At 32.0% G+C, this 72,089-nt stretch overlaps 5 protein-coding genes across 5 annotated transcripts; 4 read left to right on the top strand and 1 right to left on the bottom strand.

The window, feature by feature from the left end:
- Positions 1-18,542: 18,542 nt before the first annotated feature.
- On the top strand, positions 18,543-22,679 carry LOC130974817 (cellulose synthase-like protein D1). Its single transcript, XM_057899663.1, has 4 exons — positions 18,543-19,120; positions 19,894-20,323; positions 20,477-21,239; positions 21,328-22,679. Exons 1-4 carry the CDS (start codon positions 18,543-18,545, stop codon positions 22,677-22,679), a joined length of 3,123 nt encoding a protein of 1,040 aa, XP_057755646.1.
- A 16,882-nt stretch (positions 22,680-39,561) lies between these two features.
- On the top strand, positions 39,562-45,496 carry LOC130972882 (glycerol-3-phosphate acyltransferase 9). Its single transcript, XM_057897212.1, has 13 exons — positions 39,562-39,793; positions 41,355-41,558; positions 41,732-41,789; positions 42,064-42,182; positions 42,477-42,576; positions 42,867-42,962; positions 43,068-43,164; positions 43,741-43,828; positions 43,915-44,011; positions 44,166-44,251; positions 44,341-44,460; positions 44,548-44,646; positions 45,135-45,496. Exons 2-13 carry the CDS (start codon positions 41,437-41,439, stop codon positions 45,181-45,183), a joined length of 1,131 nt encoding a protein of 376 aa, XP_057753195.1. The 5' UTR covers positions 39,562-39,793; positions 41,355-41,436; the 3' UTR covers positions 45,184-45,496.
- Positions 45,497-49,605: 4,109 nt separating this feature from the next.
- On the top strand, positions 49,606-52,192 carry LOC130974816 (uncharacterized). Its single transcript, XM_057899662.1, has 2 exons — positions 49,606-52,053; positions 52,154-52,192. Exons 1-2 carry the CDS (start codon positions 49,606-49,608, stop codon positions 52,190-52,192), a joined length of 2,487 nt encoding a protein of 828 aa, XP_057755645.1.
- Positions 52,193-53,154: 962 nt separating this feature from the next.
- LOC130974815 (uncharacterized) lies at positions 53,155-54,720 on the top strand. Its single transcript, XM_057899661.1, has 2 exons — positions 53,155-54,111; positions 54,217-54,720. Exons 1-2 carry the CDS (start codon positions 53,155-53,157, stop codon positions 54,718-54,720), a joined length of 1,461 nt encoding a protein of 486 aa, XP_057755644.1.
- A 9,007-nt stretch (positions 54,721-63,727) lies between these two features.
- On the bottom strand, positions 63,728-64,478 carry LOC130976750 (ethylene-responsive transcription factor ERF098-like). The gene has a single exon (XM_057901674.1). It carries the CDS (start codon positions 64,435-64,437, stop codon positions 64,012-64,014), a length of 426 nt encoding a protein of 141 aa, XP_057757657.1. The 5' UTR covers positions 64,438-64,478; the 3' UTR covers positions 63,728-64,011.
- Positions 64,479-72,089: the final 7,611 nt, after the last annotated feature.

The raw sequence follows: 72,089 nt of genomic DNA, 5'->3' as shown, positions 1-72,089 counted from the left end.
GAATGATGAAAAAATTTAAATTACTTGTACACTAATTATGATGAAGAGGAGAGGAGTGCTAAGGAACTAATAAGTTATGTGATTTGTATTCATCAATTAGTTATTATTAGTGTTTTTAATAGTGTGAGATTTCATTTAATGGTGAATAGTATAAAATTACTCACTTTTCTTTTACTAGTTAAGTGTTAGCCAAATTTTAATAAAAGTGATGGCCCTATACTTTTTCTAAAGGGGATGCTATGATTATGATTACTATTATTCGGTCATTATTATTGCTCGATAAAGGAAATGACTTCCAAATCAAAATGTCTTAAAATTCATCAATAGATAAAATATTTCCATAAATAAATGATAGTTATTAGTGGGTGAAATTGTAATAACAATTAAATAAAGATTTAATTATTCTGCAGATATTTATAATTTATCGAATTTTTAATTAGATTTTTATACTTTTTTTTAATTGGATCTTTATACATTATTTTTTTAATTTAGTCTCTATTAATGTTAAACATAAAAAAAAATGTTAGTGAATTGTGAAATTACTTGTATACTTTTAGAAACCTAATTAAAAAGAAAAAAATAAGTATAGAGACTTAATTGAAAATTCGGTAAAATTATAAATATTCAATAAAAGATATTCCTATAATCCCTATTCAATGATTCTACGACATAAAAGATATTCTTATAATCCCTTTTATTTTGTCACTATCATTCTTTTGCTTATTTATATACAAATTGTACCAAAAATACCTTTTCTCTTTTTTTTTTTAACTTTCAAAATACTTTATCTTAAGAATCTAAAAAAAAAAGGGAATGGATAAAATGAAACAGAAATAGTAGTAATAAGTATATATAAAATTCAGTTTCTATCATTCAAGTATTCATTATGATTATGTAATATTTTACATTTGTGTGGATTCATGGAGTATAATTTATGTCTTTATCGTATCATGGTACAACATAGAAAACTACAAGGCTAATTTCTATTATTGAAATTTGAAATTTGAAAATTAGTTTTTGTGTTGCAGCCTTCCACTCTCTGAACCAGCATAGGGATTAATAATAACATTGATAACGGCCGGTTTCGAGCCAATAAGAAAAATTAGAATAGAGCAGACTTGAGTTTATCAAATGTCCCAACAATTTATTATATATAAAAGTAAATATATGCAATCATATATGACCATATCAAAGTTTTGAATATCAGTACCAGATACCCAATCTTGGAGAGCAATTAGAAAAGATGGCTGCATATAACAAGAAAAATAAAAATTAAATTTACATTATATGAATATTGGTGTGTTTTGTTTATAATTTGTAAATCAAGGTTCGGTCTAACAAAAAATAAACTTTTTATACTTCTGTCCAAATTATAGCACATTATTAAAAACCATGTTAAAATATAGCTCAAACATAATGTTGTTGAACAGACCAAAATTAGTTGAAATTTGGTCTGCTTGCTTCAAACCATTGTTTGAAATTCCTCATGGCCAAAAACAAGACACACACTAAAACAATGAAAGTAACTAAGATTTTTTCATGGAATAAATGATCATTGACCAAAAAACAAATTGAAAAATAGTCAAATGAAAGAACTAACATTATATATTCATGTCAAAAATCATCACCAGTGCTACTGCCTGTCGAAACATAGGTAGTTTTCGGACAGAAAAATTATCACGAAGATGAGCCATCCACACAAAAACATCAGCATTATAGTACTTAGTGTTGATAGTCCATCTGTTCAATTCCGATCAAACACACATCCAATAACATTTAAAATTATGCTTCAAATAAGTTCGATAAAATAAAAGTGACTCGCAATCAACATATTCATGTACATTTATTTTAGAAGCTAAATCAAAAGCATCTTCACTATCAGCAGAGAACAACCTTAAAATTGAGATCAAATACAACCAAATTTACATTATTGCATGTAAAAATATATCAGAAGAACTAAATTAAAAAATAATTACAGAGTGGACATAGCATATTAATGATATGTTTTTCAATTGATTAAGAAAATATTTTTATGTAATTACTATCTAACTAAATTAAATATAACCAAATTATATATCAACTCATCAAAAAGATTTTACTGTTAGAATTCATGTCTCAGTAATCACACACACATTTGATACAATATATATAATCTAATGATAGCATAATAAACTTTACATTAATATTTAATAGTATACTTATAGTATTTAAAATTAATCACTAAATCTGATGGCATTTGCACACCAATTAAGCTTCACAAATTATAACTACTACTATAGTATCTAGGTTTGATCCAATCACTTTAAGTAAAAGATGAACGATAATATCTAAGCAAGAATTATACTAAAAAGTGTTACTTTAAAAAAATTGACATATGCATAAATATGTTTCATCAACTTCAAAAAAATGAAAAAAAAATTTTAATATCAACTGTTCTGAGAGATCGAGTACAGGCAAATTGAGGCGAGGCGCAACACAGCGAGAACTTTGACGGGCAAATAGCATAGAAGACCGCAAAACAAAGCAACGCAGAATAGAGCAGCGCAGAGAGAAGGATGCGACAGACGGACAACCACCAAGCCTCCGGTCATTAGATTTTATTAGATGAAAATCAAAGGCTAATATAAAAGAAGAGCATTGATAGACTCTAATAAATATAGAATATCCTCGTACATAAATAAATGCTTTAAATGACAATACTTTAATACACAATACTTTAAACAGCAACAAAATCTTTTATTTTTAAATAATTAAATATAAAATATATGAGTATTTTTTATTTATTAAAATTAATTATTATGCAAAATTTTTTTGTAATATTAAAAAATTATATTAAAATAATATTTTAAACTATAACTAACATAAAAATATAAAATAATTAAAATTTTATTTTATATTATTTGACAAATAATTAGATTATTATATTTAAAATTTTATTAACTAACTACGTTTATTAAAGATATTATTATATAATATAATTTTTTATAAAAAATATTTTAAAAATATAATTTATTTAAAATATTATATATAATACATGAAAATATTAATTTTTTTATTTTTTCAATATTTTAAAAAAAATAAAATAAATAATATAATTTTAAATACATACCTAAATAAAAAAATTAATATTTTCATGTATTATTATAACTTTTTAAATAAATTTTATTTTTGTAAATATTTTGATAAAAAATTATATGATATATTAATATATTTAATAAAGTAATTAGTTAATAAATTTTAAATATAATAATCTAATTATTTGGTGGGTAATATAAAATAATTTTTAATTATTTTATATTTTTATATTATAGCTTAAAATATATATCATTTTAATATTATAAAAAAATTTTGCATAATAATTAATCTTCATGAATAAAAAAATTTATCTTTTTTGTATTTATTTAATTTATATTTTTTTAAAAAAAATTTCTACCTTTATATAGTAAAATGTGATAATCTTCTTAATATATATATATATATATATATATTAGGGGTGGCAAAACGGGTCGAGTTCGTCGGATCGATCCGCTGAACTCGCTAAAAAAGGTAGGTCGGGCTAGGATTTAAAACCTGTCAAATTAAAAAAAATTTGTCAAACCTGCAAAATTTTTATGCAAAATTTTTTTTATAATATTAACAAATTATATTAAAATAATATTTTAAATAGTTATACTGTAACAGATTTAATATGTTTTCTAATTTTAATGTTATTATATGATTATAATTATTTAATATATAAAAAATTACTAGATAGTATATATATTAAGGGTGGCAATGCGGGCCGGCTCGCCCCAACCCGCCCCCCTCACCTAGGCCCGCACCTTAAGCGGGACGGGCCGGCCTACCTCGCCAACTAAAGTGGGTACAAAATGCTAGTCGTTTGACTTTGTTTTTTTTTTAATTAATTAAAATTAACTAAAAAATAATAATTAAATAATTAATTACAAATAAAAAATAGTCAAATTATAATATAATTTTTTTATCTTTTTTTAAATTTTAACTTTAATAAAATTGTTCAAAATAATATTTGTCAATAGAACCATCTTTATTTTAAAAAATAAGTCACATAATTTGAACATATATACGAAATTGTAAAATAAAATAAATAAAGTCACAAAATTGGAACATATATATAATTTGGCGAATTTTTTAATTTGACAGATTTCAAATTCTAGCCCAACCCACTTTTTAGCGGGTTCGGCGGGTCGACCCGACGGATTTGACCCGTTTTACCACCCCTATATATATATATAAGAAGATTATCACATATTTTATTATATAAAAATAAAAAAAATTTGTTCTAAAAAATATAAAATAAATAAATACAAAAAATATAAAATTTTTATTCATTAAGATTAATTATTATATAAATTTTTTTTATAATATTAAAATGATATTTTAAACTACAACATAAAAATATAAAATAAATAAAATTTATTTTATATTACTTAATAAATAATTAGTTTATTATATTTAAAATTTATTAATTAATTATTTTGTTAAATATATTATTATATAATATAATTTTTTATTAAAATATTTGTAAAAGTAAAAATTTATTTAAAACGTTATATATAATACGTGAAAATATTAACTTTTTTATTTAGGTATGTATTTAAAATTCTATTATTTATTCTGTTTTTTTAATTAAAAAAATAAAAAAAATTAATATTTTTATGTATTATATATAATATTTTAAATAAATTATTTTTTTAAAATATTTTTATGAAAAATTATATTATATAATAATATCTTTAATAAAAATAGTTAGTTAATAAATTTTTAATATAATAATCTAATTATTTATCAAGTAATATAAAATAAAATTTTAATAATTTTATATTTTTATGTTACAGTTTAAAATATTAATATAATATTTTAATATTATAAAAATGTTTTGTATAATAATTAATTTTATTAAATAAAAAATACTCATATATTTTATATTTATATATTTTATATTTAATTATTTAAAAATAAAAAATTTTATTGCCGTTTAAAGTATTGTGTATTAAAGTATTTTCATTTAAAATATTTATTTATGTACTAAAATATTCTATATTTATTAGATTTCATCAATGCTCTTTTTTTATATTAGTCTTTAATTTTTATCTAATAAAATCTAATGACCTATATAAATATATAGCTCATTCAATAAATACATAATTATTGAGTTTATTTTAGACATACCATAAAAGAGCATGGAAATTAAATGAGTTGCATAGTGGTCAAGGGAAAATAATGCTCAAATTAAATGGCTATAGTTACAACAGAAGCGGAAGTTAGCGGCAATAAATTTTGGGCAATTTGAAAAAATGCCGCTATCTAATGATTTTGGGGCAGTTACTGCAGCGGTTTATGTCCCCTGCCACCATATTGTTTGATTTATGGCAGATTTGAAACAAACCGCTGAAATTATCATCTATTCTAATATATTAGATAAAGTAAAAAAAAAAACCCCAATCTTTATTTTCGTTTTCTTTGTTACATCTAGCAAAAATTCTCATTATTCTTCTTCTCCATCTCAGTCGAGAGATACCTAGGCTCCTTTTTCCCCCCTTTTCTCGAATGGCGTCATCACGGCCTCCTCCGTCAAAAGTGTAAAAGTAGATGTGAAGGTATGGGATCAATTTTCACTCTTATTTCTGTAAAATGCAACAATCTATAAGTATTTGATTTTATTGACACATGCAAATATTATGCTTCTCAGGTTGCTGATGGAAAAGGGTTACCCTTGGAGGAAGCCCTCGTTGTATTGCAAGCCGAAAGAGAGGAACCTGTTCTCTGTTGGGTACAAGAATGTGGTGGGTTCAAGGAGGGCTTCATGGAGGATCCTGTCAAAGATAGAGAAGAAGGAAGAGAGTTAAGGGGCAATGAGATAAATGCAAAGCGCATAAGGGAATACATGCACAAGGTGGAGTTGGAGCTCTCCAAAATTTGCAGTGACATTTGTCTTAGATGAGCATCTTATCCCATCCACTAATGTTGCTGACTTTACTATTTTGTGTGTGTGTGTAAAATTTTTTGGCTAGTTTTCGTGTATCTTTGCTTATTAGTTTGTGATATCAATCCATGCCTCTAAATTGATTGTCAGAAGTGAAAATATTTTATTTTATGTGGGAACCACTTTTTAGAGGAGCTACCAAAGTAAATAATTTTACATCAAAATTGAAATTTTAACTAAATTGGTTCTGCCAAAACTTCTACTTGAGCAGAATTGTTTATGATGGAGTGGTTTCTTAAGTTGTTATGCTTCGTTATGTGTTAAATTATGGCAGTTTATGTACTGTTTTTGATTTTTGGATTTGATGCAGGAAAGGAGGCTACTATCAGTATTTAGCGAAATTTAAAGATGCTGACGAGAAAAAAGAGGTGGCAGATCAGTCACTTAAAGCATATGAGGTATTCTATTCACTTAATTAGGTTGGAATGAATTTTCGAATTTCCTTTTTTAGCACAAGATGTAAAATCGTAAATGATGTTTATTAGTTGAAGGCAAAGCTTCATAATCCTGAATTTATCAGAAAAATTGTCATCCTTCATTATACTTTCAATTCCCCATTCATATTTTTTGCTTATTGGAGAAGGTTGGATGTTCTTCATTTTCCTTCTGCTTAATTGAGTGCACTGAGCCACCATAGGATTTGCAATTAACAGTTATTAGTCAATTTAGTATTTGGGTATATTTCTTAAATCTGTATTGGTTGGAAATATTTGCAAGTCTATTTATCAGGCTTACTTCTTGTCATAATTAGTTATAAGTTCATTCTTTAATTTACTTCATGAAGTTGCTAATTGAATCTGTCCATCTGCTTTTACTTCCAACTATAGAGTAATAAAGAAGGCCACTTGTTCTGTTCTAACACTCATCTATCTATTTAACTATTTTTATTTTGGGCACAAAAGAAATTAAATTGATGAAAATCACCGCCTTTTAAGAAAGAAAGTAAAAATGGCAGGTCCAGAGGTTGATTCAAATGGGAATGGCTCATTGAAGTTGAAGCCAAGTGAGACCAGAGGAAAGAATATCCAATGCAGAGGTATTAAGAATGTGCCACTAATTTCCCTTAGCATATGATAATTATATATCCTAAATTAAAATTGGTTGCATTAATTTGAAATAGCTGCGGTGGCTTATGGTCCTGGAGAACCCTTTGTGGTAGAACAAGTTATTGTTCATCCTCCTCAGAAAATGAAGGTGAGTTGTTTTCCATTTTGCATGAACAAAATCGGCTATTATCATGTCTATATTTTATCTCTGCCACTTTTTGAATGGGTTTATTAAATTATTTGATGCTTTAAACATGTTAGGTGTATAGATAAATATGCAAGGCTTATGCAGAAAATAGAAGTAATAAATGTTAAATTCTTTAAGGTAAGCTCTATTCTACCGTCAAAGCACTTGTTTACCCTTTCATGGGGCCCAAAGGCTGGGACCGCTGCAAAAATTTGCTATTTTCAAATATAAGCCATCATTATGGTTTTAATTTTTCCTCTGAACTCTTTTTCCTGATTCAGTATACTGCTGCAGGGAATATGCCAGTCGTTTGAGATTTTTTTCCATTTTATATATGAAACTTTTGGTCAGCTGAATAGTAGTTCAAGTGGAAAAAGTTCACCCTGTTCTCATAATCGTAAGTGATATAGTCTGTAGGGTATTGCATTCTCAAGCATTGGTAATAGAAGAGCATTAGTGATAAGCTTGGCACCGGTTAATATTAAAATATTTATCAATATATTGTTTAAATGAACATTTTCAGGTTCAGAATTTGGCAAATCAGAAGTACATTACTGGTCAGTAAATTGGTGACATTATCAAGATGCTACTGCACCAGCACTTCCAGATTTTCAAGACAAGCAGAAAAGGACCAATGCAATTGAAAGAGGGGCTATTATTAGACTTATTATTTTTATAGTTCATATTATTATTATTACCATTGTGATTATTATTATTAAAACCTATATACTTTGGTTTTTAGTACGGTGTCTTATATTGTCTTTATTATTATTATTATTATTATTAAAATCAGCGTTTTTTAAAAAGGAAATATAATTTTTTTTAAATTTGTATTGAAATTAGCGGCGGTTTTATAACCGCCGCAAATAGCCCTACATTGAAATTAACATAGTAACATCGCGGCGGTTTGTAACCGCCGGCAAAAATGACAGAAATTCTAATAATTGCATATTGCGGCGGTTTAAAACCGCCGGTAAATTAATTGCCGCAAAATTCCAATTCAGCGGCGGTTATACCAGCGGTTGCTGGAAACCGCCGCAAAATGATTTCCCCACACCAATATCCAGGGCGGTTTACTAAACCGCCGGAATTTGATTTTGCGGCGGTTTTAAACCGCCGCTAATCGTGAAAAGAACCGCCGCCATTAACCGTTTCTGTTGTAGTAGAAAAGACCAATTATTTAATGACGTGAAAACAATGTAAGGTTTTGGTCAACCATTTGACCAATAAGTACTTTCATAGATGTAACATATCTGTTACTGGTTTATTACTCTATGTTTGTTATTAAGGATTTTTTTTGAAAAACAATATATATATATATATATATATATATATATTTATTAAATTCAATTAGCTCCTCTTAATAATTAATGTATGTTCATATGAATGTACTTTAAGTATTTTTCTTAGAAAGAACATTCATTTTTTTTCAACAATATTTCTATTCAACAAAGTGAAACATAAAAAAGCGGTTTGAGTATTTAATAAATAATGATATATACAAATTAATTTAAGCTTTGAATAGACCTTATTATCTCATATTTTTTAATATAAAAAATACAAGGACCTTATAGTTTAGCTTGATTATATTACGTCCACGAAAGAGTCATCAAAAACACATTAAATTTCCTCATAACTTCCATGCTTCCAAACGTGTAGCTCCTCGTCCCACCATTGACACCAAACAAACCAGAAAAAATATTACACATCACGGAATTTTATTGAAATTTGACTAGTAGAATAATAGAGTAGTATAGTAATTAATTTTAATTTAGAAGATAACTGAGTTATTTAGAGTTTAATTTATCTAATAAATATTCTTGCATGATTTCTAATAATAAATTCTTGTAATTAATAATTTTACCAAATAGAGGTACAATGTGGTCCTAACTAAATAGAATTTAGGTTTTACTTCTTAAGAGAATAATAAAAGTAGTCAATCAATTATCTTTAAAGGGGGATTATCTTTCTTCTCTACATATATATAAAATATTATTAAAAGTGACGAAGACTTTAACCGTGTATGTGTGATTGCGTTGGTAAAAAAGAAAAACAATAATAATAAAAGAAATAACAACCCAAATAAAGGACTAACCCACGGCAAGACCATGTCAACATATTATTAGGTTTTTCTCTATATCTATCTTTAAACATTTATTTAGGTCTAATTTAATTTTCTATACGGTTTCCATGCACGTACATAATGGTCAATAATCTTTGTTTAAGTTCGTAAATTGCAATTCAAATACACGGCAATGCAAATGTAGTTTCCAATTTTCCATGTTAATGGCTCCCTATATAATGAGCATTCGAAAGCGTTATATTGTCCTAAAACATAACCAGGAAACAAGCTAATTAATTAAGAATATATATATAGTTCCTCACTTTCTTGAGAAAAGTTATATTTTTTGTTTCCCAAAAATTTCCATTATTATTTATCAAAATGAGTAGCAAGAAAAGTACTCAAGGTTCTCTTTGTCCCACAAGGCCTCCACCATCTCCGAGTCCTTCAGGCTCCGGGAATAAGCCGAAGGCACCAACCACCAAGACCATATTTTATCCCAACAGAAATTGATTTCTTCAAAGGTAAGTATTTTATGCATAATAATTAATTAGTATCTTAGTTTCTTAACAATTGATCTCAAATTTAACTTTTGGAGATAAAATTAAAAAAAAATCTTTATCGAAAGATTTTTACTTATCCTTTCTACGAGACTTCAAAGACTAGATTAGATTTCACTAGTTGAATTTTTTATAATAAGATACCAATACAAGCTAAGTAGCTCAGCCCTCGGTACAAAAAATAAAATAAAATAAAAATAATAATGTTAGATAGCTATTTTTTAAATTAATATTAGTCAATTTTTTAAAATTATTTTATTTATTTTAAAGTTTAAATTCTGAATTATAAATTTTTGATCCTAAATTCTAAAAGTATAAGAAACAAACTTTTTGTTAGCTAATATTAACTAATTTTATAGTTAGTTTATGTTTATAATTTAAGATTTACGATTAAAAATTTATTATTTAGGGTATATACATACAATTTAAGATAAACAAAGTCATTTTAAAAATATTGGCTAATATTGGCTAAAGAAAATTAGTTCCCTAGCGTTACTTAATCCTAAATTACAAACCTAACTATTAAAATTGGTTAATATTAGCTAACCAAAAATTAATTTTCTATAATTTTTCAAATAAAAATAAAAACAATAAGTAAATATTTAGATATAATTAAAAATTTCCATACGACCATATATACCCATGTTTTAAGAATAAAAAAATTGGCATTAAATTGGCTTGTTATATATATTTTAATTAAGATTCTTGCTTATTTAGTTTTGATTTTCATGAAGGTGTATGTAGAAGAGCCAAAATTGGAAGGAATGATACTGCAAGTGCAAGGCGAACAGAAGAAACGAAAGAATAAGTTAGGATTTATTTAGTTTGTATTTTCAATTTTTATGTTTATTTTTATTTTTTATATTTTATTTTTAGAAAACATAGTGTTTGCTTCCCTTTGTTTTCTTTCTTGTATTTAGGTTTCTCGGGGTTACGGTTTACTTTAATTTCAAGAGTTGGGGGGCATATATAGTATATACTAGTGGATAGTCATAATAATAAAACAAAATTAAATATATTTAGTGTACGTCGTGATTCGTTTTCTCTTGGTATGTGTTCTTTGTAATATAGTGAAATGTAAATTTTAGTGAAAAAGTTAATGTGACAGTTTAATTATATATGATGAGTTCAATATATTTATACTCTTTAAAATCCACGTTGATGGTGGTTATTAACAAGCTAAATTTTATTTGTTTATTAGATTTATTTTACACAAGTTTTAATTATATTCGCATAGTTATATATTAAAGATGTTTTTGTAAGCGTTAAAAACTATTCACACTGGAGTATTTAATCCTAATCGTTCTAATTAATCACTTTATTTTTTATGGATCAAATACAAATAAACTCTTCAACAAACAAATGAAAAGGATCTCTACGTCGTTGTACGAATTATTTTGTTTCTCCCATTCTATATCTCAATCATAAAAATTTAAGTTTTTATGTTAAACATACAATAATTGCTAAATAAACACTTTTTTAGTTAACATATTATTTTGACCTATTTTAATTTATTATTTTCAGTTTAGATTAAAGTTTAATAAAAATAAAAAAAGATAATTAGATAAATAAATACAAAATTATAGGCAAATTTATCTACATACTTCTCCAAAAATAGCAATTTCAATGAACGAATAAACTATTAGGTAGTGTTAGTTTTTAGAGATTCGGAGATTAAATTGAGATTTAGTATTATATTAATTAGTGATCAAGATATTAAAACTAAAATTTTAGTCTTTTTACTATTTCCATTGTTAAAAACAAGAGACTGAACTGGAGGAAGGATATGTGTATTATTGAGTGTGTTCAAGTTGTATGGAACAATACAATATAGAAGGGTATTTATAGGTGCTATGAGAATCGTAATAATAAAGACATAATATCCTATAATAAATATCCAAATATGCTAATTGATCCTAATTGATCCTAATTATATTCTAACATCCCCCCTCAAACTCAAGTGACAACTTGAGTTTGAAACTTATTTAAAATAACGAAATAAAGAGAAACAAACTGCATAAATTGAGAAAACGGGTGCAGACGAACTGCCGGAAGAAAGCGCAGATGGAACTGCCGCTTGTCTGAAGGAAGCGCAGACGGAACTGTCGCTAGTCTGAAGGAAGCGCAGATGGAACTGCCGCTTGTCTGAAGGAAGCGCAGATGAAACTGCCGCTATCTGAGGAAAACGCAGACGAAACTGCCGGAAAGAAACACAGACGAAACTGCCACAAGAAAACACAGACGAAACTGCCACGAGAGAAGGCAGACGGAACTGCCACGAGAAAACACTGACGAAACTGCCACGAGAGAACGCAGACGGAACTGCCACGAGAGAAGGCAGACGGAACTGCCACGAGAGAATGCAGACGGAACTGCCACGAGAGAACGATGGAAAAAAAACTCGGTGATTTCACCGCAAGGAAAATAACTTATCCTCTTCAAGGAGGATACCATGGCTCTGATACCATGTTAGAAACAAGAGACTGAACTGGAGGAAGGATATGTGTATTATTGAGTGTGTTCAAGTTGTATGGAACAATACAATATAGAAGGGTATTTATAGGTGCTATGAGAATCGTAATAATAAAGACATAATATCCTATAATAAATATCCAAATATGCTAATTGATCCTAATTGATCCTAATTATATTCTAACATCCATAAAGTAGAAATATATGAGACTAAAATGTCTAAAATTAAAATTAAATTTTTTTTTATAAATACTCTCATGTAATTTTTTAAATTTTAAATCTATCCCTCAATTTATAAATTTATCTTACACCAAACATAATATATATTTAGATATAATTTAATTTAATATATTTTATACTTAAACATAATATAAATATTTAATTTAATTTTTTTTCCCTCAATCTTTACTTTTTAGTCTTAATCTCTCTTACAAACATATCTTTCAAACTTAAAGCTTTCAAAATGTGTAGCATAATTAATAAAAATGACAAAAGATCATGGAAATATGAGCTGCATAATGGTCAAGGGAAAATGCTCAAATTATTAAATGGTTAAAAATAAAAGACCAATTATTAATGACGTGAAAATAATATAAGGTTTTGGTCAACCATTTGACCACTAAGTATATTCATAGATGTGACATATATATCTGTTACCAATTTATTACTATAACTCTATAAGTTTGTTAAGGAGGTTTAATTTCTTTTTCCCAAAAGCAATTAAATTAAAATAAAAATATATTGTAGAATTTATTAAATTTAATTAGCTCCTCTTAATGTTCATATGAATGTACTTTAAGTATTTTTCTTAGAAGAACATTCGTTTTTTCCAACAAAATTTATATTCAACAAAGTGAAACATAAAGAAAGCAGCGCAGTTTGAGTATTATTTAAAAATAATGATATTCACAAATTAATTTAAGCTTTGAAGAGACATTATTATCTCGTATTTTTTAATATAGAAATACAAGACCGAATAGTTTACCTTGATTATATTACGTCCACGAAAGAGCCATCAAAAACACATTAAATTTCCCCATAACTTCCATTCTTCCAAACATGGAGCTGCTCCCACCATTGGCACTAACCAAACCGGAAAAATATTATACATCATAGGAATTTTATTGAATTTTGACTAAGAATAGTAGAGTATGCAATTGATTTTAATTTAGATAACTGATGAGTTATTCAGAGTTTAAGTATCTAATTAATAAATATTCTTGATTTCTAATCAATTCGGGTAATTAATAATTTTTTCAAGTAATTTTTAACTTTTAGTAATCTTCACCTTTCCATTAAAAGACGTTTATATATACTACTGGAAAAATTAATTTTAACGGTAATTTATATCTTTAGCAAAAATAAAAATAGTCACTTTATTGACAATTAGATATTGGTTGTCTTATATTTTGTTATTAAAAAATTTCAATGACAATTATATAATTACGGATAAAAATATTTTTAATAATTACAAAAAAATATATAATTATCATTATCACATATAATAATAACAATATATATATATATATATATATATAATTGACGTAAAAATATAAGTTTAATAAAATATATAATGACCATTATATATTTATATTATTATCATTAAAAATGTAATATTAAAAATAATTTTTATTGTAGTGATATTTACAAGAATGTTGATGCAATATAAGAGAGAATAAATCCATTAATTAATTAATTATCTACTCATAAAAGGGGATACTGGATAGTAGTCTTTCTTTTATATATATATAAGAAATTATTAAAAGTGACGAAGACTTAAGCGTGTATGTGTGTGTGATTGGCATTGGTAAAAAAGAAAAACAATAATAAAAGAAATAACAACCCAAATAAGGGACTAACCTACGTCACGACCATGTCAACATGTTATTACGTTTTTCTGTATATATATCTTTAAACATTTATTTAGGTTTAATTTTTCTATACGGTTTCCATGCAGATACATATAGTCAATCTTCGTTTGAGTTGTTCGTAAATTGCAATTAAAATACCTGGTAATGCAAATGTAGTTTCCATGTTAATTACTACCAAAATATTTGATGAGTTCTTATCGCTTCATCAAATGGCTCCCTATATATATAAAGCATTATATTGTCCTAAAATATAACCACAAAACAAGCTAGGTATTTATAGTTCCTTAACAAAAGTAATATATATTTTTCTTTGTCAAAAATTTCCTCCTTTATGAAAATGGCCACCAAGATAAGTAGTATTCAAGCTTCTCTTTGTCATACAAGGCCTCCACCGCCGTCGTCTCCGAGCAGCAGTGTCTCAAGTCCTTCAGGCTCTGAGGGTAAAACCAAGGCACCAACTACCAAGGGCTCAAGTTCTTCAGGCTCCGGGGATAGGCCGAAGGCACCAACACCCAAGAACATATTTTATCCCAAGAGTAATTGATTTCTTGAAAGGTAAGTATTTTACGTGTAATAATTAATAAGTAACTATTAATATTCACCCATGTAAAAATTTGTTACAAAAATATTATTTGTACATTAAAATCGACTATCAAAATTAATTATCAATATATTTATGTATAAATATATGTGTTGTTTAATTTATTTTTAATGTATATTTATATTTAAATATATATTTTATATTAATAACTGATTTTAGTATACACTTAATATTATTGATTATGTTAAGATGATAAATATTGTAGTTTCTTAACTAATTAATGATCTCAAATTTAACTTTTGAAAATGAAAAGAAATCATTGTCCAAAAATTTTTAGTTATCCTTTCCATGAGACTTTAAAGGCTAGATTAGATTTCAGTAGTTGTACTTTTTATAATAAGATCAAAATACAAGTATTCCAATCCTCCTTACAAAAATAAAAAATAAAAAAATAAGTAAATATTTAAGTACGATAACGTTAAAAGGATAAAAAAAAAAATCAAAATTTATCTTATTTAATAATCATTAATTATTATAACATTTAATAATAAATTTTAAATAAGACAATTTTTATCTATTTTTTACTAATATTTTTTTGTTATCAAATATTTTTTATTTAGACATAACTAAAAATTTTCATACCCATATTTTAAGGGAAAAAATTGGCATTAAATTGGCTTAGCTTGTTATATTTTATTTAAGTTTCATGCTTATTTGGTTTTGATTTTCATGAAGGTGTACGTAGAAGAGCCAAAATTGGAAGGAATAATGATGCTATAAGGCGAAAGAAGAAATGGAAGAATAAATTAGGATTTGTTTGGTTTGTATTTTATCTTTTATTTTTAATACTTTTTGTTTTTAAAATTTTGTGGAGAAAAAGAGAAAATAAAAAATATAAAAAATTATTGTTTTCTCTTTTCTTTATAAAATTATAAAAAAATAAAAATTATTAAAAAATAAAAATATAAAATAAAAGACAAACTAAATGTAATGTTGATAGCTAGTTCAAAGGAGTATTTTCTCTTTTTCTGCTCTTATTATTTTTTATTTTAAAAAAGAAAGTGTTTGCTCCCCTTTGTTTTCTTTCTTGTATTTAGGTTTTTCGGTGGTTTACTTTGAAGAGTTGGGAGCATATATATACTAGCTAGTGGATAGTCATAATAATCAAACTACATAAGTACATATACTTAAGTATGTCGTTGTTCATTTTCTTTTGGTGTGTGTTCTTTGCAATATATTGAAATTTAAGTTTTAGTGGAAAAGTTGATGGGACGGTTTATATGGGTGCGTTTGTTTACACGGATGGAAAATTGAGATAAAGACATAGAGAAAAAAATCGATAAGAATAAATAGATATATTATGTACAGAGACATTAAATTAGTATATTTTATATAAATTTTAATAAAAATAATATAGAGACACTAATAAGAGATAAACTTATTTTTTATTTTTTCTTTTATTATTTTTATTAATTTTTTATAATTATATTTTTTTATTATATTTTTTAAATTTTTTGAATAAAAAAATATAAATAAATTAAATTTTTATAATTTATGTTAGTTTATCACCTAACAAAATACAAGACTATAAAATTTTATATTTCTGTTTTTTGTGTCTTTCCTTATCTTGTGTTATTCTGTTTTCTAAAATAAAGTAGCCTATATGTGAGTTCAATATATTTATATAGTCTTTAAATAAAATAAAATCCACGTTGATGGTGGTTGTTGACAAGCTAAATTTCATTTGTTTATATTTATTTTTACACAAGCTTTAATTATATTTCCATAGTATTAAAATAAAATAAAATAAAATAAAATATTAATCTACAATATTAATTAATATTAGTAAAAGGTAAACGTATTGATCTGCTAATATTTCCGATTTGGATACGAAGTATATATAACATGGAACTTATTAATAGCGAAATTGGGGGAGGTAAAATCACTGCAACAATATAGATTATTTTTTAGGGTTATAATGTATAAAAGAAAATTAAAATTTGTCAAAAAAATAAATTTTAAAATTATTTTAACTATGAAAATATGTTAATAAAAGTTTTGTCAAAAATAATATTTTTAACATATAAGTGATTGTGAAAAAAATTTAAATCTTATTTTGATAAATATTTGCTGTCAAAAATAATTTATTAGAAAATTTTGAGAACATATTTTCTGTGATACTTATTAATTGTCAAAAATACTATTTATTTTGACACTTATTGACTATAAAATATTCTCAACAAAAAAATTTAACAAAGAATGAGATGAGATCTTAAAACTAAAGAATAAATTGAGATTTTGAAGATAAAGAATGAGTAGTATAATTTTAAACTGAGAGCAGTGTGATATCAAAATTAACAGAGTCTAAAGAAGAAAAAAAATAGTGGAGTAAATTAAAAACAAATGAGTGTCAAAATTAATAAGTAATTTTCTATAGTCAAATTATTTATAAAAAAACATAGAAAATTTGACATTTGTGATATTTGTCAAAAATATATATTAATTTTGACATTTAATTATAATGTTAAAAAATAAAGTGTTAAAATAACTATATTTTCTTGTAGTGAATAAAATTTCATCAAGTCTCAGTAGAAATCAAATAAGCACACTTGCCCTTTCTTGAAATGTTTAATTGCATCCATCATTGATCACACGCAAACAGAATAACACATATTCAATCACATGCATCGACAACTTCGGGTCTAAAAACTAATATGTTATTTCAAAACCTTCATTTTATCACAAACAATCCTACGTTAAAAAATGTCATCATGAACCATTAAACTAGCTATCACTTTATTGAAACAATGTTATAATAAGTTGTAAACAAATCAACAGAAAACCTGGTGAATTTATTTCAAACAATGATTTCGTCTTAAGAAGATCGGAATTTGTAGGAGACAAGTTATATACATACTTAAAATATTTGTCAAAAATTTCATGGGGATGCAGTTTGTCAAAAATTTAGTCTTCAAATACACAAGTTTTAATTTAATTTTTGAAGTTTCAATTGTCTCAATTTAGTCCCTAAACTTTTTAATTGACTTTGTGACGGAAACCACCGCACGGACTAAGATTATTAAAACTTGAAAAATTTAGTAAATTGAGACAATTGAAATTTTAAGACTAAATTGAGGTTTAAGTACAATTTCAGGGACTAAATTGAATATTTTCTCCAAAAAATAATCGAAAGTAGTTACATAGGCCACGAGAATAAAACCTACACATTTATCTAATTAAAGACCAAGTAATATAATATTGGATCATTATTCTCTGATCTAGTGATAAAAAGCTATCTAGCCATGGTGGTAATATGCTACCACTTTCTTAATTTAGACCATTTAATAAAATTTTACTATATGCAACTATTATTTATTCATGTACTAGGCCAATTTTCCGTTTTAAAAAGAATTGTTTTATTTATTTATTTATTTATTTATTTATTTGTGAACGTAATTGTGAGTCACATTTAAAGATTTAGAGTTCACAACAACCTAATTAAGTAGGAATAGAAAGAGAAGAATGAGAGAGAAAGGCTAAGCATGAATTAAGGGGGTAATATACGCTGAGCAAGGATTTCCCAAACTCCAAGATCTTAGACAAAACATGAATTTTCTTTCCTTTCTAAACCAACATTGTTCTTGTTCCTTTTTTTCCCAAACAATTCCAACAGCCATGCAAACACATGTTTTTGTAGGCATGGGAATTCATCAAAGAAAATGGTTAGTTTAATTAGTTAGTTAAACAGATAAATGTGAAAATAAAAAGGAAGATAGAAAAAGAGAGAAAATAAAAATACATGGCAAGTTCATCAAATTCATCTATGGGTGGCAAGCTACCACCACAACAACAAGGAGTGAAATTCTCAAGGAGGACAGCGAGTGGAAGGGTTGTTAACCTCTCAAGAGACGATGAAATCGACGGCTCCGGCGAGTTCGGAGGCCAAAATGATTACATCAATTACACAGTTATGATGCCTCCGACGCCGGACAACCAACCCGGCACCTCGGATTCCAAGAACCCGGCCGGGGCCTCTAGGTTTGCCTCTGAGTCACAACAAGGAGGCATGAATGGGGGCGGCGGCGGCAACGACGGTGGTGGTGGAGGGTCTAAATTGGAAAGGAGGGTGTCTACTGTGTTGAACTCAACAAATAACAAGTCTATGTTGTTAAGGAGCCAAACTCAAGATTTTGATCATAACCGTTGGTTGTTTGAGACAAAAGGGACATATGGGATTGGGAATGCTTGTTGGCAAGAAGATCATAATTCTGTTGCTGATGATCAGAATTCAATAGGCATGTCAGATTTCTTGGACAAACCATGGAAACCACTTACTAGGAAAGTTAATATTTCAGGCGGTATAATTAGCCCTTACAGGTATATTAATTATCTTGCACATTAATTTATTAATTAAAATAAAATTACAACTAATGTTTTAGCTAATCAACATTTCTTTTTGAGTAATTATATAGTTTTGGGAGATTAGATGGTACTATATCAACTATTATACTATTATGGGAGAAATAGATATGTAATTTTCTTTACCTTGAGAGTTGAAATTACTAAATGATAATTTAATTAAATATATTGAATTATTTAACGATTCTTAATAATTAATTTTATATAAATATAACTACACGTAAATGTGTACCTCTATTATATGTTAAGTATAATTAGGATATTTGAAAAGTTTAGCTACAATTAAAAAAGTTATGAAATATATTTAGTAACAAAAAAAATAACAAAAAATAGTCTGAAATACTAAATTAAATAAATTCTAACTTTTTTTTTTTCTAGCATTACCGATAAGTCATCATATCAATTATAAATGTGAAATATATATATTAAAAGAGTATAAAATAATGTATATTCATATATAAATATATAATGACTAATTTTTAGTATATATATCATATTCTTTTAATATATATTATATACAATTATATTATGTATATACAAAAAATTAATTATTAAATTAATCACTTGCATAAAATAAATAACAAAATTTAAAATATATACTCAAAATGAGCTAAATAATATAATTTATATATAAATGTATAATCAGTATTTTGAGTATGTTTATAACATTTTGTTTTACATATTTATGTAGCGTGTGTATTATACTTAGTAAAATGGTTTGATTTGAACAGATTGTTGGTGATATTCCGCATAGTTATTCTAGCATTCTTCTTATCATGGCGAATTAGGAATCCCAACTACGACGCAATGTGGTTGTGGGGAATGTCAATTGTGTGTGAGATTTGGTTTGCAATCTCATGGCTTCTTGATGTGCTTCCAAAAATGAACCCCATAAACAGAGCTGCAGACCTTGCTGCCTTGCACGACAAGTTTGAGCAGCCATCTCCTTCTAACCCTACCGGAAGATCAGACCTTCCTGGCATTGATGTTTTTGTTTCCACCGCTGACCCTGAAAAGGAGCCTCCTCTTGTCACTGCCAACACCATTCTTTCCATTCTTGGTGTTGAATATCCAATTGAGAAGGTCTCCTGCTATATTTCAGATGACGGCGGCGCCATACTCACTTTTGAAGCCATGGCCGAAGCTGTCAAATTTGCTGAGGTTTGTTTACATACTTTATGGAATTAACAAAAGAAATATGGTAGAGATATATCTTCTTATTAATTTAATCTTTCAGATAAATAATTTCATAATGTAATATCAAAACTTGTTGTGCAAAAACTTTCAAAGTTAATTTGTTAATGTGACTGGCAGTTATGGGTACCGTTTTGTCGAAAACACAATATTGAACCTAGAAATCCAGATGCTTACTTCAGCATAAAGAAAGACCCAACAAAGAACAAGAAACGTCCAGATTTTGTGAAGGACCGAAGGTGGATGAAGAGAGAGTATGATGAATTTAAGGTGAGAATCAATGGACTCCCAGAGGCAATAAAGAAAAGGAGCGAAATGTACAATGCTAGGGAGGAGAAGAAGGAGAGAGAGGAAATGAAGGCAAAAAATGGCGGAGTAGCAGCAACAGAAGATCAACCCCTGAACGTCCCAAAAGCTACATGGATGGCTGATGGCACTCACTGGCCTGGCACCTGGTACACCCCTTGTGCTGATCACTCCAAGGGTGATCATGCCGGAATCTTGCAGGTAATGAGTAAGGTCCCAGAACATGACCCAGTAATGGGATATGATGATGAGAAGACACTGGACTTCACTGGTGTGGACATAAGGATTCCAATGTTCGCATATGTATCGAGAGAGAAGCGCCCTGGTTTTGACCACAACAAGAAAGCAGGAGCCATGAACGCCATGGTTCGAGCTTCGGCTGTTTTGTCCAATGGCCCTTTCATACTCAACTTGGACTGTGACCACTACGTCTATAATTCTATTGTGCTTAGGGAAGGAATGTGTTACATGATGGACCGTGGTGGCGATCGTGTATGTTACATACAATTTCCTCAACGATTTGAAGGCATTGATCCCTCTGATCGTTATGCTAATCACAACACAGTCTTCTTTGATGGTAACTTATTCATTTCATTTCAACCTCTCTTCTAGAGTTCTATATATATAACAACCATGTGCTCATCAACAATGAACATTTTGATTAGGAAATATGCGAGCATTGGATGGACTCCAAGGTCCAATGTACGTGGGGACAGGTTGCATGTTTCGAAGGTATGCACTGTACGGATTTGAACCACCAAGATTCATGGAGCACACTGGACTATTTGGTCGGGTAAAAACCAAGGTGAACCGGAACCCCAATCAAGCAAAACTGAATCTAGAAGACGACGACACACAACCCCTAAATGAAAACAATTCAGAATCTAGTGGGGTGCCACAAAAGTTCGGAAACTCGAGCATTTTCACAGATACAATACCCATAGCAGAGTTCCAAGCAAGGCCACTTGCTGATCACAAATCCGTCAAGAATGGAAGGCCACCGGGAGAACTGCTTAAGCCTCGTCCACCCATGGACGCACCAACAGTGGCCGAGGCTATAGCAGTGATCTCCTGCTGGTACGAGGATAAGACAGAATGGGGAGACAGGGTTGGTTGGATTTATGGTTCTGTTACAGAGGATGTTGTCACCGGCTATAGGATGCATAACCGTGGCTGGAGGTCTATCTATTGCATCACAAAAAGAGACGCTTTTCGCGGCACTGCGCCTATAAATCTAACAGACCGTCTCCACCAGGTGTTGAGATGGGCCACAGGATCCGTTGAAATCTTCTTCTCTAAAAACAATGCCTTCTTCGCCACCCGGCGTCTCAAATTCTTACAACGAATCGCCTATCTCAATGTCGGAATCTACCCCTTCACCTCCATATTTTTAGTTGTCTACTGCTTCTTACCAGCACTGTCCCTTTTCTCGGGACAATTCATAGTCCAAGGTTTGGATGTAACTTTTCTCTTCTACCTTCTTTCCATCACCGTCTGCCTCATATTGATCTCCCTCTTGGAAGTGAAATGGTCCGGCATTGCACTCGAGGAGTGGTGGCGAAACGAGCAGTTTTGGGTGATTGGAGGAACAAGCTCTCACCTTGTTGCTGTGCTTCAAGGGTTGCTAAAGGTGATAGCAGGGGTGGAGATACATTTCACATTAACATCTAAGTCAGCAGGGGAAGATGAAGAGGACATATATGCTGATCTTTACTTAGTGAAATGGACTAGTCTCTTTATAATGCCACTAACTATTATCATCATCAATCTTATTGCTGTGATAATGGGGATTTTGAGGACCGTTTATAGTGTGATACCACAATGGAATAAGCTATTTGGGGGATTGTTCTTTAGCTTTTGGGTGCTTTCTCATATGTACCCTTTTGCTAAAGGATTGATGGGTAGGAAAGGAAAAGTTCCCACTATTGTTTATGTCTGGTCAGGCTTGCTTTCCATCACAATTGCATTGCTTTGGATTTCACTTGATCCTCCAGGTGGTACCAAACAGGAGGGATAAGCCTATCATGAGTTTTGTTGTTCATCATTCATGGATCATGAAGCATGTATGTGCACATATATACTCATCAAAATTTTCCAACATTTCAATTGTTTTAGCCATTAACATCCACTATGTATATATTTTATGATTGAAATCAATAGCTAACATTATTAAAATACTAATACTTCTGAAATGCTTCCTATACTACAAGAGGACTAATGCTGTGTTGATCATTGCAAAATTGTTTTATATAGGACAACTTGTGTGAAGCAAGAGAAATTTTATTAAGGGTAGTCTACAAGAGAAACCTTTTTTTCCCTTTTTGTTTGATGTAGACAACTTTATGATTTTTGACATATGGGATTATTTATATAACAATTATCGATAGTTCCCTTGAAGGGATTTATGTTCTCACAATGTTGGAAGAAAGTATAGAATAAATTATAGTTAGAAATGCCTATGAAAAAAAAAAAAAAAGGGTCATTTGCATTTGCTTCCCGTTTGTAGATATGCTTTTGTACTTTTTTTCATTTCAAATATGTAAAAATTTCATGTACAATACAATAAAAGGGCTTAATTATAAAATTAAAAGTTGCATAAGAATTTAATTAAAAAAAAAATTTAATTAAAAATTTCGTAAAATAATAGAAATTAATAGAATAATTAAATATTTTTTTAATTGTTTAGTTTATACGGTCACTTAATTTATAGTTTTAATATTGTATTATTACTTTTATTAAGTAATGCATTTTTTTTGTAATTAAATAAATTTAATAATTTCTTAACATCGATACTACTGCTAGTAATTATTTATGAACCAAATGTACATTACGATTCTTTTTTCCCGAAAAATAAAAATAGAAAACATAGTTCTTTATTTCATATTTATGAAGATTTAAGAGTACTAATAATACTAATTTCTTATCATCGTTCGTTTGAAGTTAATAGTTGAAAACCATCAGATAATTTAATAGATTTAACTAAATTATCGTTATTAACTATTAACTTTACATAAAAATAATTGCATGCAAATTTTTTTGGAATAATATTAATTTTTATGTTAGAACATACTAGAGGTAGAAGTTTAGTGTTCATAAAAAATTAATAATTATGAATTATAATAAATCTTTCTTAATTTTAGTAAAAAATACTATTATAATTATAATTATTATTTTTAAATTTTTAAATTATTTTTTTTGTTTATATGATTTTTCACAATAAATATTTTATCGTAAAATATACAAAAATAAATTAAAAGATCAAATTCTTTTTCTTTTGAGGTAAAAAAATTGATAAAATAAAAAAATAAGAGTTTAATTACTCTCAAATTAAAATTTTGGCCTTTTGAGACTCACATAATAAAAATTATAAATTTAATATTAATTACTTATTTATTTTATTATTTTATAAATTTATTTATTTTAAAAAATATTTTTTTTAATTTAAAAAATAATATCGTACATAATACCATTTTTTTATTTTTGTTGAAAGCACATCATACCAGTTATAAAAACTTTTTTTTTCAGAATTTAACTTAGTTTTACTCTTTAATGCAATATTTGTTCAAAGTTTAACACAAATTTCGGGTTAACATATAAAATAACTTAGTGTATGTTTCGATTAAAATTTGTAAATGAAAATTTGTATTAAATTGATTTTACAAATTTGATTTAATTAGAAGTGAGTTGGTATTAATCGTAATTCATATTTAGTAATTTTATATTAAAATAGATTATAATAAAATAAATGTTGTTTAGATTATATGATTCAAAAGTACGTTTAGATATTAATGAGTTATAGTTGAAATGGCATAATTTTTTATTTATAATTTTTAGTACTATTTTTGTATTCAACTATTTGGTCTTTTTAATAGAATTAGTAATTTATATTATAAAAAAATAGTAAATAAGTATATATTAATTAACAAATATCCAGTAAAAATGATAAAAAGTCAAACAAAAAATAACAATGTTCTATAAAAAAATCAATAAAAATAATTTAAAAAATTATATAAATAATGAATACTAAAAATTTTATTAAAAAAAATACAACAATATGCATAAGAGAATACTAAAAAAACAACAATATCTATACCATGAACAAGAAAAATAAATAAAAAAATTGGTAAAAAATAAAAATTAAGAGAGAATACTAAAAATAACAGTATAAAAAAATTATTTATAAAGCATAATCATAAAAAAAAATACAAAAATTCTTATAATTGTTCATAATATCTGTTATTACAAATTAAATTGAATGGTAAAATTAACAAAAAATAAATAAATAAATAAAATTTTTTAATTATTTTCCAATCTAATAATTTAAGGCAAAAGCTACAATTGATAATTGATTCCTTGTGATAAAGAAGAGAAATAGCCATACAAAAAAGATTGATGATGAATGTTACAATACTCCTTTAGTGTTTGAAATTTTAAAATTTTTTTATATTATTAATATTGTAATGTGTGTTGGCACAGTAATATTTTAAGAGGTATTTTATTAATGGAGCTTTTATTATATATTGATACCATCATTAAACAATTAATGTCAAAAATTATATTTTTTAAAAAAATTATTTAAAAAATTAACATTAACTTAAAATTATACTTTTAGATAAAAATCATAAAATAATCATAAAATATTAATCTCTAATCTTTACTTATTAAGAAACATTTTTTTATTTTAGTATTTTATTAGTGTTAATTTTTTTATTAAAGTAAAATAAAAAAGATTATTGTTTCCATAACAATTTTTTTATTTTTACCTTTTAAAATTTATTTTGTTTTAAAATTTCATAAACTCATTACAGTACGATCTAAATCGTATTGGTATATTTTTATTTTTATTTAATCTAATTTTATTCACATCATTTAAAATTTTAAATTATAAAATTTTAAAATTAAATTTAAATAAATATAATTTAATTAATAAGTTAATTTAATTTGATAAAAATAAACGAATTTGTATTATTATACTTATATGATTAATTATATTTATTCGATTTAAAAAAAAGTAACTATTTAAAACCGTTAATTATAAATTAAAAAATTAATATACTCATATTATTTTTAATACGATTATGTTTACAATACTCTATTATTGAGTTAAGAAATTAACTAAATTAATTAGTGATGACAAATATTATTTTTGGGTAAAATAAATATTAGTGTTGAGTAATAATAATTATATGTTGCTAATTATTTATTAAACATTGCAGGCCAAAACTTTGTCTAGCAGCCCAAAGTGAATTAAAAATAAAACATCATAGCTAATGGGCTGGTTAATCAAGTGAAGCCCAAAAGAAACAAAGCTAAGAAATCAAAATGGGCCAAGTAAATCACAACCCGATCCAAGCCTGATTTGAATTCAGCAAGTAAACCCCTCTCATTTTCCTTACCAAAGCAACGTTTCTCTCTTCTCTGTCTCAGTCAAATCACAGAACTCAAAAAAAGTAAGAAAGAGAGCTTAGTTCTTAAACTAAGCATGAAAGAAGAAAGAAAGAGAAGGTTAGGCAAGAAAGACTGAGGTCAAATCAGCAAGTTCAAACCAAATCCAGCTTAGGTTAAAGGTAATCCATTTCCTCTTACATGCATCACACTTTCATCTCTTCATCTTCAACTCTCTGCCACTCCGTTTTGAGCTATATGGAAAAGAGAATTTCTGTTCCTCTTTGCTGTGTATCTACGGTCCCAAGTGATTCTTGGGAACCAAGTAGTTTCTCAATGACTCAGATTCGATTTAGCATTGGAAGACTTTTGTGGTTGATGTTTTATGACTTTTGGTCAAGATGGAGAAGTCAGAAGCAAAGTTTCTATTGTGAGGGTTAATAGGAAAAAGTGAGACAGTGGGTTGGTGAAGCTCAAGGCTCAAGAAGTTGACCTTGGAAGAACAACCAAGTAACATGCAAGGAGATAAAAAGAAGCTTTCTGTTCGTTCAGAGGTAAAGAGAGAAAATCAGAGTTTGGTGAGTTGTGTTCTATGAAGAAGTTCATCTACTTGAATAATGCTTTCTTTCAAAGAAGCATTCAGCCAATACTGAAAAACTGTATCTGAGGTTTACAAATATGGTTTTGCACATAGCAAAGAGGTTGTTGATGAAGTCAATCTCCTTCATGTTTTACAGATTGTGATGTACTTTTCTATGTTTATCTTTCTGTAATTTCTTGTGTGAAAAGGCATAGTGAGAGAGCTCAAGTAAAAGCCATGAGTGGAAAAAGGCTGAGTGATACACTTGAGAGAAAAGCCTAGAGTTATTTTTAGATTTCTTTAGGTATGTCTATGTCTTGTATCTTGTACCTGTAAAGTATCCCTTTCTTAGTTGGGTTAGCACTAAGAGTGAATAGTTAGGTATTAGCATAGCCAATGTCAAGTTAGGTTAGAACTTGAGTGAGAAAGGATTGGGTCAATCCTGTGAAATTAGTGTATGTAATACTTTTAACTATAGTGGAAATTATTCCATTGTTGTGGAAGAGACTGGACGTAGGCTGCATAGCACAAGGCAACCGAACCAGGATACATGCTGGTGTTAGCTTTTCTCTTCTCTGCTGTTTTCTGTTTTCTAATATTCATGATACAAAAATAAATTGTCTCATAAATTTCTACTGCTGAGTACAAACAGAATCAGAATTGAAAGTTTGTTTTAAAAGGTCATAGCTGTAACTTAAAAGGAAGGCATGGATTCAACCCCCCTTCTCTAAGCCTACCACAACCTTCAATTGGTATCAAGAGCTAAGGTCTCAAGAATCAAGCTTAACCGCTTGGAGCAAAGATCCAATGGCGAATAACCTGGGCACAACCACAGTTGCCTACACCCTCGCTGAAGGCCAGTCAAATAACCGGCCACCTTTCTTCAACGGGAAGAACTATGCCTACTGGAAAGAGAGGATTAGGATCTTCATCCAATCTATCGATTACAACATATGGAAGATTGTTGTGAGCGGTCCCAAGATCTCAACAAAAATAAGTGATGATGGAGTGGTGACTCCAAAAGAAGAAGCTAAATGGAATGAAGACGATAAGAAGAAGATGGAGCTGAATGCTAAAGCCATCAACCTTCTTCACTGTGCTATCAGCTTTGAAGAGTACCAAAAGGTGTCTAGATGCAAGACAGCCAAAGAAATCTGGAAAAAACTCCAGGTTACACACGAAGGCACTAAACAAGTAAAAAAAACGAAGATTGATATGCTGCGAAAAGAGTACGAGATGTTTAACATAAAGGATGGAGAAAGCATTGATGAAGTGTTTGAGAGATTCTCAATCATAATCAACAACCTTGATGCTATGGGTACAAACTATGCAGAACAAACCTTGGTGAGAAAACTCCTTAGAAGCCTCACAAAAGAATGGGACACCACTGCCACTATCCTAACCGAGAGTAACAACCTAAGTCCCATAACCTATGATGAGCTGAGAGGAAAACTCCTTGCCTGTGAAACCACACACACAATCCCGGACTCAAAGAAAAAGGGAATAGCCCTCAAGTCAAAAGTAGAACCCAAAGAGAGTGAGTCTAGTGATGGTATTTCAGATGATGAACTCATGTTTTTTGTTAGGAGATTTAGAAGAATGATGAAGAACAAGGGCAAGTACAAGGGTTCAAGCTCAAAGGAACACAAGGTGGACTTGAGCAAAGTGACGTGTCATCATTGCAAGGAGACTGGACACTTCAAGCTAAACTATCTTAAGCTCAAAAAGGAGGACAAAGACAAGAAAGAAAGGAGAAGAGTGCTCATGGCAACTTGGGAGGATCTTGAGAACGACTCAAATGAAGAAGAAGAATCTGAAGGTGAAGATAAAGACTGCTTCATGGCTGGAAACAATAATCTTGATGAGGTAAATTACTATGATTTGACCGTAGATGATTTACATGCTATTATTGATGATATCACTTTAAACACCTCAAAACTGCTTTACAAGTACAATGAGTCCAGATTTGAAAGAGATGTGTTAAGAGTTGAAAATAAATTTTTAAAAGAAAAAGTGAAGGAAACTGAATGTGCTTTGGACATTATTGAAGAAAACATATTTCTAAAATCTGAACTTGAAAAAAATAAAAGGAAAGCACATTGTGGATCCTTCTCATGAGTTAATTGCTGAAAATGAAAGATTGAATGATATGATTAAAAGACTGAATGGTGACTTAGCAAAATTTGCTCAAAAGTTCTAGTAACTTGGACAAATTACTTGCAAGCCAAAGACCATTATTTGAAAAATCTGGTTTAGGTTATATAGCCAAGGAAAGTGCAGTTTTCAATGACTCTCCTATGAAATTTATGGCTTCTTCATCAAATACTAAATCCACACCAAACAAATTTGGTATTGGATATATTCCAACATTTGAAGAAAAATTTGATGAAGTATTCACAAGTAAAACTGATCCTTCACCAAGAACCGAACCTAGTTCAAACAGGCCAGGTTTGGGATTCAACTCGAAAAATGAGGTAGCTTTCAAGAAACCACCTTTTTACAACAAAACCTCATTTTCGAAAAATCCAAAGGTTTTCAAAAATTCTGGTGAAAATACTTTTGCAAAGAGGAATAATTATAACAAAATCAGTTTGTCAAAAGAAATGCACCTCTTTCAAAATCTAGAAAATTTCAATCATTTAATCATTTCCAGCCTGGTAGCTCATCAAATTTTCAGCAACATGCATAAAAAATTACTATTTTCATTGCAAAAAATTTGGTCACTCATATGCACAATGTTTCATTGAAAAGAGAGTTGTGGGAAACCAAATTTATAATATTGTTTGTGATTTCAATGCACTTGGACAACCAAGATGGATTAACTTCAAAGGATCCAAATTAATTTGGATACCTAAGGCTACTTGAAACTCTTCATGCAGATTTGTCTAGCATCCAAGAATAAAAAGGACATGTGGTACATGGATAGTGGATGCTCAAGGCACATGACTAGAAGGTCAACTTATTTCATCAAATTAAACAAGTATGATGGATGTTTTGTGACCTTTGGAGATGATGGTAAAGGTAAAATTATTGCTGTTGAAAAAGTAGGTAATGAACAATCTACTTTCATTGATGATGTATTTTTGGTATGTAGTTTGAAGCACAATCTTTTGAGTATAAGTCAGCTGTGTGATTTAGGATATTTAGTGACTTTCAAAAGACTTGAATGTTGTGTTGTAAATGAGAAAACAAGTGAAGTGCTTTTTGTTGTCAAGCGTTTTAATAATGTGTATGGACTTACTCTTGATGAACTAAAGGATCAAAATGTAGCTTGTTTTTATTCTAAAGAATCTGAAAAGTGGTTATGGTACAAGAGATTGGGCCATGCAAGTATGTTTCAAATAAACAAACTTGTAAAGAAAGAATTAGTAAGAGGTCTTCCTTTGATAAAGTTTGACAAAGACATCACTTGTGATGCTTACCAAATGGGAAAACAAACAAAAAGTTCTTTTAAACCAAAAGAAGACATCTCTACTAAAAGACCACTTGAGTTGCTACATATTGATTTATTTGGTCCAACAAGAACTCAAAGCCTAGGTGGTAAACATTATGATTTTGTGATTGTGGATGACTATACTAGATTTGGTTGGGTTTTATTTCTTACACACAAAAATGAAGCCTTTTCGGCCTTTGAACCTTTTTGCAAGAAAATTCAAAATGAAAAGGATTTAAAAATCTCTTCTATAAGAAGTGATCATGGAACTGAATTTGAAAACAATTTATTTGAATCCTTTTGTGAGGAATTTGGAATATCTCACAACTTCTCTTGTCCAAGGACACCACAACAAAATGGTGTTGTGGAAAGAAGAAATAGAAACATACAAGAAATGACAAGAGCTATGCTTTGTGAGAGTAATGTTCCAAAATTCCTTTGGGCTGAAGCGGTTAACACAGTTTGCCACATTTTGAATAGAACAATCATAAGAAAATTTTTGAAGAAAACCCCTTATGAACTTTGGAAAGGTTACCCACCAAACTTAGACTACTTGCACATCTTTGGATGCAAATGTTTTGTTTTAAATAACAAGGATAATTTGGGTAAATTTGATCCAAATGCGTATGAGTGTTTGTTTGTAGGATATTCCACAACTAGTAAAGCATATAGAGTTTATCATCAAGATGCTAGGATTATTGAGGAGTCCATACATGTTACATTTTGTGATACTAACTTGGTGGAAAGTATTTTGGAAGATTGTAATGCAGGAAATCAAGCTCAAAAGGATAATGAAACTGCACAGAATCATGAAAATGAAAATTCTGAACAAGCTGAACCAGATACTACAGCTGCTAAAAATTCAAGAGACAATTCCATTTTGTCTCATGAATCTGAAGGAAATCCTGAAGCCAGCAGCATCCAGAATTCCTTGGTATCTGAATCTGCCTTCAAGTCCACCAGACCTCGTGAATGAAGATTCTTGAAGAATTATCCTGAGGAATTTGTTATTTGGGACATCTCTCAAGGGGTTAGAACTCGGTCCTCAACTAGAAAGACCAATGAAGAGACAAATATTGTCCTTCTCTCTCAAATGGAGACTCAAAATGTCAAAGAAGCCCTTAATGACCCCTATTGGGTTAAAGCAATGGAGGATGAGCTTTTTGAGTTTGAAAAGAACCAAGTGTGGACTTTGGTTCCAAGGTCTAGTGGAAAGAAAGTGATCGGCACCAAGTGGAGTTTTCGAAACAAGCTAGGAGAGGATGGTAGCATTACAAGAAACAAGGCAAGGCTCGTGGCACAAGGATATGACCAAGAAGAAGGAATAGACTTTGATGAATCCTTTGCCCCCGTGGCTCGAATGGAAGCCATAAGACTTCTCTTAGCTTATGCTGCTTTTTGTGGTTTTAAATTATATCAAATGAATGTGAAATGTGCATTTTTGAACGGTGTGATAGATAGAGAAGTGTATGTGAAGCAGCCACCCAGTTTTGAAAATAAAGAGCATTCTAACTATGTTTTCAAATTATCAAAAGCTCTCTATGTTTAAGACAAGCTCCTAGAGCTTGGTATGAGAGGCTTATCTCTTTTCTTTTGAAAAATAATTTTCAAAGAGACACCACAGACACAACTTTATTTATCAAGAATTCTAATGATTCTTTCATTTTAGTCCAAATATATGTTGATGACATTATTTTTGGATCAGCCAATGAATCCCTTTGTTCTGAATTTGGAAAACTCATGACAAGTGAATTTGACATGAGTATGATGGGTGAACTTAATTTTTTTCTTGGGCTGCAAATTAAACAAACTGAAAATGGTATTTTCATTCATCAAGAGAAGTATGCCAAGAAATTAGTTAAAAAATTTGGTATGAAAAATACCAAACTCATGGGAACTCCCATGCACCCTAGTTCAAAATTAGATAAGGGAGAAACTGAGAAAGAGGTAGATGAGACTAGGTATAGAGGAATGATTGGTTATCTTATGTACTTAACTTCCTCTAGACTCGATATTGTGCAAAGTGTTGGATTGTGTTCAAGGTTCCAATCCAAACCTAAAGAGTCACATCTTTCTGTAGTTAAGAGGATCATTAGATATGTTCATGGCACGTCCAATTTTGGTCTTTGGTATCCTAAGATTGATGATTTTTCTGCAATTGGTTATTGTGATACAGATTTTGCCGGTGATAGAGTTGATAGAAGGAGCACTTCAGGCTTATGTTGCTTCCTTGGAAAGTCCTTAAATATTTGGTCAAGTAAGAAGCAACCAACAGTGGCCTTATCCACTGCAAAGGCTGAGTATATAGCTGCTTTTTCTTGTTGTTCTAAGCTTTTATGGTTAAAAAAATAGCTTGCTGATTACAAATTAAATGATGAAAATATTCTCTTATTGTGTGATAATATGAGTGTCATTAATATTTCTAAAAATCCAGTTTTGCACTCTAGGACTAAACATATTGAAGTAAAATTTCATTCAATAAGAGAACATGTTCAAAAAGGGGATATTAGCATTCAATTTGTTAAATCAGAAGAGCAATTGGCAGACATTTTCACTAAACCACTGCCTGAGGACAGATTCTGCATGCTTAGGACTAGTCTTGGAATTTTGAGTTATGATTCAAGTTTTGAAAATTGCTAATGTGTTTGTTGGAGCATTTTGTCTCATGAACAGGTATAAGACAATTCTGGGCATGTGAAGAACGTTCCCTTCAATCAGCGTGCTCTGGGAGTTTTGCAAGTAAAAGTTGGTCTGAGCCTACCTCAAAAATTTCCGACCTAGAGTGGTCCTATATGTTTCCTTAACTCAAACCATTTTTGGACCCAAATATGAATGTTACAATTTTTTTTTGTTGATATTTTTTTGACTCGAGTGTTTAAATTTTTTTTGAAAGGGTTTCAGTTAATGTTTTTTGGTCCAAAAGAATTTTCAGGTTGATTCAATTTTTTGTTAAAAAAAGGGGTTTTCAAAATTTAAAATTTATTTCCTGTTTTATTTTAAAATCAAATAAAATCTTTCTCTTATAAGGTCATGTCTTTTCAAGTCATATCAAAAGGTGATGCAGTTGTATGGTTTAAGAAATTTTCTTTTGGGTACGGTTACCAATACTCACTCTCTTCCCTCCATAACTCCTCCTCAAACCTTTCAGTTTCATCCACTCCCTTTATTATTTCTCTTCCCTCAAAATTCAGAAACCACCCATATGAGGTGGAAAACCATTCCACAAAGGTCTCCTCATGAAAAGATCCTCAAACTTCCATCAAAACCGAAGCCCTATACTTGTTCAAGAGTTCAAACATTTACTCCCTCACCTTCTCCTCCTACCTCTGATCCCATGGCATGGACCAAGACCACACCAAGATATCCTGCCTCAGCCAAGCTGATGCCACTGCCAAAGGCAACGCCTTCCAAACTAAGCTCCTCGAAACCTAGCTCATCCAAGGGCAAGCACCCTGCTGCTGAAGAACCTATTCTTGAGTCAACACAACCTAAGCCAAAGTCTGTTCCTGTGCATTCTCAACGAGGTAAAACTTGAGTTCCTCTTAAATCAGTTAGTGAATCTGACATTGAGTCTTTTGATCACAAGTCTCATTTTTTGACCTCTTATTCAAACTATAACCCTTATAGATTCAAATCTGCCATGAATAATAACTTTTATAAAGGAGTAATTAAATATCGTACCCTGTGCCCTTCTTTTCTAGCTGATTTACCATCTTTGAAAAGAAAAGATTTTTCTTTTGTTGAGAACTTGGAATTTCTTGACTGGAATCATCTCTTTGATATCAAAAAACCTGTATATCCTTTATTGGTCAAGAAATTTTATGCTAACATGACATATCATGAAGGCACTGTTCACTCATATGTTAAGGGCTGAGACATAGTTTTGAACAATGAAACAATCAGTGATGCATTGAAGTATACTGATGTTGGGCCTTGTGCTTATACTTCAGTTAAGTGGGATGAAGGTGTTGGAATTTCTTACAATGATGCATTGGCTCACATTTGCAAATATGTTTCTTTAATTGATGGCATTACACCCACTCACAAAGTCCTAGGATATGAACGTGCTCAGTTGCACCGAATGTTCAACCACATCATACTTCCTCAAAGTGGTTCATATCAAAGGGTTTCCTACACTAATACTCTTGTTTTATATGCCATTCTCACCAAAACTGAAATTTCATTTGCATATTTGATGGTTAGATACATGTTTGACTCTGTTAGGAGTGAAAAAGACAAAGCACTTCCTTATGGCATATTTCTAACTTGCATATTTGAGTATTTTGGTGTTGACTTGACCAATGAGGAGTATCAAATTAGACATTCATATCTAAAAGAAGGTGGTGCAGTGAAACAGCAAAAGGGACCTACTAGATCTGAAAGGGTGGTCTTAGACGATGAAGATGATGACTTTGTCCCTGAGGAATTTCCTCCTCCTTCCACCGAGGGTACTTCCATCTCTACAGGCCAAAAATCTGCTTTGCTGAATGTTGTCAAGGATGTTATTTAGGAGTTTGTCTCCCAATCCAATCATATGATTGCAATGAGCAAGGAGCAAAGGAAGCTAGCAAACAAGCATAAAAATTTCCTCCGGAAATCAAGGGATCGAGTGGCTGTGTTCATGACTTTTATTGATAACCTTCAAAAGGATGAAGATCCTACCACTGATGATAAAGAGGAAGCTGGTTCGGAGGGAAATAGTTCTGATGCCTAGAATTTGTCTCATGAAAACTGCTGCTGCTACTCTCTTTTTGTCTCATGAATTCTGTTTCTTTTGCTACTATTAAACTGTTCTTGGATGATTGTAATAACTCGTACTTATGTTACACTTGTGTTAATTTAGTTTGAACCTTGAACTGTACTCTAACCTTTTCTTTCAGGATTTAAGGTGATGTTTTTGTTGATCTTGCTTATTATCCGTCCTTGATGTCAAAAGGGGGAGTAATGCTGAATTGATCGAATTGACTTTGAATTGATTGATCTTTACTGCTGCTAAATTTTATTTTTGTGATTTAATTGTGAATTTCTGATTTTGCAACTGTGTTGCTGAGTGGAATGTATTGACATAACAATTGGAACTTGCTTTCATATGTTATCAGTTAGCCCCTGATTATTCTTGATACTTTGTCTTTGAAAAATACTGGGCTAAATCTGTGTTGCTAGTTATGAAGTATCCCTTAGTCAAGTTACATTATGCACAGCTCTTTTTGTAAGTTTAATGTAAACAGGAACAAAAAGGAAAGAGTATAAATCCAAGAGGAGCTACTCTTGAAAAGGAAAGGGGGAGCAACACAAAAGCAAGAAACATTAATCAAAGGAAAGTTTTCCAAATTTACTAAATTTCAATTTCTTTTGGTTATTACTTAAATATGTTTGTCATCAAGGGGGAGATTGTTGAGTTAAGAAATTAACTAAATTAATTAGTGATGATAGACATTATTTTTGGATAAAATAAATAATTAGTGTTGAGTAATAATAATTATATATTGCTAATTATTTATTAAACATTGCAGGCCAAAACTTTGTCTAGTAGCCCAAAGTGAATTAAAAATAAAACATCAAGGCTAATGGGTTGGTTAATCAAGTGGAGCCCAAAAGAAACAAAGCTGAGAAATCAAAACGGGCCAAGCAAATCACAACCCGATCCAAGCCCGATTTGAATTCAGCAAGTAAACCCCTCTCATTTGCCTTACCAAAGCAACATTCCTCTCTTCTCTGTCTCAGTCAAATCACAGAACTCAAAAAAAGTAAGAAAGAGAAAGTTAGGCAAGAAAGGCTGAGGTCAAATCAACAAGTTCAAACCAAATCCAACTTAGGTTAAAGGTAATCCATTTCCTTTTACATGCATCACACTTTCTTCTCTTCATCTTCAACTCTCTGCCACTCTGTTTTGAGCTATATGGAAAAGAGGATTTCTGTTCTTCTCTACTGTGTATCTACAGTCACAAGTGATTCTTGGGGACCAGGTAGTTTCTCAATGGCTCAGATTCGGTTTACCATTGGAAGACTTTTATGGTTGCTATTTTATGGTTTTCGGTCAATATGGAGAAGTCAGAAGTAAAGTTTCCATTGTGAGGATTAATGGGAAAAAGTGAGACAGTGGGTTGGTGAAGCTCAAGGCTCAAGAAGTTGACCTTGGAAAAACAACCAAGCAACATGCAAGGAGATAAAAAGAAGCTTTCTGTTCATTCAGAGGTAAGGAGAGAAAACCAGAGTTTGGTGAGTTGTGTTCTGTGAAGAAGTTCCTTTACTTGGATAATGCTTTCTTTCAAAGAAGCATTCGACCAATACTGATGAACTGTATCTGAGGTTTGCAAATCTGGTTTTGCACATAGCAAAGAGGCTGTTGATGAAGTCAATCTCCTTCATGTTTTACAGATTGTGATGTACTTTTCTAAGTTTATCTTTATGTAATTTCTTGTGTGAAAAGGCATAGTGAGAGAGCTCAAGTAAAAGACATGAGTGGAAAAAGGTTGAGTGATACACTTGATAGAAAAGTCTAGAGTTATTTTCAGATTTCTTTAGGTATGTCTATGTCTTGTATCTTGTACCTGCAAGGTATTCCTTTCTTAGTTGGGTTAGCACTAAGAGTGAAGAGTTAGGTATTAGCATAGCCAATGTCAAGTTAGGTTAGAACTTGAGTGTGAAAGGATTGGGTCAATCCTGTGAAATTGGTGTATGTAATACTTTTAACTATAGTGGAAATTCCTCCATTGTTGTGGAGGAGACTGGACGTAGGTTGCATAGCACAAGGCAACCGAACCAGAATACATGCTGGTATTAGTTTTTCTCTTCTCTGCTGTGTTCTGTTTTCTGATATTCATGAGACAAAAATAAATTGTCTCATAAATTTTCGCTGCTGAATACAAACAGAATCAGAATTGAAAGTTTGTTTTAAAAGGTCATAGCTGTAACTTAAAAGGAAGGCATAGATTCAACCCCCCTTCTCTAAGCCTACCACAACCTTCATCCCTAATAGTTTGGTGAATCAACAGTGTATAAAGTCTTTAATTATTTAATGAATTAACAGTCCATATATTTTTATTTTTAAATATTTTTAAATTAGCTTTTTGCAGTTAAAATTTTCATTATTTTTTTATGTTTATTTTACCTCTTCTGCTTTACATCTCCTTTATCATTTCTATTGTCGCGTCACCATTTTGGAGCCACTTCGTCTTACTTTCTTAGTGTCCTGCAGGCCGCAACCGTACCTGCGTCGTAGTTGTCTTCTCTTCACCGTGATTACTCTTTTGATTGCTCTATTTAGTCTATCTTGGATCAATTACTGTATTCTGGATCTGTTCTTTTATTGTGGATATGTTCTTGTTCCTATTCTTTAAATTTTTGTTTCAAATAGAATATTTTTAGGCTATTTTAGAATTTTTACCCCTTATTCTAATTTTTCTGTTCTTCTATTCTAGATATATTTTTAAATTATTTTCAATTTTTGTCCCTATTTTAATTGTTCTGGTCTTCTATTTTTGCTCCTATTTTAATGTTTTAAATTATAATTCAAAATTTTATTTTCTAACTCATTTAAGTAATCTAATCCTAAAAGAACATCTTAATATTTAAACTTAATACTAAATAATATATTTGGTTCTATTAATTACATTCAAATTCACATTCCCGTGTTGTTTCTTTTATTTACTAAAGAAAAAAAATTCAAATTCAAATTCAAATTTTTATTTTTTAATTTAATAAAACAACTTTAACTATTTAAAGAGTATTTTTATCATTTAAAATTATATGAAAAGTGCATTTTAGTCTTTTAAAATTAAATTTAAATTTTAACATTATAAATTTATTAAAGAGTAAAGTACTGTTTTTGTCCCCCAACATTCGGAATAAGTCTCAAAGTTATTCTTAATTTTTAAATCGTCTTATTTAAGTATCTAACGTTTTAAAATTGGCTCAATGTTGTCCTGCCGCTAGGGATCTGTTAACAGAATTGATGACAAGACAATATTGAGACTATTTTAAAACGTTAGGCACGTAAATAGGACGAAAACATTGGGGACAAAAGTAATAGATTGAAGTAAATTTTAATTTTATCCTTCAATAATATCAATTTTTTACGATATATAGTAATTTAATTATTTTTTAATCACATCTAAATAAATTACACTTAATTACATTACTTTTATTCTAAATAAATTTTAATTTTACTTTTAAAGATTTTTACTCTTAAACATTAAAGAATTTCGATACCTTAGAGACAAAAGGTACAATTTATATTTTATTGTATATATATCATTTTTTTCTTTTTTGTAAGTTTATGTACTAGTCATTTTACAAAAATTTCATGATGAGCAAAAATCTTTAAGAGTAAAATTATAAAAAAAATAAATTTAGTTAGAATAAAAGTATTGTGATTAAATTTAATTTACTTAGATGTGGTTAAAAAAATAATTGAATAACGATGTACCGTGAAAAATTGATATTATTGAAAGATAAAATTAAAATTTATTTTTATGTATCGTTTTTGTCCCCAATATTTTTATCTTATTTAAGTTTCTAACGTTTTAAAATCGTCTCAATTTTGTCCCGTCGTCAATTCTGTTAATAAATCTCTAACGGCAGGACAACATTGAGCCAATTTTGAAACGTTAGGAACTTAAATAAGACGACTTAAATGTTAGGGATAATTTTAGAACTTACCCCAAATGTTGAGGACAAAAATGATACTTTACTCTTTATTAAATGATATCAATCCAAATTAGAATTTAATTTTTAAATAAAAGAAAAAGAAAAAATATTCTGCAACAAAGAAAAATATAAATAAAAAAAGGTGAATGATAATTAAAGTGAGATTAGGGTTAGATAAAAATTATATAATTTATTGTTAGGTTGGTTGTTTTAGCTTGTAAGTCGGTGTTAATTTTTATAAGGGCATTTTTGTTTTTATAAAATTATCTATAAGAGTATTTGATAAATTAAAATTTTAAATTTTATTTTCTAATTCATTTAAACAAATTTAATCTTAAAATAATTTTTATTGTTTAAATTTCTAATTTTTTGATGCATGTAAATAACGTTAATATCAAAAAAATATTTTTGTCTTTTTATTAATATTTAAATAAATATTTTTGTCTTTTTATTAATATTTAAATTATTAATTCAAATTAAATAACTTTAATTTTAAAAAACTTTTAGTCTTTTAAAATTAATACTAAAATATATGTTTGACTTCAGTTTTTTAAATTTTTTATAATAATATTATAATAATCCTTTTTTTTAAATGTTATAGTAATTTAATATGAGTAATATTAATCAAAAATATAATGAACTTAAAATGGCCCAAATTAAAATAATAATTTTAGTCTAAACAAATTTTAAATAAAAAGGACCAAAAAAATTTAAGTGTTAATTTTTATTTAACTCTTTAAAAAAAGTTTTAATACTCTAAAGCTTTAAGGAGCATTGAATCAGGGGCAAGATGGATAGTGCACTGTGTTTTTTAAAAGCAAAACTATGCGCTTTTGAAATGCAAAACTATACACACCCTTAATCCCATATTTAAAGGACCTCAGGGATTCTTTTGTAATTTTACCTTAATCCAGATTCAAGACAAGAAAGTGCTGCAACACCACCATCTACTGTTCTACACGCCACCAGTTCTAGATTCTCATCACTGCCGTGGCACTCAACAGTCACCTCAACGCTTCCTTTCACTAACCTATTCCTATCTACAATCCTCTATCTTCTCAAGTTTCAACTTACTCTTTTCAAGGTTAGCTTATTCCTCAATCTCAATTTCAATCGCAATCTGGTTCTTGTACTTTATTTTGCTCCGCTGCTCAATCATTGTTATATTTGTTGTCAATTTGATACATGCAAAGCTAACTGATTTTTATCAAATGATTGCGTTCTTTACAAGATCTGAAATTAACGATTCGTGAATCGTGATGCTTTTTTGGAATCTGATGTTTCTCTTCTCATTTCTGTGTATGATTCCACCTGTTTGATCAAATGCCTGACTGATTCTTTTTTTTTTTCTGGATTTGTTTCTCTTTTTATAAGTAACTAAGTAAATTGATTGCTGGAACTCTTATTATGAAGGGGGATTCTGTGACACCGTTGAAGCTCTTTGGGAGAGTAGAGATTCATTCAAGCATTCATTAAGAATTAATTTCTTACAAATATAAAATTGAATTCAATTTATGATTCTTCTCTGGAACAAATAATGTTATGGATTTTAATCCGAGTGAGAATTAAATTATCATGGATTTATTCATAAAAGTTGATATACCAATAAATAATATCCTTATCAGTTACCACAGAATTAATTGGTCCAAAGATTTAACAGAAGACGTTGATCCTCCCTATTTTGAGTTTTGTACTTTCTTTCCTGCTGTTGATTTTTCTACTGCTTTCTTGTGTTATATGTATTGCTTTTCCTCTATTTTGTGTTGGTGTATGTCTTGTGAGAAATGAATGACTCTAGAGTGTGTTATTCATGTTTCATACTCTTACGCCTTAGGAATTGTGTGTTCAGTTGTACGGTTGTGAATATGACAGATTGATCGAGACCTATTTCTTGATTCAGGCTGGAATTACTGTGTTAGTATTTGAACTAAGCTTTATTCTTTTGCTATATACCTTCTTCATCTATGGGTAATTCCTTATGATGTCTCACTCCTTGTATGTTTGAGAATCGAGATGGCTTGTTGTACTCAAGCCTAATAACCAAGTAACCATTAACATGTGCATGTGAACATACTATACTATATATTGTTACTGTTAATGAGAAGCATCCTGATTTAGTGATGTAAATGTCTTTTGATTATATTATTTTATTTGATAAATAGTTGAGTGTGTAATTAAATATAAAGTTCTGTTAATAAAGGATAAAATATCAAATTAAAATATTTAATTCATTGAGTAATCATGCCAAATCATGGAACTGAATTCAATTCTCTCCGGAATTGACTTTCCAAACGGATGCTAACCTGTTTCAATGTGTATTTTGGAGTTGGTTGAACCATAGATTGGTGATGCCAAGGGATTTATGTATTTTTATACTTTTTTTCTCCTGCAATTTGATCTTGGATAGAATTACCTATTTGGCTTTTCTGGTGTTATGTTCATGGGTGAGCTTCTTCAAGCTTGTTACTATCTTGAATTTGAAAATGGAAGCCTTACTGCATGCTTTCTCTTTTCTCTCTAAATGTGAAATTGCTGGTTACTTCCATTTAGAATTTATACCTGACTAAAATTTCTATCACTTCTTTAAGGATCTGATTGAAACAACTAACTTTTAGTAACTAAAGTGGCAATTGTGTTGATTTCAGGAACCAAAGTATATAAGTATTTAACCACAGTTGACCTCTTTCACGTTGAGAATTCACCAGCAGAAAGAAGAACTTAGAACTGATGACTCCCACTGGGACACTTAAGTCTTCTAGTTCTGAATTGGATCTTGATCGACCCAACATAGAAGATTACCTGCCAACAGGATCCTCCATTCAACAAGAACCTCATGGAAAGCTTCGCCTGTATGCTTTCTTGTTTTAATTTCTTGCTCACGCTATATTTTTAGTACACTAAAAAAAATTGGGATGAAGAGTGCAGCTTTTTGTTAATTTGATCTTTTTGGGGAACACAGATTTTGATGCCATTTTACATTTTAATATTACTAATCTTGTTCTCTTCTGGAAAACCTTCTCAGGCATGATTTGCTCGATATTTCTCCTACTTTATCTGAGGCATCTGGTGCTATTGTAGATGTAAACTTTTATCCTTATATTTAATTCTGTTTTCTTTCTTTTTGTATTGATTGAAAAATTATTTTCCGCAGAACCAATCATTACATTAATATGGTCAGGACTTAATGTCAAATATACTACCCTGCTGGCACAAAGTTCATTTACTCTCTTATGAGATTTTTTTTATGTTTGGTTCTCATGTTTGTTTACAGTTTAGCTGTGAATTTGCAAAGTGATATTTTAAATGTTAAATCTCATGATTTTTTAATATTATTTTTTGTTGTTCTTATAATAGGACTCATTCACAAGATGTTTCAAGTCAAATCCTCCTGAACCATGGAACTGGAATGTTTATTTATTCCCTTTGTGGTGTTGTGGAGTTGTATTTCGATATTTGATTCTGTTTCCGGCAAGGTTGGTCAGATTCACTTAAATTATGTTATGCTTTATATAGTAACTTTGAAACCTGAGTATTATATAGACTACCTGGCTAAATTTTGGATGCTAACTTCTTTTCCCTTTCAGTGTGGAGTTAGGCACTGAATTGACTGTCCATTAAGAAAATATAAATATAAGGATATGATTTGAATTTCTCAATTTTCAGTATATGTAAATTACCCTTTGTATTTAGCCTGTTTAGTTTTATGTTTTATGCTCTTAATATTAAGAGTTCCTTTACTTATCATCCAATCACCATTAAACTCTCAGGATTCTGGTGCTAACAATAGGATGGATAATATTTCTTTCATCCTTCATTCCAGTGCACTTCCTATTGAAGGGACAAGACAAGTTGAGGAGAAATATTGAGGTGCATATTCAAATTATAAGTTCCTGCATGCCATTTTTGCAATTCATATTTTTTCCTTGTAACATAGATTTCTCTTTTCCTTTTTTGTTCACTACTAAAAGTACAATCAATGACCATTTCTACATCATGAAATACAAAAGATATCTTTGAATTTGTTTGTCGGAATCAAACTATCTAAAACGCAATCTAGCAACTTCTGTTCTCTTTCTTTTCCGCCTTTGTTGGGTCCAACTTTGGCAAATTGACCTTTCTGTTTGTCGAATTAATTTGTAATTGGCCATTTTCTTCAGAGGTCATTGGTGGAGATGATGTGTAGTTTCTTTGTTGCATCTTGGACTGGGGTTGTCAAGTACCATGGGCCAAGGCCTAGCAGGCGACCGAAACAGGTTTGTCTAACTTTATTAATTCTGACATGTTATCCTGATCCATGCGTTCAAATAAGAGATGTTAGTTATTACTCTTCTGAGGTTTTACCTTCATTTGTTCAACAGGTTTTTGTGGCCAATCATACTTCCATGATTGATTTCATTATCTTAGAACAGATGACAGCATTTGCTGTTATTATGCAGAAGCATCCTGGATGGGTTGGTAAGCATATAGAGCTCTGAAAGAAAACAGGACTTATGTCTTCATGATTAACGAAAAGCTTTATGTATTAAACACTTACTATCTTGAAGTTTTTATGAACACAAGGGTTTAGTTTCTAAGAGATTGGATAGTTTGCACCATATCTGAGAGTTAAAATGTTATGTTAGAGCTCAGCATGTTTTATGGGACAGAATTAGATGCCTAGCATCTAGTCGGTGTAAAGGTTGTGATCTTTATAGGGCACTATCTCTCTCAGACATGTTGAGAGTGGAAAGCTATACTTTATGGATAAATGTTTTGTTTTTTGTTTTTTGCTTTAGTATAGGGGGATCATGTATCCCCCTATTTGTACTATCCTTCTCCTCATCTTAATGAATTTCTTCTTTGAATTAAAAAATGTCATGTTAGAGCTATTTATCACCGGCTGCAGGGCAGTTTAAATGGTTATCAGAAGAGTAGGGTATATGATGAACAATCAGGATGATTTACTATAGCTTGGTAATTTTGAAAAAATATCATAATTTATCTTGACAATAATTCATTTATGAAATATACTCAAAATTGGTTTTTGCTCAGGACTATTGCAGAGTACCATTTTGGAGAGCGTAGGATGTATTTGGTTCAATCGTACAGAGGCAAAGGATCGAGAAATTGTGGCGAGGAAGTGAGTACCGAGTATACTTGAAGATGTCAGGAAAAATATATCTCAAATCTATTACCTTTTTGCTTACACGACATTTTATGTTTCAGATTGAGGGAACATGTCCAGGGAGCTGACAATAACCCTCTTCTCATATTTCCTGAAGGGACTTGCGTAAATAATCATTATACAGTTATGTTCAAAAAAGTATGTAAATTTTTTACGTTAGAAATGCCCTTATATTCCCTTATCTTAAGGAATAGCTTTTATCTTTCTTTTTCCCCCCTTTTCCCCTTTTTGTTGTGTTCCTATACTGATGAAACTATAATTGAAGTCTGCAAGTTTTTCTAATTATTTTTAGGGTGCCTTCGAACTTGGATGCACAGTTTGCCCAGTTGCAATAAAGTACAATAAAATTTTTGTTGATGCTTTTTGGAATAGTCGAAAGTAAGAAGATGCTTCTCCTATGTTTATTATTATTATTATTGCTCTGTTTTATTGCTGCGATCGAGGTTTCACTTTTGATGACTTTGCAGACAATCTTTCACTAAGCATTTGTTGCAGCTAATGACATCATGGGCTGTTGTTTGTGATGTTTGGTACTTGGAGCCACAAAATCTGAAGCCTGGAGAGACACCCATTGAGTTTGCAGAGAGGTAAAGTTTCTCGATCCAGATTTTATGCAGAGGTACTTTTGACCGATGTAGCTGTTGAAATTATCTATTATGTTAATGATGATGCAGGGTAAGAGACATAATCTCACATCGTGCCGGCCTTAAAAAGGTTCCATGGGATGGATACCTGAAGTATTCTCGTCCTAGCCCGAAGCATAGAGAACGAAAGTAATGTTTTTTAATTTCCTTCCTTTTTCTGGACAAATGATTTCCTAATTTTCTTGGTTCAACTATGTTAGCATATGGCCTCTGACATAGGTGTCATAAGTTGGATATTACAAGTTTCAAGTTACTTTTGGTTTTGCTTATTAGTTTCTGATAGTTGAAGCATTCCTCTGCTGTTCTTTCGAATTTTAATCTAAGTTTGGGTTAGCAATATTTCATTTCACGTTGTTACATTTTAAATTACAATTGTTAAGTACAATAGTAAGGCTCCAAAATAGTTTATCTTAATGATCATTGTTATTTTGCTGTAAAAAGTGTATTAAGTGACGTCAGATTAATGTAAGATTTCATATGATTTACACAACATATCAACTTTTGATCCAACAAGTAGTTTTGTGTAAAAAGTTAACAAGCTTTTCAGCTGTGTAAGATATGAAATTTATTAGGATGATTTATCTTGCTTGATTTAATGATTAATCATGCACTTGCAGGCAACAGAACTTTGCCGAGTCAATGCTACGGCGTTTGGAGGAAAAATGATGTGTATCTTCTGTAAATTTTCATACGGAATTCTCCAACCTTTTTTATTTGTTATTATTTATTATTTTTTTGGATATGCTGATATTTACATTTTTGTTTGTTACAATATGTTTAGATTACTGAATAAGATAGTTGTCTGGTAAAATGTTCCGTGGCTGGTTGATATCTTGTACAAACATGTTGGAAGCTAGATATCCTTTTTAGGGATGAAAAGTTTTGATGGTGTTTCTATATCTGAATGTTTACATGTCTTTTGATCAATATTGACGTTAGTTTATATTAAGGCTTTGCTCATTGATGAATTAACAACTAAGTTGGTATCCTTATGTTTTATGTAAATTTTGTTAAATTTATTGATAAAGAACCAGGAAGATATAAGAAGACTTTTCACAGTCAAAAGAGATCTATATATAAACGGTCTTACTAGAAACATGAATAATCAAAATGGAGTTTAGATTTGTGACGTATTAGTCTTTGACCAGTTAGAAAATATCATGAATAACCAAAATCTTTTTTGAATTAGTTGATATCGCTATTTTGGAATCATATGGTATTGGAACTCAATTTTGATTAAAATATACGTGAACTATCGCAAAAAACAAAAAATTATGTATGTGAACTTCTAAACCTGCCCTAGGTATGTTTTAAGGATACTGAAAATAATAATTAAATATAAAGATCAATCGTTATTATGCTAGATACTCTAAATGAGTTGGGATTTACATGTTACCCTAATATGACAAGGTTAAGACTTATATATAATTGTGAGTTGATAGTTAAAAACTATTAGAATATATATCTTAGGAAATAAACAAGCTAAACTGCTGCCGTGCATATCATTAAAGTGTTAAATAGCTAATGATATATTTTCCTAATCATTTTTCTTTTACTATCAAATGTTGTATTTTCTTGTTTAGTTTAAAATTTTGAATTTATCTTATTTTATTTACAGTATAATCCTAAGACAACTTGCTCGTACAAGTTCCAACTTCCAACCCCATCAATTGGCTAATCATTGCCTCGAGTTCCTATAATATTAGGGGTAGTAAACATGTAAACAAGTTAAGGAGTAAAGGTTTTATTTTAAGAGAAATTATATTTATATTTTTTTAATATGTTTTGAGTGTACACTTTTCTCTTTGATATCAAAAAATAATTTCTTTTGCATTTTCACAATTCTTAACTTTTACTTCAAATAATTAAAAAATATTATATAAAAGTGATGCATATAACATTTTCCTTCCATAATTACACTATCACATCATGTTAAATAATAATAACTTATAGCATTATGAACTATTATTGCATATGATTGATGTCATAAAACATGTTATGCTACATGAGTTTGTATTTTTCGTTTCAGTTTTGATTCCCTTTATTAATCACACAGGTAGCTACAAACTTTTACAAAATAGATAGTAGGTAGATAGATGCTACTAATTAATTAATCACAAAATACAAAAATGAGCGAGTTGAAGAAGACTCGTGCATAGGTTGCCAGCATATGTTGAATCTAATAAAATAATCAGGGGCGGAGGCAGGTACCAGAAAGGGGACAATGACCCTCCTAATTTTAATTTTTTACATATAAATTATATATAAATTTTAATTTAGTCTCCCTTAAAATTTTATTTTAGTCTTATTTTATTGTGTAAATATTTTTTATTCCCTTTAATATTTCATCTAGCTCCGCTCCTGATAATAAGAGCATAAGTTGTTAATATATGTGTACCAATAAGAATATTTAGCTTTAGATAATTTTTTGTGACTTAGTTTCTATTATCTATATCTTAGTATTGTTATAATAAGTTACTAACCACAATTACCTTCATAAAGTTTATAAATCAGAAGTTCAGTTTTGCGTCAATAAAATTTTCTTAGATAGAGTTGAAAGTATATAGACCGTCATCATGATGTAATATGTACGTGAGATCATAGAAATTAAATGTTAAATCATAAACTACTACTTAAGCTTAATTAATTAATAACGTAACTAGTTAGTCAACAATTTATTTGTGATAGTTAATCACAATAGAATGTTAATTTGCTTAGCTGTCAAATGTGCTCAATACGATTATTTCTTAGATATATAGAATGTTGGAATAAAGTAGCCGTAGTCATGATGTAATAATATCGGACATGAGAGAAATGTCAATAAACCATGCACTTAAAAACTATAAACTCACGTTTTTTTTATTGTTATTCTGAGAACAAACTCATACTCTTTGTAAGTATATAGGTGCTCTTTTTGACTTATTATGATTTTAAGAAGTAGGAAAACTTGTGGCTTGAAATTGCTCCTTGGAAGATGGCCATTTTATAATGCTGGAGAACTCTAATTTAAACTTTATTTTATAATTTATTTCATGTACTGTTCAACATTCAATAAAGAAATGAAGACATTATTCCAATATCATGAACATTCTAACTCAAGACTCGCTCATGCATGACAAAAAAAGGCAGTAATATATACCTAGGCATCGAAAGACCTAATATAACAAATAAGATTGGTCGATGAGATAAAGATTTTAACAATCATGCTATGCTAGGTATAAAAAAATATTAGCCACCACTCAATTATCGTGTATAAAATTAAAATATGTATTTACGTATTTAGTATTTCATAATTTTTTTATTATATTACTGTAAATATGTTTGATTATTCTATTATATGACAGATTTAATTAATTCGATAATAAATTATTTAAATAAATAAATAAATATGTAAATAAATATATGTAAATATATATAAATATACATAAATATTTAGGGAATAATTTTTAATATACATGAAGTTATCTCGGGTTTGAGTTCTTAAAATGGAAAAGTTTAAATTTTCTAATAATAATACATACACAAGGGGTAACCTAACCATGATCACTATTATTTTTCCCCTCTTTGTGCCTTTATTAGTTTACTATATATATATATATATATATATATATATATATATATATATATATATATATATATATATATATATATATATATATATATATATATATATATATATATATATATGATTGATGCATATGTTAGAAATATAATTATTTATATTACATTCTCTTATCAGTTTACGTTTTTGAAAAAAATGGCATCATCAGAAACGTATTTATATATACATTGTTATGGAGACAAGTGCCCCATTATAATTTGAAACTTTTTTAATAGTATATGATAATAATATTTATTTGTCCCTATTAAATTGTTAAATTTGATTCCTACTAATTTTTTATTTAATTTTTAGTACTTAATATTCAATTTAAGAATTTCATATTAGATGTCTATTAGAATAATCAATTCTCAATTTAAATGAGTTTAGTGTTTTTTTCTAAAAATCGATTCAAAAGGGTATTATTTATCTTCTTTTTAAATTAGCTTTAATTTTTCTCATAGCGATTGAATTATTTAAAATAACTTTCTCAATTATAAATATCAGTAAAAATTGGCTTCTAATTGTATAAGAAATAAATTTCTAAATATTTGTTTATATATATATATATATATATATATATATATATATATATATATAAAGAAATATTTTGATTATATTATTAAGAAAAAAATTACTCAATTTTTTCAAAATATAAAACCTATAAAATAGAATTATAAGTTATTTATTATTATTTAAATTACTATTTTAATTGTTTAATTTGTAAATTAGATATTTCGAAGACTAGTTATATTTTATAATAACAAAATATAATAACAACAATAATCATGCTATATATACAAAAAAAATAACCACTCATAAATAATCATGCTATATATACAAAAAAAAAAAAAACCACTAGTATATAATACATATTAAAATATAAAATACACATTAAAAATAAGTTAAACAACATATGTATTTATACACAAATATATATATATATATATATATATATATATATATATATATATAAAATAGTTAATGGATTATTTGATAACTGATTTTTATGTTCACATAATATTTTTATTACAAAAATTATGTTACGGCCCGGCCCAGAACCAGCTTTGGGCCGACCCGACCCGAGCAGTACCCGACCCGGACACGCGCCCTCCAACCGACCCGGACACGCGTCCTGTACGGTTCACACGCGGCTGCAGGACAGCGTCCTTGGGAATATGGGCCTGTCCCATAAGGGGCCCACTACTGACATGTATATAAGGGGAAGATTGGCTCTTCCCCCGAGGTACGTCACTTTCTACATCACTCCCCCTGCTTGTACGATTTCTGACTTGAGCGTCGGAGTGTCTTTGCAGGTGGCACCCCCCCCTCGTCCGTTCACCAACTCAAGTGCTCGCCAGCTCGGCAGACCCTCGATCAGCGCACCCAGGACTAAGACACCCTCATCTATCCACCTTTGCATCTTCTGTCCACCCGACCTGTTCAGGAGCCGACCAACGAACATTGGCGCCGTCTGTGGGGACGTCTAAATGGAAGCTGTACTGGGTCTTGGCGACCAAGGCCGGGCTGCCGGAGCGGAGGGGGCAGCCTCCGTCGCCTCGCAAGGGGGGCGGCGAAGGTCCCCCCATCGACGCACGGGGACACGACCATTCGGAGGAACAGGCGGCGATAGCGCCATAATAATGCAAGAGCTGCGCCACCGAGTCCAGAACCTGGAGCGGCAGCTTGCCGACAGGGAGCGGGACGGACGCTCTACCGATCCGAGCTATACCCCGTCTCCCGGAAGCGAGGAGGAAGACTCTTACCGAAGCCGCCCGCGGACGGAGGCAGAGAGTTCGCGGGAGGAGTCACCCATAATGAGGAGACGAAATGACACGATCATCTACTCCCGAGGCAGACCGACCCATCGAGCGACAAGAGGTCGCGAAGACGGAAGAACACGACAACCTGTGATAATGGGCGCCACCCCGTTCCACCGATCTATCCTCGAGGTCCGGCTGCCGAAACACTTCGACAAGCCAACGGACATGAGGTACGACGGAACTCAAGACCCTCTAGAACACCTGACGGCCTTCGAGGCCAGGATGAATCTAGAGGGAGTAGGCGACGAAGTGAGATGCCGTGCCTTCCCGGTGACCTTAGCAGGACCAGCGATCAAATGGTTTAACGGCCTCCCTCAAGGTTCTATCTACAATTTCTCAGACATCAGCCGCGCATTTCTGGCTCAATTCACAACGCGAATAGCAAAGGCCAAGCATCCTATCAACCTTCTCGGGGTAACCCAAAGACAGAGAGAGCCGACCAGGAGGTACTTAGATCGGTTCAACGACGAATGCTTGGAAATCGACGGCTTAACCGATTCGGTGGCCAGTCTCTGCCTGACGAACGGCCTCCTTAACGAGAACTTCCGAAAGCACCTTACAACGAAATCGGTTTGGACGATGCATGAAATCCAAACAGTGGCCAAAGAATACATAAACGATGAAGAAGTCAGCCGAGTCGTGGCTGCCAATAAGCGGCAGTCTGGTTACGGCCAGGCTCGTCAGTTCGGTGGCGACGGGGAGAGGGCGAAAGAAAAGGCCAGGGAGGAGGCGCCAAACAAAGCACCTAGACCGTTCCCTCGAGTGGGGAAATTTACTAACTACACTCCACTCACCCTCCCCATCATGGAAGTCTACCAACAAATTGCGGAGAAAGGAATTCTCCCGAAGCCCCGACCACTCAAGGACCGCACAGGCGGAAACAAGAACCTTTATTGTGATTACCATAAGGGATATGGCCACCAAACGCAGGACTGTTTCGACTTGAAGGATGCATTAGAGCAAGCGATAAGGGAAGGAAAGCTGGCAGCGTTCTCCCATCTCATCAGGGAGCCGAGAAGGCGTTATCGCGACCAGGACGAGGAAGGCAAGACACGCCCGGTCAAGCGGCGACAAGAGCCTGAAGACAGAGACCACGGCCTCACGGTGATAAACGTGGTAACGGCAAAGAACACTGCACCAAAATCCCGGTCGGCACACAAGAAAGACGCCAAGGTTCTGGCGATCTCATCTTCACCAGTGCAGAGTACCAAAAAACCCCCGTCCATTTCTTTCGGCCCAGAAGATCAATGGTTCAGCGACGCCCCGGAAAATCCTCCCATGGTCATCACGGCCAGAGTAGGAACCGGCCTCGTCAAACGGATCCTTGTCGACACTGGGGCCGACTCAAACATCATGTTCCGAAACGTGTTCGACGCACTGGGGCTGAAGGATGCCGACCTGACGACCCACCAGCACGGGGTTATCGGGTTAGGCGACCACTTCATCAAACCAGACGGAGTCATTTCCCTACCGATCTCGGTAGGACAGATGCAAGGCCGAAGGTCGGCGATGGCCGAATTCGTGATCCTCCGAGACTCCACAGCCTACAATATCATCTTGGGAAGGAAGACAATCAATGATTTTGAGGCCATAATCAACACCAAGCTACTAGTTATGAAGTTCGTCACCGATGATGGATCCATAGGGACCATAAGAGGAGACCTCGAGACGGCGGTCGCCTGCGACAACGCCAGCCTTTCCCTCAGAAAGAAGTCCAAGGAAGCATCCGGCGTATTCCTAGCCGACCTCGATGCCAGAGTAGAGGACAACCCGAGGCCGGAACCAGAAGGGGACCTGGAGAAATTTAGCATCGGTGACGAAGGGGAAAGATTCACATTCGTTAACAAGAACCTCCCGCATGAGTTGAAGGAGCCTTTGATTGAAATGATAAGGGCCAACAAGGACCTGTTCGCATGGACGCCAGCCGACATGCCGGGCATTGATCCACAAATCATTTCACACCACCTAGCCGTCAAGCCGGAAGCACGCCCAGTGGCTCAACGAAGAAGAAAGATGTCGGCGGAGAGAGCAAAGGAGGTAGCCAAGCAAACGGCCGGCCTCCTAGAAGCAGGCTTCATACGAGAAGTGGACTACTCGACGTGGCTCTCAAATGTGGTATTGGTGAAAAAACACAATGGCAGATGGAGAATGTGCGTAGACTACTCTGACCTTAACAAAGCATGCCCCAAAGATTGCTTCCCTCTCCCCAACATAGATGCACTCGTCGACGCTGCGGCGGGGTACCGGTATCTGAGTTTCATGGACGCCTACTCCGGTTACAATCAGATACCGATGCACCGACCAGACGAAGACAAAACGGCGTTCATAACGCCAGGAGGAACTTTCTGCTACAAGGTAATGCCGTTTGGCTTGAAAAATGCAGGGGCGACATATCAAAGGCTGATGAACAGGATATTCCACGACCTCATAGGGAAAACGGTCGAAGTTTACGTGGACGACATCCTGGCAAAAACGACACGACCTGACGACCTCCTAAACGACCTGGCAAGTGTGTTTGCGTCCCTCCGTCAACATGGTATGAGGCTGAACCCCCTCAAGTGCGCCTTCGCCATGGAAGCCGGCAAGTTCCTAGGATTTATGATAACTCAGAGAGGGGTAGAAGCCAACCCGGAGAAATGCCAGGCAATACTTCAGATGAAGAGCCCGGGCTGTGTCAAGGACGTCCAGAGGTTGGCAGGGCGATTGACATCGCTTTCCCGGTTTCTCGGGGCCTCGGCGACAAAGGCCCTGCCATTCTTCAACCTCATGAAGAAAGGGATGGCGTTTGAGTGGACACCCGCGTGCGAAGAAGCCTTTCAACACTTCAAGGAAATCCTAGCGGCACCTCCCGTTCTCGGGAAGCCAAGGGACGGGGAACCACTGTACCTATACCTCGCTATAACAAGCGAAGCCCTGGCCGCAGTACTAGTGCGGGAGGACGGGAGGACCCAACAACCAGTCTACTTCATAAGCAGGGCCCTACAAGGAGCAGAGTTAAGATATAGCAAGTTGGAAAAGCTAGCCTTAGCACTCCTAACTTCCTCGAGAAGGTTAAAACAGTACTTCCAGAGTCACCAAGTGGTCGTCAGAACGGACCAAGGGATCCGACAAGTTCTCCAAAAACCCGACCTGGCGGGAAGAATGATGACTTGGTCCATCGAACTCTCTCAATATGACATACGGTATGAGCCCCGGCAAGCCATCAAGGCGCAGGCGATGGCGGATTTTTTGGTTGAAGTAACAGGAGACCCAGGCGAAGACATGGGTACACGGTGGAAGCTCCATGTGGACGGAGCCTCCAACCAGACCTTCGGAGGAGCCGGGATCATCCTAGAAAGTCCAAACGGGGTCGTATACGAACAATCGGTCAGATTCGAGTTCCCCATCTCGAACAACCAAGCAGAATACGAAGCCCTCATAGGAGGCTTGACCCTAGCAACAGAGGTCGGCGCAAAAAGGCTGGAAGTATGCAGCGATTCCCAAGTCGTCACTTCCCAAGTAAACGGCAGCTATCAAGCCAAGGACCCCTTGTTACAGAAGTACTTGGAAAAGGTCAAAAGCTTGAGCCAAAAGTTCGACGAGGTCACGGTCCAGCATGTACCCAGAGAAAGAAACACACGAGCAGACCTCCTATCAAAATTAGCCAGCACGAAGCCAGGGGAGGGAAACCGGTCTCTCATCCAAGGCATGACAAGGGAACCTGCAATTGCACTACACATAACAACCCTAAGTCCTTCATGGCTAGACCCCATCACCAACTACCTAGAACACGGCCAAGTCCCTGGTGACGAAAAGGATGCGGTGAAATTAAGGAGAGAAGCGGCCAAATACGCCGTCATCCAAGGACAGCTGTTCAGAAAAGGGCTCAGCCAGCCCCTACTGAAGTGCCTACACCCCGACCAAACGGACTACGTCCTCAGGGAAGTCCACGAGGGCTGCTGTGGGCACCACATCGGAGGAAAAGCCCTAGCAAGGAAGTTGATCCGAGCTGGGTACTACTGGCCGTCGATGATGGCAGATTCCAAAGAGTTTGTCAAAAAGTGCATAAAGTGCCAACAGAACGCCAACTTTGCCAAGGCACCGGCAAACGAGTTGAGCTTGCTGACGACCTCCCGGCCATTCGCTCAATGGGGAATCGACCTCTTAGGGCCCTTCCCTGTCGGCCCTGGGCAGGTCAAATATCTCATAGTGGCAATTGATTACTATACCAAATGGATAGAAGCCGAACCATTGGCTAGCATATCCTCAGCCAATTGCAGAAAATTCATGTGGAGGCAGGTGATAACACGGTTCGGGATACCAGAAGTCGTCATCTCGGACAACGGCACACAATTTGCTGACAAAAAGTTCACAGAATTTCTCAACGGCCTAGGTATAAGGCAAAGGTTCTCTTCGGTAGAACACCCTCGGACGAACGGACAAGTGGAGTCCGCCAACAAGGTTATCCTCTTAGGGCTAAAGAAGAGGTTGGACAACAAAAAGGGTGCTTGGGCCGACGAGCTAGCATCGGTCCTCTGGTCTTATCGAACAACCGAGCAATCCTCCACCAAGGAAACCCCTTTCCGACTAACGTACGGGGTGGATGCAGTAATACCCGTGGAGATCGGTGAACCAAGCCCGCGATTACTTTTGAAGGGAGTAGAGGAAACTGTAGAAAAGGACCTGATAGAGGAAGCCCGAGAAATGGCCCACTTGACAGAAACGGCGCTAAAACAAAGAGTGGCGCTCCGCTACAACACTAAAGTGCTCAAGAGGGAATTCGGGGCAAACGACCTCGTCTGAGGCGAAATGATATCGGCCTGCCGACCCCAGGAGAAGGCAAGCTAGCGGCCAACTGGGAAGGCCCATATAGAATCAAGAAAGTGATGGGAAAAGGGGCCTTTAAGTTAGAAAGGCTCGATGGCAAGGAGGTCCCGAGAACATGGAACGCGGACAACCTTAGAAGATTCTACTCCTAGAGGACGCAGCAACCTGCCGGCTAATCTAGCTAAGTAGTTAACTTGCCATTTGAATTTCATAGTAACTTTCAAGTCTTTTACGTGGATACCGAATAAGATACACTCGTGCAAATTCTCCATTCTATTTTACCTCCGTTTTTCAGATAAATCATCTTGTCGTGACTAGCAACGACACCTAACCCGGGACTGATCACCCCGGGAGGTCATCAACTACCGTTGTAACGAGCAACTACACGAGAGCCCACGGGCCGCCGATATAAACAACTATAAACCAAAAACGGTTACTAAAAACGATAACACGATCGGACGAGTAAGAAAAACGTCATCGCGACAACACGAGCAAGCGGCCAAAGAGTCATTGTTCACAAAGCCAAAATTAAAACGGCTAAGATTAAACTGTTCGTAAGCCAAAACGGCTAAAAACAACTGTCTACAAGCCAAAACAAAACGGCTAAACAAAAACGATGAAACAAAGAGTTCATTTCTTCGGAACATCAACAACCTGGCCATCCTTAATAATCTTAAAAACGCCAATTGCCGACGTGTCGAACTCAGGGGCAACAATTTTAATTTGAGCCTTCAGGGCCTCCTCGGTGCCCAAAATCGCGCCTTTACCCTGTTTGACGACGTCTTTATACTTGGCCTTCCACGTTGCCAGATCGGCCTCCACGGCCTGCTTCTCCTTCTCGACTTCGGCCGTACGCTTCCGCGCCTCGCCGACCTGTTTCTCCAGAGCCATCTCACGCTCGACCAGACGTTCAATCGTCGCGTCCGACTCTTTCTATTTTTTCTCAGCAGCTGTTAACTTTTGTTCGGCGGAGGTAGCTTTCTGCTCAGCGGTGGTAGCCTTCTTCTCGGCGGCGTCCAACTTCTCCGAAGATTGAGTCAACTGCTGCCGGAGAGTTTCCACTTCACTTTTCAATTCATTGTTGGCCTTCCCAGCGGAGTCCAATTTCCGACGGAGAGACTCCATCCCGGACAGCTCAAACTCGGCCTTCCGGGCTATCACGGCGCCGCGCAGAAGAGTTCGGTACATCCACCTCGCCTGCCCGGCAAGGGAAGACTCATGGAAGTACTCCTCAGTGCCAGGAATGAGTTGGGTATCTATAAAGTTACTTGCATCAAAATTCCTCTCCATGACGGTGAGGACCCCCTCGGGACTAGAAGACGCCGGCCTCTTCCTTTTAGGGGTAGGGACGACCACCTCCACGTCATCATCAGGAGCGGACGTCGAACCCCCTTGACCTACCACTTCGCGAGGGGGAGAGTCATGAACCGTTTTCCCGACCTCGACCTGGGCGGCTTGCGTTGAGGTCCCGGTCCCCCCAACAACGGCCTCCTGCCCTGAAGAAGTTTTGTCCTCTGGGGGAGCTGCGGACGTCTCAGCAACAGATTGATCATTATCCTCTTCATCATCACCACCACCAAGGAAAGTCTGAAACAGGTCGGGAAGACCAGTCACTGACGCAGACATATCCACTGCAGGAAAACAAAGGAGGTCGGTTAATCGTCACATAATACCAACAAAAGGGAAAAAAGATAAAGGGAAAAGTGAAAAGCATCTCACAAATATAGTTACGGCCGGACTCCCGATCACCCATAAGGAGATGGGGATTTACAGGGTTCTTCCCAAAAACCGCGTTTAGCACCTCGGCAATCTGCTGATCTACTGCCGACATGTTTTTATAAACCACCTTAATAAAACTATTGGCTCCCGCCCCGAAGCTCCAATAAGTCGGGATGAGCCGTGCCCCCTCCAGAGACAACCAAAAGGGGTGACGATCTTTGGCCGGGCGGACCTTAAAATACTTGTCCTTAAACCCATGGTAAGAATCTTCGAACAAGCCGAAAATCTTCCGACCCTGAGCAGCCCGGAAGGACATGAACCCTTTCCTATGTTTCCCCTCCTTGGAAGGGTTTGTGAGGGTGAAGAAAAAGAGGAAGACATCTACGGACACCGGCAGGTCGAGATATTCACAGACCATCTCGAAACAGCGGATAGAAGCCCAACTGTTCGGATGCAACTGCGACGGTGACACGGAGATTCGGTTTAAGAGTGCCATCTGAAAGGCGGAGAACGGAATGCGGACCCCGAATTGAGTGAACATGGCTTTATAGAACCAAATCCAGTCGGCGACCTGGCGGGGTTGGAAGTTGATTTCGTACAAACGCTCGTGGGGAGCCGGGACGAAGACGTCGTAGTTGGCCTCCTCGTCAGTCCCGCCGCATAGATACCCGGCTTGTCGGAACTCGGTGAGCTCCTCTTCGCCCATTTGGTTGGGTGAATCCCTTACATCAGAGACGACCCAAGCATATTGGTCGTACGCCGCGGGGTTAACGGATGCCCGGGAGACCGTGCGAGCCATACCTACATGGGGGTACCATCCAGTTAGTCTAAGAGATCGGTTGCTCAAGCCGAACACACACACCGCCCTCACGACTTCCCGGCTAAGGCCAAGCAAGACTAAATGGCTAAGAGCGAGAAAAAACCTACCCTGGAATGGTACCTTTCCCCCTAACACGTCTACTCGCAACTAAGAGGCTACACGATAACTTCAAAGAACCAAACAACAAGCATACAGGAATAATGCATAAAAAGGGGATGATCCAAAAGTTACCTGAATCGATGAAAGGAAGATGAAGTTGAATCTGGGAAAATGCAAGAAACACGAACGGAGGCACCACAGCAAAGCCTTGTAGCAAGGAGGAAGAAGGGAGAATAAGGAGTGCGAGAAAAGTGCATAAAGTGCAGAAGTATCAAAACCACTCGTTTAAAAACTGCCTCCAGAGCGCGAAACGCCGGGGGGCAAAATGGTCTTTTCAAACGGGGTTTTTTACCCCATTATGAGCATTCAATGCTCGGCACAGGAAACGAAGCGATGAAACGGTTGTTTGAGCAACCAAGAGACGCGCGTTGGGGACACGTCCTCCCCACGAGCGACCGACCAGACGAGATGCGAGACGACACGCCATTGGTAGCTCCACGACTACCATTGGCGCGTGGGGGCACTATTACGGCCCGGCCCAGAACCAGCTTTGGGCCGACCCGACCCGAGCAGTACCCGACCCGGACACGCGCCCTCCAACCGACCCGGACACGCGTCCTGTACGGTTCACACGCGGCTGCAGGACAGCGTCCTTGGGAATATGGGCCTGTCCCATAAGGGGCCCACTACTGACATGTATATAAGGGGAAGATTGGCTCTTCCCCGAGGTACGTCACTTTCTACATCACTCCCCCTGCTTGTACGATTTCTGACTTGAGCGTCGGAGTGTCTTTGCAGGTGGCACCCCCCTCGTCCGTTCACCAACTCAAGTGCTCGCCAGCTCGGCAGACCCTCGATCAGCGCACCCAGGACTAAGACACCCTCATCTATCCACCTTTGCATCTTCTGTCCACCCGACCTGTTCAGGAGCCGACCAACGAACAAATTATTATTATTATATATATATTTTGTTGTCACTGTCAAAATTTTATGAATTTATCACTGGGTATCATTATATGATATATTTCTAATATATCCAAAAATTTAGAGTTAAATTCTTGGTAAATATAAAAAAAATCATAAGATAAATAAAAAGAAAAAAAAGACTTATAAAAAATTCAAATAAATCTAAAAAATATTGCCACACAATTGTATTGCATTAACGGACAATTAATCTCATAAAAACAATATTATTATCTTGGGTGATGCTAGTCTCAATCGTCATCTCACATTTACTAGGCCAACGAAGGTTATTCTTGGTTTTTGGCTAGATATAATCCTATATATGTTTTTAATAATTGGATTTGGACATGGAAGTTGTGTTTTCCTTAGAAGATTCGTCTATTCGTGTGGTTTTGCATTCATCAAGAGTTGCCAAAAAAGCATCGTGGGCTTATATGAATTAACCAATAGGAAGTATTTCGAGTATACATGTCTTTAGTCATTGTCTTAATTTTTGAGTATCTAAAATACATTCTAATAAATAAGCTAGCCCTCATTGTTTTGTTTGTTTTTTCGGTTGGGTAATGACGCATTAATTTTCAGTTATTTTTGCATTGCCCTGAATAATTGGAGCATGGTGGACCTAAATAACGTGGATGAATCCAATATGGACGTAAAAGCATGTACATTCCCTATTGACTTACGTGCATTATTGCATTATATTCATATGTATGTATCACCAAAAATGTCCACAGAAAACGAACTCAAAAGTCACAACCACAACGTACATAATCAATCATATATCAATCAACAATGCTATGGTTAGTTATAATTGTTGTGCAGAGAGAAGACTAGTACTATAAAGAAATTAGAAAGAGTCAGAATGAATTTCATGGGCACAAAAGTGCAAAATAGCTGCCAATTATTATATTTCAAAAATTCCACCACCTTCAATTCCGAGTTGTTGTCACAACTCACAAAGTGATCCTCCACGTCCACACATTTATTTATCCATGTGTATGTACATCTCTTTCCCTTCTTCAACTCCAATTGGTTGTATCATTTTGAATAGGAGCCATCAGCCATGCATCTCCTTCTTCTCCAATTACTAAAATAACAAATGCTATACTATTAGCAAAATTTATTATTCTTAACCAGTAATTAGTCAGTAATATTTAAAATATGAATTAAATATAATATTAAATTATTGACTAAAAATATAATTAATATAAATTAAAATTACTGACTTAAATTTTTTTACTAAAATAATATTCAAAGACTTAAATGATGATAGAAAAGATCAAGAAAGAAAAAAAGTCTCCTGAAAATAGTAAATATTTCGCATGTCATCCCTTGCGTTTGCTAGATTCTTAGTTGATATTTATGATTGAACGTTTTTTTCAAATATACTAATATTTCTTTTTTTTTTTGCGATCCTTTTTGTCTCTGCTAAAATATTTTACAAAAGTGATATATGCACAAAAAAATCATTTATCGAATCAATTATCATGTATTATGTATAAATATATGTGTTATTTAACTTATTTTTAACGTGTATTTTATATTTTGATATGTATTTTATATCGATAACTGATTTGGTGGTTAATTTTTAATGTACATGTATTATAATTGAATATTTTAAATACCATTAAAAATATAAAACAAATAAATATTTAATTTTCAACAATCAAATATAATGATAAGTAATTAATTTTGATTAAAAATTTATCTTTTATTTACTCAAAAATATATAACCTCCACTAGAATAATAGGAGAAATGATATATGTAAAGCTATCTAGTAAGAGAAGTTGGCAAATATGAGAGTGAGAAAAAAAATTAAATTTAAGCATGTAACTTTTCATGGCAATGCATAAACGACTAAATTTAAAACAAAATTCACGCATTTTAGACGGTAGTTTATTTATATAAAATTTGTTTAGACTCATTTTTATATATCAATTTCTAGCCCAATTAAAATTATCCTTAGTGTTATACACACGGTGAGTGTAAGAGTAAGTCTTTTTTATTATTTAAATCGTTGAATAATATCTTATACATCATGATTTTTTTGATTAAACTACTATTAAATTGAAATATTTTATCACAATATATATATATATATATATATATATATATATATATATAATATGTAAAATTAATAAAATTATTTGATATTATATCATTTTAAAATTTTTAATTTATGTTATGTATATAAAGAATATATAGAAATTAGGTTATACTTTACTCACATATTTATGAACGTTTAAATTGTTGCAATTTAAAGAATTTGATTATCAAGATTATATATAATTTAATGATTAAATTATTAATTATATTTGTAATGGATAAAATTATTTCACGGGAAAATCAATGAAACAATGGAATTTTTTCATGAGTACTTGAAGAGCACCTTTTTGGTTATCCAAACTGTTGTTGTAGTTTTGGGGAGTAGCTTTTATTTTATTTTATTAACATGACATTGTGTTGACAACAACAACAATTTAATTAGAGTATAAAAAAATATTACTAAAAGATTTTAGCTCTAATAAAAATATCCGTGAAAGATCAAAATAAAATAAAACACTTTTAAAAAAAATAAAAAATAACAAAAATAATAAGAAAATCATTTTCTATGAGAATCAAAAGAATTATATATTTGAAAAAATATATATATTTAATCTAATTTTTTGTGAAATATATATTGATAATTACTTAAAAGATATTCTGCTAAAAATTTGAAGTAAAATTTGACTTTCAGACATTCTTTTTAATTAATTTTCAGCTATTCACAAAAAGAAATTGTAAAACAATTCACTTAACATAAAATATCAAATTAAAAAAAATTATTTATCTAATTATATTTTATAACAAATTATATTAAAATTTGATTTCTAAAATTTTTTTGATAATATTATCTTATATTTGAATAGTTTTATCATATTTTAAAATTTTTAAAAATATTTTTGTCATTTTGATCATCTCTGTGAATATTTTTATCAATATTATATAAATCTTTCAAAAAAAATTTTAGACATAATATTTAATTGCTCTTTGATTCAACGTTAAAAACTTTTTAACAATGATAGATATTTGCAAGAATGACATTACAAAGACTTGGCAATCAATGAATACACTTAAAATATTAAGGCCTTCATTTTCGTATGTCCGTACTCCTTACGGTTTTTTAAGGCAAGATTTTCGAAGCAAAAATAGATAAAATCAACCGTAGAAATAAATTCGTATAAAATTAATTTTACGTAAAGTTGATATTTAAAAATTATTAAATAATTTAATATATTTAATTAAATTATTATTTAATAATTTTTAACTATTAATTTTATTAATTATTTTTTATATATAAATCATTTTTACATATGAGTTCATACAAATTTCTTTAACTTAATTTATTTCACGCGTCACTATCTTATTAATTCTTCAATCAACGTGTAAACTACTTTTTCGAAAGAATTTCGTTTCTTTTTTCGAATTTTCTTAGTGTTTTCGAATTACGTTTTCTTTTATCTCTGTGTTTCTCTTTGTTCGTTCCCATGCATTCTCTTTCTTCGTTTTTTTCGATTTCTTTTATTCTCTAGATTTTTAAAATCAAGCTCTAAAATCAGTTTTGAACACTTATCTCGTCGTTGTTAAATATAATGAATGATTTAAGTTCAAATTGTCAATTGAATCAGAACGAAGTGAATTATTTTGAATCCAATTAAGTGGCTGAGGTGTAGTTCGATTGTAGTTAATATTTTCGTTAGTAGTTTATGATTTGGTAGTGAATAATGTTGTTTTTGCTTGTGAAAATTGTTGTTCATCGTTGATGGTTTGAATTAAATGTAATGTAGGAATTCAGCATGAAAAAAAATCTTTTTGTATATTTGCAACAAATTTCGATAGATTATTTAAGACATTTATGTGTATTGTTTAAAAATTTTCGTGGATTTGTACTCATAAATTCTACATAATTCAAAACTCTTCTTCTTCCTCTTCCTTCATCTTCTGCTGCTTCTTTTTCTCTTTTTCATCATTATCACCATTTTCTTCTTGTTTTACTCTCTTAATAAGAATAAAAACAAAAAATCAAACAAAGAAAAAGAAAAAAACATAATACTGCAAGATTACTTGGAAAAAATGATGAACTTACATTTATTCAACTACAAGCTAAGAAAGAAAGAAATAAGAAAAAAAAAAAGAAAAAACGCAGAATTAAAGGAAACATTTTTGTGTAGTTGCAGCAAATTTCGGTGGATTGTTTAAGACATTATGTGTATTGTTTAAGAATTTTTAGTGGATTTGAACTAATAAATTTTGCATAATTTCAAATTCTTCCTCTTCTTCCTCCTCATCTTCTGTTGTTGCCTGTTCTTCATCTACTTATTTCACTTTTCAAAATTTTTTTTTCGAATTCAGCTTTAAAACTTCCTTCACTCTTCGCAACGATTTTGAGAGATTTTTGAGAGATTTTGCTTGTTGTTTAAATTTTGAGCGTTGCGGTTTCGATTGAGAGAAAAGAACCGTTTGCACTAGTCAAGAGTTAATCGAAGAAACGTGTATTTATACATCATCTAAACTGATAGTTGTTTTTGTTGGATTTAGACCAATTTGTATAAACTTGTTATTTATATGAAAACAACTGTACGTAATGTTTGGACATAATTTAAAATTTTTAGTTTGGATATACAATTAAATATTAAGATGAAAGAAATTAAAAAAAAAAACAAAATTAATATGTTTATTTTTTTTATTTTTTAAACTATCAAACATATTATGAATCTTTTAAAAAATTTAACAATTTTACAAAATTCTAAACAAATGAATTTAATAAAAAAAATAAATTTGTAAAAGAAAAAGTTATATCCCTTTCTAAAATTTCTTTGTACAAACACACTTGATTTAGTCAACCAACTGGGGGTAGTTTCATCGGAGTTGATACCACTTTAGTTAGGCGGTCAAATCCTGGTCTCTTAATATATTTAAAAAAAAATTACGAATGTAAGAATGTAGTATTTAATTTATTAAACAGGATAATAAAATTTCATATATATTTACATAATGAATATTTAAGTTTTAATATATGATATTATTAAAATGATTATTATTTTAAGTATTATTTATAAAAAATTTTACCCATTAGAATAAATATATGTGGTCAAGATTTAAATTAATTATATAAAATATAATAATATATGGTCAAATTAAAATTCATATGAGAAATAGAAGTACTTAATAAAAGTGTTTAAATAATTAGTTCTCTTTTAAATAAATAAAATTAAATAAAATAAAAAGCATAAACTTAATTCAGTCAACATCATCACGTGAAGTATTTGACAAGTGCAGAAAATGAAGAGAAAAGTCACACAAAAGACAAATAAACAAAAATTAAAAGTGCGGTTTCCCCCTGAACATCAAACCTCCAATATGAAGGGACAAACACATTTATTAATGACTAATGTAAACAACAAAAATATTATTATTATTATTATTATTATTATTATTATTATTATTCAAATATAATATTATTATAATTCAAAATGATATATTCTCGGTGTGTTATTAAACCCACAGAGAATATGTCATTCTGAATACGATAATAATTATATTTAAGAAATAATTTTTTTAGGAAAATAGAAAAGATAAGATTTTCCTCCCATGCTAATTAACGAAGGTTCTGCGCGCTCTAAGATTAGTATTTCCTTCTGTTCCTTTCTTCTTCTTCAAGAAGATCCTCCAAAACCTTATTGTCCAAACATTCAAGCTCAATAACTTCCCTACGTTGTTGTGCACTGGAAGAAGAAGAACTTGATCCAATGGAAGTAGAAGTAGAAGAATAATAAGAAGAAGAAGAAGAAGCTATAAATGGGAGATGAGAATGATATTCATCCGGAAAATTAAGGATGGCAAGGCCACCTCTCAAAGCAATGGCGGCTCGATCATAAGCTCTGGCGGCTTCCTCAGCCGTGTCGAATGTCCCAAGCCACATCCTTCCGGTAGGCTTCGATGGATCCCTTATCTCGGCTCCATACTTCCCCCACGGCCTCTTCCTCACGCCGCGGTACTTCGTTTCTTCGCCGCCGCCGGAATCTTTCTCTGGCCTATCCGCATCCGCCATGTAGCTACTCTTACAACTAACTAATTTTAATAAAAGAGAAAAACTTTGTGCTCCAATTTGGTAGGATCAAATGTTTATTGGATTTTAATAATAAATGTGAATCTGTATATATAGGTAGTGATGGCTTATGTATATATATATATGAGAAAACTATTATTGCGTCACGTTTTTGATGCAAGTGTTGCCATCATCAGAATAGAAAGATGACTATTGACTATATTCTTACAAGGTTTTCACTTTTTTGGCGAGAGAGTGTATAAATTCGATTCTTCGACAAGGGTACATAATAAGGCCAATAGGATTATTAATATTTGGTATTAACTGGAACAAAAATATGTGGGACAGGCAAATATATACAGATTTCCGTTACTTTAATTTTGATGTTCATTACACGTAGTTGGTAGGTAGCATTGATTGGCATGAATTTTCTGGATAATAATTTTCACATACTCTCTCATCCAGGATCCAGCAAATTTAATCTATATTTCAAGAATTTAATTATTTGTAAAATTTGAACCTAAGACAATTTAATTGTAGGGGTGTCAAACCGAGCTATCTGTTCTCGCCACTACGCCTGGGCCAGTCCGCCAAATTCAAACGGACTTAAACGGTTAAACCTCTAAACAAAATCTTAAATTTTTAAATCAGAATTTTAAACAAATTTTTAAATTAATAACTGTTAATACAAAATTTCGACTTCTTATAAAATTTGGCTACCATAGAATTGGGTGTCGATAGACTCATATGAATTGAGTCGAAAAGAATCTAGTTTAAAATCGGTTGATCATACGCAGTGAGTATTCGACCATAAAAAATAGAATGTGGAGTATGAGATAAATTGAGTAGAAGAATCTAGGTTAAAATTTTATAATTACACGTGGTTTAATTTGTAGGTCTTGGAGATTAAATAAATGCAAGGAGATAGGGTATTTTTATAGAGAACAAAATCTTTCACAGTTAAAGCAAAGTCGTTGGTTGTGAAAATCAGAGAAAAAGGAGAAAGCTAAATCGTGGAAAGAGATAACATTCTCCAAATTTATTCTTGTGGTTTATAAATAGGTGAAGTTAGAAGAAATCATATACTTTAGTATGAAAACTTCACCATCACACAAAACTCTACAAAAATCCAAATCACACTAACGCTAAGGAAAATAATGGAATGCAAGTACATCTGAGTGTCTGGAATCTACTTTTTTATTTATTTCATTTGTTTCTTTTCTTTTGTTTCCTTTATTCTTTTTTTTTTCTGTTAATTTATTTTATCTTCATTTTCTTTGAGTATTTCTTTTCCTTTCTTTAAGTATTTTGTTTTCTTTTAATTATGAATTTACTTTCTTAGTTATTTAAATTTTTTATTTATTTTATATATTTTTTATTGTAAATCTTTTACATTATTTATCACAGTTTAATATCATTGACCATTTTATACCCTTTTTGACACAAATACCAAGAAATTTACGAGTTAAGCCTATTCTTTTTTTAGAGGAGTCGTATTTGCTCTCTGAATTGAGATCTTGATACAAGCTTAATTCGACATCCTATCAAAATTATCAAAATCAAGTGAAATAGCAACAAATAGATAAATCTCAATGAAATCCTAAATTCTTAAATCAATAACAATCAATTAGGGCAAAGGACTAGGAGACGTTGTTGGAAGAAAAGGAATCCGTCGTTGCTGGAGATGCCACCGTTGTTGGAAAGTAATAGACGACAAACTTAAGGTTGAGAGAAGATAGAGGTACAAGAGACATGGATGTTGTAAAATCCTAAATTTTTGAAAATTAAATAATAAATTATTTATAATTTATTATATTTATTTAGAATTATATTTTTAGAGATTTTATATTAAATTGCGGATTTTCTTATTTATAATTTAAAGTTTTGGTAATTGAAAATAATAGTATTTTTATTTATAATTATTATTGGATTAAAATTCGTTTTCAATTACTACATTACCTCTATTTTTATTAGAAATTACAAAATCATCGTTATACCTTCCAAAAACTCTAACCCTAAAACCTAATACCTTTAACATCACCAGCTGCCACCCCTTCTTTTTGCACACACCCACACACGCAGAAGAGAAGGAGGGAGGAGCTTGCTACCTCGCTACCGACGTCGTGTCTTGTCACCGTTGTCACTATTGAACTGCCGAACTGAGCTGAGGAAGAGAGATACCGAAACTGGGTTGACGGTGAAGGAGAGAATGATGTACGCGAAGGAGAGGAGGCGCCGCTGTTGCTGCCTCACCGTCACCGTCAACGTCGCCAGAAGGAAAAGACATGCAAGGGAGGAAGGTCGAGAGAAAGAGAGAGCGCATCGTCGAGCAAGATGCATGAGGAGAGAAAGAGTCGCGGAGGGGGATGGAGCTCGTCGCTGCCATGCTTCCATCGCTGCCGATTCGTCACTGCTGTTGCTGGTTTGTCGTCGCCGAAAAAAGGGAAGAGCAAGCGAGAGTGACACCGGAGAAGGGAAGAACAGAGCGGGGAAGGAGAAGAAGGGGTTTCCACCATCGTTGGAGCTCGTCATCGAACTGCAGGGACCTCACTGCCGTACCTCTGCCCACCAAAATCATTGCTTGAGCCGCTGCTGTTCGGTTTAGTCGTTTCTCCTTAGTTACAGTAAGCGCTTTCGTTCCGAAACCCTTGAAAATTAGTTTTTGTTATATGTTGCTAAGATTTTTGCGGCGTTATTACCATATAGTTGAGTTTCGGTTCTTGCATGTGCGATTAAAGTTGTTACGATTGCTGTGAAAGTGGAGTGGAGTTGAGGTTACAGCTGTCGCTATTACGAGCTGGGAGAAAGAGGATTTTGATGTGTTTTATAGCTTTCGAGTTTCAACTACTCAAGATAGGAACTTTTTTTTAAACTCATTTTACTTTCAAAAATTGTTATAAACTAATATCGGTGCGAAAAATATATCTTTGTATTTTTGTGAGTCTTATGAATTGAACTGAACTATTATGGATAGATGTAAAAATTTAGCTGATTGATTTATTGATTGATTGAGAAGGCTGATTATTCTAATTTGATGATTTAGTAATAATCTGATGATTTAGTTTGTTGAGTTGGTTGTTGTTGAACCGGTTGCATGATAATAATGTGTTAGTTCTGGAACTGAAATATGGTGAGTAATTGATGAATTGAGTTGGGTTTATGCTTGGTTTGGAATTATTATGATAATGGTTGGATTGTGGCTATTTTCTAATATTTAACACTGAGTGCTAGCTGTAAATTTTGGTTATATTGATAGCATTACTTTGGTTACTTAATTAAATGAATTGAGAACCGTGTTATTTTGATCGTTGTTTAGAAAAGGGTCGGTGATTTGTTGTGGTTGATGGAACCTTTGATGGATAGTAAAGTCCGAATTTTAAGAGATGAGCTACTGAAATTTTCATAAAAATTAAATATTTTATTTGGAATGTTATTTAAAAAATTTGGATTGAAGAATTATTTTATTTGAATTTGATTTGGCGCAATGGAATATTTTAAACTTAGAAATGAAATTAAAATCGATTTTAGGAACTTGTTTTAAATAAAATGTGATTTTTATGGTTATGTTAAGTTGAGATTTTTAAGAATTATGGGAATACTTTAAAGTTGAACATCAGAACAAAGTTGATTAAAATCGAGAGTGATTTAAGAATTATGCTTTTGGAGTATTTCAAATGAAATTGAAGAAATAAATTATTGAAATTAATTTGAGACTTCTGATTTGGTGAAAATGACTAAATGAGTTTTATAAAAGAAAGATGGATTTAACATTCTAAAAAAATTTGATATTTGAAACATCTGAGTAGGAAGCAAGGGTTGTGGCTTCGTTCTACTTGCTCCGGGTTAAGATTTTAAAGGATTGTGGATTCTGATTATGATTGGAAACATCAATGAAATTTGATTTGTGTTTGAACAAGGACGGTAGTTGTATTCCTCTTGCGTGTTGTGAATGTGGCACTGCTTTCAGGGAAAGGTGGTAGGACACTAATCTCACAGAACATTGCCCCTGAGAATACTTCTAGGAGAAGGTGGTAGGGCACTCTCTCACAAAATTGTTTCTCTTTGAAATGTGTTTGTAGTGCGGATGTGGAGAAGGTGGTAGGACACTTTTTCTCAGAATATTTCTTCCATGTCTCTCTCTGGTTTTAGGTGGTAAGACACTATCTTATAGAATTTACGGTATCTAAGAGAAGGTGGTAAGGCACCCTTCCACATAACATTTCTCCCTGATTATACCTCAAGGAGAAAGGTAATAAGACACTCTCTCACAAAATTATTCTTCTTGGGGATATGCAACAGAGAGACTGATCCGAGAATTGCCGATCAGATTTATGTCGGATTTGGCAGAATAATCGACACATGAGCTTACTACCTGTAAGACAGATATGCATCTATGTGACATTATTTGAGTATAAATATTGTACTTGATTTATCTATGTAAATATTTTTGTTTAGCTGCTAATTGAATATATGTGTAAAAAATTAGAAAATTGATAAAAAAAATTTAAAAAAATACATTGATAATATATATTATTTATTAGGTACTTATTTAAACTGACATTAAAACATAAATATACTAGATGTATACAGGGACGTACATAAGGGGGGCGAGTGGCGGCCTCGGTCTCCCAACTTTTTTTTTAATAGTAATAAGTTATTATGTATAATTTAATTTTTTAAAAAAAATATTTAGTATTTAGTCTAGTATAAATAAAAGTCTAGTTTAATTTAAATATTAATAATTTTTAATATTTAAAAAGTAAGTAACAATATTAAAGAAATCTGAAAAAGATATTATTACTAATATTTTTTAATTAAATAAAAATTTTTAAATCTCATAAAGTGAATTCTTTTTCTTTTTGTGGCCGTCTTTTTTTATTCATTTAATATTAATTCTCTCAATTTCAACTGCTACAATTAAGAGATCTTTTTTAACTATGAATATTGTGAAAATAACTTAGAAACAAAATAAAAGATAAATTCTTGCTAATTATCTTTCAATTATATTGAAAAGAAAATGACTAAAAAATTTGACACAAATTCTATTATTGGTGAATTTTATGATACGAAGAATCGACCACTCCATTAGTAAAAAATATACACATATTTTTTTATTTTAAAATATATTTTCTATCGGTATATTTTTGTAATATATTTTATATTATATTATTTTTTTATATAATTTTTAATATTATATATATTATTGCCCCCATAATATCATTTCTGGATCCGTCTCTGGATGTATATTAAAATTAATTCTTAACAAAAATACACATTGAAATAAAAAATAAATTAAACTAACACGTGTTTGTACATATATATGCATATGATATTTTTATAAAAAAATATTTCAAAAACTTTTGCAAACATATATTTTACTAATTTAGAAATATTCATGTCAAAAAAAGAAAAAAAAAGAAATATATGGTTAAAATAAGCAATGTGAAACGTCATATATGACACAAGCTAAGCCAGTTTAGTCACTTTCTCTTGATTAGCGTTTTGAACTTGAAGACTTCTTTCAGAGCTCTCTTTTCATTCTTTTTTTTTCTTCGATAGACGATAGGTACATCCGGGCTGAAGATAACTTCACGCGCTTATTGGTGGTTATTAATATTAAAATTATTAATAATTAATTAATTAGTTAATATCTCGAAGTCTGAAAACCACATCCAATTAGTGTTATCTTTTTTGTTTTTTAAAGGAGGCGCCCGCGGGGGGGGGGGGGGGGGGGGGGGTTAATAATTTATTTCTTGGAATTGAATGGTGGACTTTATTTTGTGTTCCTTATTAGTCAAAGAATGCATGCATGAACAACTATACGGCCTTTCAATTCATATCTTACTGTGTGTATTATTTCACTCCAAGAGAGGGTGCATGGTGGGTTAATGACATTATAATTTCAAACAATGCATGAACTGTCTTTAATTAGTGATGTGGTTGGGTGATTAATATATATTATAATTATTATTAAATGACTCATTGAATGAGTTCCTAGGTTCATTTTGGTATTAACATACCTTAATCTTTTTTATTTGAAATCATGATAAGTAAAATTATCCAAAATGGAGACTCCAACATCTCAAACTTTGATCAGAGGGGTTAGCACTCTTCTAGTACATTCCCATGGTAATTTACTATGGGTTCAAGAAGCATAAATTAAAATGAAAATTTTATAGAGAAAAATTTGGTATAAGTTAGGATAGGAGATAGCAAGAAGTTAAATAAAAAAATCTGATGATAAAAGGGTAGTGAAAGTGGAGAAAAAATTTAAAAGAAAGGAAACAAAATTAAGGGTAGAAAAAGAGGAGGATTTACAAAAAAATAGGGAGCGGACACACACCTATTAAGAAGGAAAATATAAAAAAAACAAGAAAAAGTATCAAATAAAGAAGAAGTAAAGCATACAATATTAGAGAGAAGGAAAAGAATGATCCTAAAACAAGTGATGATAGTTAGTAATATAGATGATTCGGAAAAAGAAGAAGAAGAAAAAGCAAAAAGAATCTAAAAATTGGACTCTCAATTAGGTTTATAATGTAGTGATGAAAAAAGCTGTTATTACTACATTTTAGACATTTAGTAATATTTTTTCTTAACATTGTTAAATATTAGTAATTATCTTAAAATTAAATTTTAGGTAACATTTAAACTCAAATGTTAGTAAATACGTCTAATTTTTTAAAAACTTCAAAAAAATGTTACTATTTTCAATTAGTTAACCACGCGTGTTCTCACCCTCACTTTTACTGTCAGTGTTCTAAAACGGTGAAACCACCTCTCTGTTCTCCTCAATTTCTTGACCACTCTCTTCAATTTGTCGCTCCCCTCATTGATCTTAAGGTTCGCAAATGGAAACCACAATCGTGTGTTCTGCACTGAATTCACCTTTTAATCCTCTTCATCTCTTGCTCCTCCTTTTCAATCTCCTTTACCACTATCATCGAAGCCGCCATCGCCGCCATCGTCACCGTGAAGGTGAGATCTCTGCTCTAGGATTTGAATTTAAAACTCTCAAGATACGTAGAACTTAATCTATTGTTTTATGTTTGTTTCTTGTGTCTAAAGTTAATCTCATTGAATTAAATCTATGTTTTCTGAAAATGGTTTTTTGTTAATCTCACGCTTCACTACTCATTTCAATCATTTTAAAAATGGAAAGGTTGATTTAATAGGTTTACAAGTCTTTTATGTTTGTTCTCTTATTTGATTTTACAGTAAGCTTTTCATCAATATCATACATAAAGTTTTTTGTTGTAGATCGAAAAAAAACTTTAATTACAAAAGTAACTTTTCTTATCCTTCACTGAATTTGTTTTCTTATTTGGCTTCTCAATTATAAATAAAAATTATATTTAATGAATTTTCATTGTTTTGCGAATGAATGCATATGTTATATTTGACGAAAAATTCAAATTTTTAAGGATTACTTTTTTACAAAAGTTATTTGTGCTTTTGAAAGTACATTTAAATTTTGATGAAATGCTTCAAAAAATTTTATGTTACTATATATCTTATATCTTATACCTTTTTGATGGTGTGTTTGTTTGTTTTGGTGGAAAGTTTCATGAATAAACTACATGTATAAAATTAACCCTTGTTTATCATGAAAATTTTCATATCAATTTAGCCCCAATGTATTAGGATAAATGTGC

This window comes from Arachis stenosperma, chromosome 4 (assembly GCF_014773155.1).
Source record: "Arachis stenosperma cultivar V10309 chromosome 4, arast.V10309.gnm1.PFL2, whole genome shotgun sequence".
Classification (NCBI taxonomy): domain Eukaryota; kingdom Viridiplantae; phylum Streptophyta; class Magnoliopsida; order Fabales; family Fabaceae; genus Arachis; species Arachis stenosperma.
This window is presented reverse-complemented; position numbering and strand designations above follow the sequence as displayed.

Coding starts and splice junctions, on each gene's coding strand:
- LOC130974817 (XM_057899663.1), top strand. CDS start 18,543: ATGGCAAGTTCATCAAATTCATCTATGGGTGGCAAGCTACCACCACAA. Junction 19,121..19,893: donor GGTATAATTAGCCCTTACAG/GTATATTAATTA, acceptor TGATTTGAACAG/ATTGTTGGTGATATTCCGCA. Junction 20,324..20,476: donor AAGCTGTCAAATTTGCTGAG/GTTTGTTTACAT, acceptor TGTGACTGGCAG/TTATGGGTACCGTTTTGTCG.
- LOC130972882 (XM_057897212.1), top strand. CDS start 41,437: ATGACTCCCACTGGGACACTTAAGTCTTCTAGTTCTGAATTGGATCTT. Junction 42,183..42,476: donor TTGATTCTGTTTCCGGCAAG/GTTGGTCAGATT, acceptor TTAAACTCTCAG/GATTCTGGTGCTAACAATAG. Junction 43,829..43,914: donor CGAGAAATTGTGGCGAGGAA/GTGAGTACCGAG, acceptor TTTATGTTTCAG/ATTGAGGGAACATGTCCAGG.
- LOC130974816 (XM_057899662.1), top strand. CDS start 49,606: ATGGAAGCTGTACTGGGTCTTGGCGACCAAGGCCGGGCTGCCGGAGCG. Junction 52,054..52,153: donor CGACGTGGCTCTCAAATGTG/GTATTGGTGAAA, acceptor TCCCCAACATAG/ATGCACTCGTCGACGCTGCG.
- LOC130974815 (XM_057899661.1), top strand. CDS start 53,155: ATGGCGGATTTTTTGGTTGAAGTAACAGGAGACCCAGGCGAAGACATG. Junction 54,112..54,216: donor TCCCTGTCGGCCCTGGGCAG/GTCAAATATCTC, acceptor ATGTGGAGGCAG/GTGATAACACGGTTCGGGAT.
- LOC130976750 (XM_057901674.1), bottom strand. CDS start 64,437: ATGGCGGATGCGGATAGGCCAGAGAAAGATTCCGGCGGCGGCGAAGAA.